This window comes from Magnolia sinica, chromosome 17 (assembly GCF_029962835.1).
Source record: "Magnolia sinica isolate HGM2019 chromosome 17, MsV1, whole genome shotgun sequence".
Lineage (NCBI taxonomy): Eukaryota > Viridiplantae > Streptophyta > Magnoliopsida > Magnoliales > Magnoliaceae > Magnolia > Magnolia sinica.
The window spans coordinates 46679783-46751871 of record NC_080589.1 but is presented as its reverse complement, the minus strand read 5'-3'; the positions used below and the strand labels follow the sequence as shown (position 1 = coordinate 46751871).

The 72089-nt window shown below is 39.2% G+C and overlaps 1 protein-coding gene across 1 annotated transcript; it reads right to left on the bottom strand.

Annotated features, from left to right (window-relative positions):
- Positions 1-14640: 14640 nt before the first annotated feature.
- LOC131230400 (vacuolar protein sorting-associated protein 24 homolog 1-like) lies at positions 14641-61355 on the bottom strand. Its single transcript, XM_058226306.1, has 6 exons — positions 61036-61355; positions 60777-60853; positions 58430-58532; positions 39309-39430; positions 15381-15575; positions 14641-14947 (listed from the first exon to the last, which is right to left on the bottom strand). The coding sequence occupies exons 1-6, from the start codon at positions 61145-61147 to the stop codon at positions 14867-14869; spliced, it is 690 nt and encodes a 229-aa protein (XP_058082289.1). The 5' UTR covers positions 61148-61355; the 3' UTR covers positions 14641-14866.
- Positions 61356-72089: the final 10734 nt, after the last annotated feature.

Genomic DNA, 72089 nt, shown 5'->3' with positions numbered 1-72089 from the left:
TAAGGCCCATATGATTAAGCCCGTCTTGATGTATTTGTGGCCCGTTGTTAAGGCCCACTTTAACATATTTGAGGCCCATGTTACGAGGCCCATTGTGATGTATTCAAAGGCCCATGAGATATGGCCCATTGCAATGTACATAAGGCCCATTGATGTAGCCCACTTGATTTATATAAGACCCATATGAGGCGGCCCATTTGATGTATCTGAGGCCCATGGGTCGAGGCCCAATGGGATGTCCTTAGGGTCCATTGCAATGGGTGATTTCTCAATGGTTTGTGTAATGATGTTTTATGGCGGGCTATGCCTTGGGAGCAATGTTGTTTTGACGTCCACATTGTAAGAATAATGTTGGTTTAATGTCCGCATTATAAATCTCCCTAAGGCCCATTGATAGGCTCGTACTTGTTGTGTGTAGGCCATCTAGGTCCACCTTCGTTATGAGGATAGTTCATCACCTTATAACATGCTTAGTGTAACTCCATGACTCATGCTCATACGCATCATTTGTATACATGATATGAGGAATGTTTGATCATAGCATAAGCCAGTTAGGTTGAGACATTTACGGGACTCCTTATGAGACGGAGTGCCCCACATGATCATGCGGTACGCGCTGGATTACTGCATGATTTGAGTGTGTGATTCATACATCTCACATTTGTGTATCATGATCATTATATGCCTTAGCAACATCAGGGCCGTGGCTCCACAGGCACATCATGGATGGCTGTATCGGATACCGGAAATACTTAGTTCTTGCACTGTAGGCACTTAGGATGTCCTTGGGTAAAAGTTCCAGAACCTTTTTGGTACCAGGAGTTGCTCCAACGTTTAGACCGAGTGGATACACGAGCGCCCGAGTGCCGAATACCAGTAGGCCGTGTCTCCCACTGTGTCGTGGTTGGTTGGAAGGGGGTGTATCCTTATTCGCCTGAGTGAGGGGGCTATAAGCTAGGCTGAGTTTGACTAGCTCGCAAATGAGTCTACTATCAACGAGCCGGGTAAGTATTGGCAGACTACTAGTCAGGTGGATAGTGAGGTCTATTCCACTTGCTTGGCTGTGCAACTAGGGAGGAGGCAGTCAGTGTGAAGTGTATTAGACCCAGGTGATATCCTAGAGAGGAACTATATTAATATATGTACTTGATGAGTACTGGCATGCTTGCTTTGCATCTTACATATGACATTTGGCTACATAGGCCTCGCATCGCATCGCCTTAGTATGGCCGATAGCATTCATGCCTTGCATCACATAGCTTGGTATAGCTGATAGCATTCATAGACTTACCGTATATTTCTGGATTACTTTGATATTGTACACTTGGCGCTTGCCTTGCGCACACACTTACACCATCCTCTAAGGTTTTGTAAGCTTATGCACGATCGTTGCATGCAGGTGTCATTGGATCGCAGCAGCGCTGAGGTAAGAGCGTGTGTCGGATTATTTTGGAGTTTTTTATCACCCTGTATTTTCCTTTCTGCATTGTACTTAAAGATTTTGATATAGTGGATATGTGGTGATGTTGTTTTGTGACTTGGTTATGCTTGTGGTTATGCTCTATTACAAAAAAAAAATTCATACTGAAAATCCTCCTTGTAGGATCCCAGGATCAAAACCGGGCACGTGAGTGTCGGGATCCGAGAATGGGGCACTACGAAGGTTGTTGGCGCCGAATTCTGCAATCAAAAATTTTGTGAGCCTAGTTTCCAAGTTTGGGGCGTGATAGAAGTTGGTATCATAGCATAACTTGGAAATACCTGAAGATAACATCACATATCTGCTGATAGCTACCCTTCACTCTATGATTGTTGAGAACTTAGAATTATTAGATCCCCGATTTCGAATAACTTAGAGATTTTCTGATATAGCTCCCTACCGTTGAGATTGTGAGGCTGCATAGTTTCGATCGTTTCTGTTCCAGGATCTGATGTTCAATGTGATCATCATAGTGTTGACAAAGCGTCTTTAGAGTAAGAGGCTGATATTCGTGGGCGTTATCCCCATCTCTTAGGTGTTTAATTATGATGATATGTTGTGTTTTGATTATATATGATGTTATGTTTCCTATTCCCTTATGAGTTATGCTTAGTGCGATGGTAGTGTAAATTTCGAGGATGAAATTTTTATTAGCTGGGGAGAGCTGTAAGACCCATATCCTAGTCCGTACTGCTCTGTCAACTCCCGTAATCCTTCCCGTCAAATTTCGGTAACCTGCAACGTATAATCGATGTTTGCGCCCGACCCTAAGTCGTAACCCATAGATCTAAGTCGGTTTAATCCAAGACTTGTATCATTGCGACTGCACCGTCGTCGTAGTTCCAACGCTACGTCTTGCATACCGATCCGGTACCCTGGCAGAGAGATGTGGGCCGACATTTATTTTGAAGAAAAAGCCGCACGTTTACAATCCCAAGAGAATCTCCACAACATGTCACATTTATCAATCAATCACCTCATGTCAAGTACAAGAGCACCCATGCTTTCTTTCTCCACAAGTCAAGCTACCACCAAGTCAACTCTCTCTCACCCTCTCTCTAACACACCCATACATGTCAAGTACATCACTCACCTCACCCATCACTCACCTCACATCCATCACTCCTTACCACCCTCTCTCTCTCTCTCTCTCCACACTTTCCAAGCAACACCAAAGAGAGAAAAGAGTGTGGACGTCCAACATTTCTAAGGAGAGAAAAGTGGTTTTGTGTGGCCCACTTTCCCATCCCAAAACCCATCATCCTAACCCTTCAACTCTCATCACCTTCCATCAAAGAGGAACACAAGGAGATCGGCTTTCCAACGGACCAAGAAGATCGAACGGTGGGTGCTTCTATAGGCTAGTTTCATATTTTTTTATGATGGGCCAAGTGAGGCCTACCGATCGATGGTATGGATCTCACTTTGGACCCTAAGATGTGGCCGATGGCCCACCTTGATCCTCATGATCATTCCATGATGGGGCCATTCTCCATGGACCCCATCATGATGTTTATTTTCCAGGTATGGATAGGGTCATCTAGACCTTACATTTGGTGGAGAAAGGATCTCCACCGTTGATTTTCGGTTTGATGGGCCCACGTGTAATGGGACCACTTGATGTATGATTGCTTGCAAGGGAGAGCTCATAGTGGCGGAGCCCTCCATCACACGTGTCCCACTCTCTTTCTCTCTCTCTCTCTCTATCTCTCCCACTCTTTTTCATTTTTTTCATGTGATGATGTGGCTGTGTGGCGCACCTAAATGGACCCCACCATGAAGCATGTATTTTAGCCAAGCCATTTGAAGGTGGGGCCCACTTTATATGTGTGTTGAACCCACACCATTCACGACCTAGTGGCCCCACCTTGATGTATGCACCCAATCCACACCATCCATCCCTTTCCCCAGACCCTTTTAGGCGTTGAGCCGAAAAATGGGTCCAATCCGACTTTATGTTGAGCCATAGCATAGAAAACAGTGTCTGTCACCATTAAAAATCCACATGATGTTTCCACACCCCAAAATATATTGTATATTGGGCTTGTTTAGCTTGTCTTGGGCTATGGGAAGCAATAGACAGGGTGGATTCTTCCGCTGCGGGCCTCATGCACGAAAAACCTAAAAAAAATGAGATTTCAAAAAAAAAATTTAGGTGCAATGCCTACTACTGCTGTGCAGTAGGACGCTGCTGGCGTCACCGTGAAATGGGCAGGGACCCACGGTCCCGGCCGTGGGCCCCACCATGATGTTTGTTCGTCATCCAACCCGTTCATTAGGTGGGCCCCTTCCCGAAGTAGGCCCCACCCAAATATCAGCCCCATCTAAAGCTCAGTTGGCCCACATCCTAAGAAACAGTGGGGTTGAACCATCTGCCATTGAAACATTTGGGTCTTCACAACAGTTTTGGGCCAATATGAAATTTGTTTTTTCCTTCCATCCAGGTCAGCGTGACCTTGTCAGCAGGTTGGACGGCATATAACATTATGGTGGGCCCCACGTGGGACCCCAAGATGCATGTATTCTATCCACACCGTCCACAACAGTGGACGGTGGAACCCACTATGATGCATGTGGTTTAGTCACACCGTCCACAGCAGTGGATGGTGGAAACCACCTTGAATTATGTGTTTTATCGGTGGGACCCACCATGATGCATGTGTTGCATCCAAACCGTCCAACCATTTGGCTAGCTTGTCTTAATAGGCTTGAGACTAAAAATAAGTCAGATCTAAAGTTCAAGTGGACCCCAACATTTAATGTAGTGGACAACGACGTCCACCATTCAAAATTTCTAAGGGCCATAGTAGTTCCCTATTAAGCTGATATTTGTTTCCACTTCATCTATCACTATGATAACATATGAACAGGTTGGATGGGAAACATATGTTATGATGGGCCTTAGGAACTTTAAATGGTGGAAATCATTATCACCACTCTTATTTGGTTGTGGCCCATTTGATGTACATATAGGGTCCGTTGGTGAGGCCCATCTGATATACATAAGGCCCATGTGATTAAGCCCGTTTTGATGTATTTGTGGCCCGTTGTTGAGGCCCACTTTGATATATATAAGGCCCATGTTACGAGGCCCATTGTGATGTATTTAAAGGCCCATGAGATATGGCCCATTGCAATGTACATGAGGCCCATTGATGTGGCCCACTTGATTTATATAAGGCCTATATGAGGTGGCCCATTTGATGTATTTGAGGCCCATGGGTTGAGGCCCAATGGGATGTCCTTAGGGTCCATTGCAATGTGTGATTCCTCCATGGTTTGTGTAATGATGTTTTATGGTGGGCCATGCCTTGGGAGTAATGTTGGTTTGATGTCCACATTGTAAGAATAATGTTGGTTTAATGTCCGCATTATAAATCTCCCTAGGGCCCATTGATAGGCCCATACTTGTTGTGTGTAGGCCATCTAGGCCCACCTTTGTTGTGAGGATAGTTCATCACCTTATAACATGCTTAGTGTAACTCCATGACTCATGCTCATACGCATCATTTGTATGCTTGATATGAGGAATGTTTGATCATAGCATAAGCCAGTTAGGTTGAGACATTTACGGGACTCCTTATGAGACGGAGTGCCCCACATGATCATGCGGTACGCGCTGGATTACTGCATGATTTGAGTGTGTGATTCATACATCTCACATTTGTGTATCATGATCATTATATGCCTTCGCAACATCAGGGCCGTGGCTCCACAGGCACATCATGGATGGCTGTATCGGATACCGGAAATACTTAGTTCTTGCACTGTAGGCACTTAGGATGTCCTTAAGTGAAAGTCCCATAACCTTTTTGGTACCAGGAGAGGCATCTCCCTCCCTGTCGTGGTCGGTTGGAAGGGGTGTGACCTTATTTGCCCGATTGAGGGGGCTATAAGATAGGAGTTTGACCAGCTCGTAAATGAGTCTGCTATCGATGAGCCGGGTAGGTATTAGCAGACTCCTGGTCGGCGGATAGTGAGGTCTATTCCACTTACTTGGCTGTACAAGGAAGTAGTCCGTGTGAAGTGTATTAGACCCGGGTGATTATCCAGAGGAACTATACTGATATGTGTACTTGATGAGGATTGACATTCTTGCTTTGCATTTCGCATATGACATTTGGCTACATAGGCCTTGCATCGCATGTCCTTGGTATGGCCAATAGCATTCATGCCTTGTATCACATAGCTTTGGTACAGTTGGTAGTATTCATGGGCTTACCCATATATTTCCGCATTACTCTGATATTGTATACTTGGCACTTGCATTGTGTACATACTTACACTACCCTCTAAGCTTTTATAAGCTTATGCACGACCGTTGCGTGCAAGTGACGTTGGATCGCAGCAGCGCTAAGGCCAGAGCGCGTAATAGATTATTTTGGAGTTTTTGATCACCCTGTATTTTCCTTTCCGCATTGTACTTAAAAATTTTGATATAGTGGATATGTGGTGATGTTGTTTTGTGACTTGGTTATGCTTGTGGTTATGCTCTATTATAAAAAAATTCATCGAAAATCCTCCTTGTAGGATCCCGGGATCGGAACCGAGCACGTGAGTGGCGGGATCTCGAGAATGGGGCACTACGGAGGTCGGCCGAATTTAGCGATCGAAAATTTTGTGAGCCGGTTTCCGAGTTTGGGGCGTGACATAGGACAAGATTAAGCATCCAGGATGGACATTTACATGGAGAATAGGTTATGACACGAGGGTCTAATAGCAAGTATCCATGTGTCGTAGCTGGCAATTTGATGCATCCTGCCTTTGTTTATGTTAGCACCAGCTTGATAGTTTGATATACATACTTGATTCATGAGCATCCATTATATGCATGCATGAGCACATCATGAAATTGGGGCCCTCGTGTTGGTTCATATACCTGGACGAGATCCAGAGGAGTTAGGGGATTATGGATATTGTTTTGATTTGGGCTCTCATGCTAGTCCATATGATTGGATGAGATCCAGAGATGTACTATCTTTGGGCCATGTGTTGGTCCGCATGGTTATTTGGGGCCCTCATGTTGGTCATTATTTTGATTTGGGCCCTCGTGTTGGTCAGGTATGCCTAGATGAAATTCGAAGGATGAATCTGATCACTTGGTTGTATGGGCTTTCATGGTAACATATTTCATGGGTGGATGTTTTATATGGTGGCCACGTGATGGCTAGTTTGGTGAGATGGTTTGTGTTGAGGTCTTGTGATGGCCAAGTTGTTGATATTATTGAGAATGTTTGAGAAGGGTGCGTTATGGCCACCCCAGGCTTAGATCCCGATATTGGACACACCTATCCTCCAATGAACCCACTAAGATTGGCCAATTGGGTCATCTTCCGTCATGTGTCGAGTGGGGGTGAGCACAATAAGATATGTGCAAGAATCCTTTCTACTGCCGGGACTGGGAAGGGAAGAGGTGTGACAAACCTACCTACCGTCGTGTGTCAGGTCGAGGGTGTCGTATTCCAACTATTGAGGCCGAATAGGGTGAAACAAATCGGGGTCCTCATTGTTAAGTTAATGGCTAGATAGGTAGAGGTTGACTCACCTAATACTTTGCTTTTTGGAAATGCGTCCCACACTTGTGTGAAGATGTTAGATTACATGTGTGATATGTTTGTGATTCTTGAAAAGATGTATCATGTGGTGTGGAGGTATACTAGTAGAGAGGAGGGATGTTCAATATTTGACTCATGCATTCATTTATCCACTATTCACTCGAGTTGCTGGTGCACAACAAAATCATCATTGCACCTTCGTGATGGCTACGATTTTGGTTAGGTATGGGACTAAACTAATATCCAGAGTTACCACATCATGCCTACCTATCCAAATCAGGTATGAGATTGGTTTGAATAGAAGTCTTTTGTGATGAATCCCACGGCTTACGAAACCATGTATTACCATTCCGACTACACCACATGCCAGTTTTGTCATTCCTTTTCCGTTGTATGACTTATAGGTGAGTATAGAATTTAATTATCTTGTACATGAGGATTGACTACTCTAATGATTCATGGTTAGTCATTTGGGTAATGTGCCTAACATTGAAGACATGTTCATGATAACCTATCTAGCTATAACAACATGATTGATTGATAACATGCTCACTTATAATAGCATGTTTGGTTGATGAAACGTCTATAATTGTTTTGGATGTCTTTGCGAGAGTACCCTGATAATTTATGTTTTACTCTCGGCACGTTATAGGCTCATGAGTTGTGGTTTGCTCATACAAATAATTTACACATTTTTCCGGATGCATTTAGTAGCAGGGTGAGTGCAGGAGCTGCTAGAGCTTGCTACCGTTCCTTTCATTATTGTTGAGATGATTGTACTTTTGTATATATAATATGGAATAATGTATGTAGTTATTTTGTGCAACCGTCCTTAAAAGGATAGGTCCGTCTCTTGAATGTATATATTGATATCATGTATATGATGTGTAACCGCCTAATCAAATTAAACATTAAAAAATAAATAAAAAATCCTCCGCCACAAGTCGGGTTTTGTGTTCGAGAATTTTGTTAACCATTCACCAAGTCTGGTAAGTGGCAAGGAAGTTGCTCCAACTCGAGTTCAGGACTTGGGCAGAAGTAGTGAGCAAGTTCCGAATTTGGGGCGTGACACTAGGTACTTTGCCAAGCAGGATTACCGTTACCCAAAAAAATAAATTTAAGAGATAAAATCTTTGATTGTGCATTTATTGAGTATGCACAAAATGGTAAGGTATATAAGTTTTTTGTATTAAAGTCTCATAACCATGTAGAAGTCAACTCTATCATAAAATCTTTAGATGTTGAATTTCTTGAAAATATATTCCTAACTAGATCTAAAGCTACCTCTCTTATAGAAGTAGCAAACCTAGCTATAAGGATCGATGTAGAGGACGATACAGTAAATGGACCCATGAACTAAGGAGTAAAAGAGCTAGATTAGGGACTAGCTTTAGATTCAACTTCTACACTTTCCTTGTAGAGGATGATTCGGATACATATGCAGAGGCAATGAGCTCTCATAATGCAGTCCTTTGGAAGAAGCCATCAATAATAAAATAGACTGTCTTGTGTAATAATACTTGAGAACTTGTAAACCTACCACTGGGTAACAAATTCATAAGTTATTAATGAGTTTTTAAGACAAAACTTAAGTCAGATGAATTTATTGAAAAATTCAAAGTTAGACTTGTTACTAAATGCTATAAGTAAAAGGAAGGCATTGACTTCTTTAACACATATTCATTAGTTACCAAAATAATTATTATACGTGTTTTGATAACAATTGTTTCAATGTACAAATATATTTTTTTAAAATTCATAAAATGGATATAAATACCTTATTTTCTAGATGAAGGGTTAGAAGAAGAGATTTACATGTACTAACTCAGGGAGTTTGTTACAACTAATCATGAAAATAAAGTGTGTAAATTAGTTAAATGTCTTTATGCCCTTAAGCAATCTCTAAAGTAATAGCATGGGAATTTTGAACAAGTTCTCTTGTCAAATGGTTTTTAGATTAATGAATATGACAACTATGTATGTAGTAAACTATATAAAAATGTATACATAATCATATGCTTATATGTCAATGATATGTTAATTTTTTATATAATAATATTGATGTGATAAATGAGAGTAAATCTGTCTTACCCTCTCAATTTGATATTAAGGACTTGGGAGAAGCTGATGTGGTTCTTGAAATTAAAATTGTGAAAGATGTCAATAGAATCACTTCATCACAAGTGCACTATGTTGAGAAAATCTTGAGAAATATAATCTTCTTACTTATGCACCTGAAAGCATTCCTTTTGATCCTCATGCAAAATTGTGTAAAAATAAAGGAGATATAGTGTATCACAACTTGAGTACTTTAGTATTATTATGCACTTATTGTATCTAATGAACTATATTAGACCTAACATTGCATATGTAATTAGTACGTTAAGTAGATGCACCGATAATCTTGAATAAGATAATTGGAATGCTTTGAATAAAGTATTACGATACTTGAAAAAGACTTGCAGCTATGGTCTCAAGTACACCAGATATCCAATTGTGGTAAAGGGGTACAATGATGCAAACTAGATATCATATTCAATTGAATCCAAGTCCATGAGTAGTTACGTGCTCACTGTTAGACGAGTTGCAGTTTGCTGAAAGTATAAGAAGTAGGCTTGTATCTCTTAGTCTATAATGGAAATCGATTTTATTACTCTTGCAACTGTGAGTGAAGAAACAGAATGACTGAAGAATTTGCTTTTACATTTACCTATGTGGGGTAAACTAGTAGTAGCAATTGTGCTCTGTTCCTATAATGTGGTAGTGCCGTGACCTGTGATGAAAGAAGATTGTATTATTTCATTAATGAGTTTCATAGTCGTCATACAATGGAATGTCTAACAGCAAGTATATTCCTAATGGACTTACCTTTATGAGTGTAAAAGCGAAGCCACTTCCCATGACAATTGAGACATTCTATAAAGTGCTTATGAAATCGGAATAAAGCACGCGGTCGTAATGTACTAGCTTAAAAAATTCGAGTTAATACGAAATGTTGTGTGTGTGATGTATTTGGGTTGTCATTATGGGAGGTAGTTCAAAATTTTAAGTTACTACCACCCGACAAACTAGATACATTTACACTAAGTATGATTTAAATCTCACAATACCTTTGTTAATAATGTACTTTATTGTTTTCCTAATTTTTTAAATTATAGGGAATTGTTAGAAAAAAATAGATTTATTTTTAAAAAAAAACTTCATTTTTCTTATTTTTATCGTTTTCCTATTTTATCTTTTAATGTTAGTTATTCTCATTTATTTTCTAAAGTTGGTTTAGCCCCACTTTCGACAGAAAGTGGGATTAGAAAGCCTTTATATTAGCTTCCTTCTCTTGTTGTTTGTATTAAAAATTAACACTATATGTGGGTGGAGAGCTTCCATATATTGACACAATAATAAATGAGCCGTCATGCATCGGCATGTCATTAATATGTTGCCTTGCATGTGCCTCATCTCTTTATAAAGGCATTTCATTTTTCCATTCTATACACACACACAAAATGTTTTGTCTTCTTTTTTTTCTTTTTTGGTTATTCTTTGGTTTTTCTCTCTCCATTCTTTATTTTGGACAAATAAAAAAGAGTAAGCTTGAGTTTGTGTGGCTAAGATCGTGCGTGAAACTTAATCCAAGCCGTTCATCATTGAGGAGAGCCATTGCTTCCTCGCGTTAGAGTTGCCAAGACCCAGTGCATCGAGGATCTTCTTTGTGGAGGCAAACCTGTGTTTAAGACAACAATTGTAATAAGCCTCTACTCTCCATATAATCTTTTTATTATTTTTGTTGTTTGTGATATTTTTTATTTTCTAATGTATCCCTCCAACACCTGGTTTTGATCAACTTTTTGCAGTTCTATACTTGTTTTGTGGCAATAAGCTTTCGACAACACAATATCAAGGTTTTAAATGGGTGTGATTCATAACATATCGTTCACCACAGATACCATCATATATTGCCCTGTATAGCTGATACGGACAGATACACCGTTATCATTCATGGGCAATACGTACCGGTTTCAAATGACACTTGATCTACTACAACAACAAAAAAATTGTAATCATTGCATTTGATTTGGGTGCTTGGAGCATGAATGTTTTACATTCACCTGAGTTACATATCCTGTTTTAAACTTTGGCAAATGCCTAATTAGCTTTAAAAGAGAAATTGATGATTTCAAATCCCAAGTTATCAGTCTTCTGCCCAAGCCGTTGCTAATTTCTCTATTAAGCTTCCACACTAGTTGTTACATATGTAAGGTTGGCCTTTTTATAAGTTGGTTGTCTGAAGACCCGAATCCTCTACAGGGCTACCTCCACTTGCGGTTGGGATACTTTTTTCTTCTAATAAGTGCTGTTTCCTAACATTTTCATGTGCTGTCGAAGCTTCTTGTAGCTCATCCTTCTTTGAATCCGTTTGTCGATACCTTCCATTAAAACTCTAGAAATGTCCTTCAAGTAATGGGATTCCTGAGCTTTTTCCTAGTCACCAACTACCAACTGGAATGTATCTGTGAAATCCATACAATCTAAGAGTTCCCTAGATTTGATGGCTAGAAATATTAGTTGGTCAGTTGAGTTTCTAGAGAAGCATTAAGGACAAGCGTTCAATAGGTATTCTGGAAACCTTTTAGTCAGTTATGTATCCTTTATAAATAGGGGTTGTAGGGATGTCTTTTGTGTAAGTCTAAAAAATGCATGAGTTGCAGAGAACGTTTTAAGTGTATTAAGATTTGTGCATGTGTCATGCGTCTTAATCAAATACCAATATGATTTTTGTGGGCATCTCAATTTTGGACCATCAAATTTTCTAATTTATCAGCATCAATCTGGGAGAAGAATGCCTTCTTATCTAGTGTCTCTACATGATGACTTGGCACCTTTTATATGAATTAATGTAAACTAATGCATTTCAAATCCTAATAATGAGAATTGCTCCAGAGCACTATAAGTTGTAATGTTTCTAGTTACATTGGGACCCTTAGAAAGTCCAATTGATTGATCTGAACCGTCCATTAAGTCGATAGCACATTTCATAGGCTACCATGCAAAAATAGTGATCTAATTCTTCTTTATTTGGCCTTACTTTCTACAGCCATCCTTTTTCCAAAGCCATAGATGAGATTGCGACAGTTGCCTTAGAAAGGCAACTCTTTAGAATGATAAGCAATCCATGATGGTCTCTAACAAAATAGATGGATCAAATAGTTTTGATCTATTTTTCTGTAAAAACAAAAATAATAATAATAATAATAATAAATAAATAAATAAATAATAAAAAATTGACCGTCCATATTAAATACCATTAATCAATGGTTTATATTTGTCAAATAGCTGTGATGTTTGCATGGTAGCCCATAAAATTAGGTGTACACAAACCGAGCTAGTTTGGTTAGCTCACTCGACTCGACTCGAAAAAGCTCGATTCGACTCAATTCGAAGCTGAGTTCGAGCTGAGTCGAGCTGATATTTTTTAGCTTGAAAATGAGTTTGAGCCGAGTTCAAGCTGGCCCAGCTCAACTCGACTCGGATCGAACCCAGCTCGAATCGAACTCAGATCAAACCAGTTCGGTGACTCAGTTACTTTGATATTGATGTTGCTCACCAAGTGTTTGATGAAATGCTTCAACAAAGTGTGGCTGGTGGCAAGGAAGGTATGTATATGAAACAAATACTCCTTTTTTTTCTTGATTTTTATGTTGCTTAGAAGGGGTTTGATAAAAAACTTGAAAAACCTTTTACTGTTGTTTTACAAATAGTGGGATTTTGAAGGTGCAGTCCAGGTGTTTGTGGAAATGCTGCACAAGTGAACTCAACTTGATCTTGGTTCGAACTCGGCTCGAACCGGCTCGAGCTGCTGACTAAACCGAGCCGAACTGGCCAATCAGGCTCGAGGACTGAGCTGAGCCAAGTTCGAGCTGAGGCCAGCTCGACTCGGTTCGACTCGATGTACACCCCTACATAAAATGTGCGTTGGACCTAACCATTAGTATAGCTAAATGGATTGGATTGTCTAAGTGTCCTGTTGAAACTAAGAGCACAGTTGTACTGCTATGAGAGCTATGGAGCATTTCTCCGGACCTGAAAGCTCTACATACCCCTCTAGGCAATACCATTTTAATTGGTGGCCATCCATCCAATGTATGTTTTAGCATGTAAAGTATGGTAATCCAGGACATCCAATCATGGCACCTTGGTGGATGGAGAATATAGCACCACAGTCATGTGGATCATGCAAACTCTACCATTTATTAGACCTTGCCAATTTTTAATTCTAGCCGTCCATTAGATGACCATCAATTCGAGGGCTAGGATCATTTAACCAATGTTTTGTTCATTTATGTTCCATTCACTTGGGCCCCACAATATGGACGGTTTTGAGAAAGATGTAGGGCAAGTTCACAACAGCTGCACACCGAGTTAAGAATGCAGCTTTTTATCAGACAGTTTCTTCTTTTCTCATGTAAAAGAGTGAGTTTAGTCACACTAAATATTTTGAAATTTCATTATTTCTAATTTGATGCAAATTTCATGGTATTTCATGAAATTTGGTGCAACCAAACATGCCATAAAAGAAGGGAAAAACACACTTCTAATACAAAGTAGGCTTGCACCAGGGGTTTGCATTCAGCCTCTACCTTATTGAATTGATTATGGATGAGCAAATGATAAATTTGTAGGAAGAGATCCTATGGTGTATGCTGTTTGCAGATGCAGTTTTGATTGACGAGAAGTGGAAGGGCGTAAAAACAAAATTATATTTATGGAAAGATGCTTTAAAATCTAAAGGATTTAAAATTAATTAAGACTAAAGCAGAGCATATGGAGTACAAAATTTTCAGTAACAATAGGAGTGGGAATGAGGAATTAGTTAAGGTTACTGACCAAGAAATTTTCTATAATGACCACTTTTGATACCTTGGGTCGATAATTCATGAGTGGAGAGATTGAGAAAATGTTTCCCATAAAATTTCAAGTGGGGTGGAAGAAATGGAGATGTGCCTATGGAGTTTTATGTGATTGTCATGCACCACTCACACTGAAAGGAAAATTTTATCAGATGGATGTAAAGCCAGCCATGCTTTATAGGATAGGATTTTGGGCAATTAAGGAACATTTTCAAAAGATGTATAGCTAATATGAGGATGTTGAGATAGATGAGTACAAGACAAGGAAAGGATTAGAAATAAATGCATTAGAGGGAGTTAGGAGCAGTATCAATAGGCAATAATATGAGAGGAAGTGGACTTGGATGGTTTGGTCATGTGCAACGGAGACCAAGAACTGTGCCCGTTAGGAGTGAGTTGTTACAACTTTAAGGCTCTAGAAAGGCAAAAGAAAGCCCCAAAAGGATGTATGAAAAGACTTGATTGCCTATGGTCTAATTGAAGTTACGTCCCTTGATAGAGTGGAATGACAGAAAAGGATTCATGTAACTGACCCCAAATAGTTGGTATAAGACTTTGATGATGATGATGATTAGCTTCACGAGAAACAAAGGAAAAGGCAATTTCACCGGTAAATCTCTAGGATCTCAAGGCATTCTACTGCCACGAGGTCTTCTTTCTTGTCTGGTCCAAACAGTAGAAGATTGATACCCTGAGTAACACAACGTGAAACCATTTCCCATATAAGGAATGCTATTTTAATATGGCCATAACATAGCTTAATGGTTGTTTGGTATATATATCATAAGACAGCTTTTGCGATCACATACAATTTGATGTAATCTCTGAGACACTGTTCATTGAAAAAGACTGGTTGGATTATAAACTATAGGATACAAACTATTCTTTATACCACTGCTAAGGTACCATAGCACCATCTGCAAAAGCTATGATCTCACTTTTGCGAGGCGTGCTCTTATCTCTTCTAGTTCTTCTTCATCATCAACACCCTCTGCGATAGCTTCTTGCTGGAAAAAAAAAAAAAAAAAATCATAGAAAAACTTATTGTTGTTCTTATTGAAGAGGGATTATAGGGTCCTGGTCATATTCCAAACATGTGTGGTCCACATGGTTCCATGATCCAAGCTGATCTGATCAGCCTCACAATGGATGGTGTATGCCCCATAAATCTACTACATTGGAAGTCCCTGGCCCTTTGATGTTTCCATTGAATGTAGACCATTGCTGTGCTTAACCATATACTTGTAGACCTACGCATTGATGGGTTGGGATCTTACGACCTGGAAGATTTACAGGACATCCCATCCATGGTGGCCCATCTGATTAATTATCAGGGCCTCTGACAATCAAGTGAGTCAACAAACAATATATCTACTGATGAGCAGTACCCTGTAATTCCTCGCAGCAATAAAAGGAGAATGTATTGCAAGTCATGCATACCTCCTGTGCGGTTTCCGCACTTGCAGGTTGTTTTGTTCTCTCTTTCCTTCTGACAGCTTCTGGAAGTTGTGCAGCAGTCTCCCCAGCTATGCTAGTTAATACTTTATCTACTTCCTCTTCAATTTCCTCTTCAATGTCTTCTGAATCTAATGCAGTATCAACGGCATCATTTACCATCTCTTCAATCACCCCTGCCTGTCCAAAATAAATAAGCAGCCATTTCCGGCAATGAGGATGATATTTTAAAATGTTGCCATTTTGAAGTATATACCAAAATTGTCCAGAGAAAGAAGCACATGCTATGAACCACGTGTCATCTTTTTCATGGTAATCAAGCTTGTGCCATCTTTATTACATTTTGTTAGAGGTTTCTTCCAAACTGTAAATCCCAGCCCATCCACATGCAAGCACATGAGCCAGTATGGCACACGTGTGAACGTGAGTTCTCCATCAGGTAAGCTACAATATTTTGACCCTCTGGCCTAAAAGTTAGGCTGTTTCATTCAGATGGTCCAGTGTACAAAACAAACAGGGCCCCTCCCTCCCTCCCTCACTGCAATTGAAACACCCTGATTTTCAGGATAGAAGAAGTAAACAGTGGTGAAGGAAAGCTGAGATCTTGTCCTGTTTGCCACATTGGCATGTCATGCATATGGATGGCAGGGCTCTGCAAATGGGTGGGCTTGGCAAAAATACTACGTTGTTAATATGTATAGCCATAACACTTTGACGAATTGCACCTACCTAGTTGCACGAAGTGTGAAGTGGCTACAGATCTGGGTGTGGGAGCAGGGAAGTGTCTGTTTCAAAATGTAAACTAGTATAAATAGGTAGGAAAGTGGGAGACGGATCGGAGCAAGAGCCCAAAGAGTGATTCGAACCAGAAGCAGCACCTAGCTAGAAGGATCCTGCAACTAAGCACCTACCCCTCCCTGTGTAGCTTATATTAAATATGCGGTCAGACTAAATAATACCCAGAGCTCGTCATTTCTACAATGCCAATGTGGGTGATTGATGCTCAGATTAGAACTGTAGACATTACAAAAAAGTTCAACAATTTTCACCTTTCCACAAGAAAGCAGGAACAGTTTCATGCCAACCACAAAGCCCATAGCCCTGCCTTATTATTCTCTGACATCCCAATAAGCTTCAGTGCAGACATGGCAGACATCTCCTGGCTCACCTCTAGTGATCCCCTCTGATTCCTGCTGGACAGGGACTGCCCTTGAGCAACCATTAAATTGGAGTTCTGACATTTCCTTGGGACGGGGCACTCAAGCCATGTGAGGGATTAGACATGGGTTGGTCATATGCATTTTTTTTAGTATCAGTTACGAAATTAAGTTATGGCTGCATCAGCCATTATGAACCATAATCGGTCACCCGGACTTATGCGCTATAGGGGTCAACCGGTCTGTTATGATAAGAAAAAAAGGATCATATCGGCCATATCAGCCAATACAGGCCAATATGCTCCATATCGGAACAGGGCCGTTACAACTTACATGGGCCAATATGGGGCATAAAGGCCTCAGTTTGAAATTTCTAATTTTAATTTCTCTCATTTTTCCATTTCTTTCTTCATTTTAACCAATAAAGAAGTTTTGAACTAACTTTAGATTAGATCTATGCATAGTTGAGGATCAAAACAAAAGATTTGAGCGGGATTCGACGAATCGAAGCAGAATGGGCTATCTGGGGGAATATCAGAAGAAGGGATAAGCCATAACCTTTTGTTTTTGTGCATATGTAATTGGCCCTAATCCACCAAACCATGGAGGATTTGTGTTGCAGGACAGCCCTAATTATGATGCATGATCATGGAGATAATTAAACAGCGGAAATAAAAGGAATAAATGATCTAAAATTCTAACAGTAATCATCATAACTGAGAAAATCATAAAGGAAACATGCAATGGATCGGGCCATCACTACAACCATGGGTTATGGAATTCAATTACTACTTAGGTTGGATCCGGCGAGGGATGAGACCTCCCGATCTTGCATGGTCACACCCAATCGATCAATGAAGATCACTAGTCCGAAGAACCAAGAAGTTTCTCGGATTAGGGATTTGAGAATTTGGTGATTTAGGGTTTAGATCGGTTCTCAAGATTTTGATCGAAGAAGGATTAGCCAAAACTGGAAAATAAAAGGAAGAAAATTATTACCTTGAAGAAGTTGGAGGGACACAAGAAGAAATTAGAAGAAGAAGATCAAGGGGAGAGAAGAAGCACCATTAGAGAGAAGAGAGGAAGGATGCAACCAAAGGATTTGCTTTTTATTAATTAATAGTTAAAATTCGTATTTAGGGCTTTAGCCCACTTAAATAAGCAAATAAAGACATAAAATTACTAAAAGACCCCTAATTAAGTCAAAAACACGCAAATAACATAAGTATGAGAAAGTTTGGGCGCTCGGTCTTCTTTCTCCAATCTTCCTTCACATGTTTCATTGGAATATTTAGTTGAATTAAATAGACTATTAAAAATCGAGAACCAAAAAAATAAATAAATAAATAAATTTTGAGAAAGAAGAACTTATTGAATGAGTCGAGGCGTGGTGAGTCACTCGGCTTGAAATCGAATTTGCTCCCCTTGGACGGCGTCCCAAGTGCAACAGTTTCCAGAGCAATCGACCTCCGGATACAACGACTATGACCGGTCCCAGTGGTTCACTGTACACAGGCTCGAACCACTTGCGGTTTAATCCGAAAGTGCTGAGTTGACTCAACGATAAACTCGGTAGAAAAATGCTTAAAACCGAATATCCGAGAGCGTTTTATAAGAGAAGAATTTTTCGTATTTGAAAACTGGAATCGGTTGTCTTTATATAGACTCAAGTGGTGCATAAGCACCCTTTATAAAAGGTTAGGTCCGTTGGGTTTAATCCCAACAGGTGCGACCAACCTGAAGGGACATCTCTCTGGTTTAAAACGAAAAGCGCAAATGCGAGTATACTCCCGCACATACGATCCTGCAAGTACCCATACACAAACCGCACCCGCGCCACGCCCGGCCGTCCCGTCGCGTCGCGTCGCGCACGCGGACTCGGCTCGGCTCGGCGCGGGCTCGCGTGTGTGGTCAATGGCATAGATTAGAGCTATTGGCATAGCCCCCACAGACCAAATTCACATGCCCCCGAAAGGGGCTCAAGCCCTAGGCAAAAAGACTATCTTATATATAAGATAGTTTACCTTTTCAAATCCAATGTGGGACAAAATCCACAACTCAAAAGTACTACAACTTTTCAAAATTGGAGGGAAATTACCGAAATTTTGAAAATTCAAATTTTAATACTATTTTAAAACAAAATACAACAATCCCCCACATGTTTTAAAATAAAACCCTTTCGGATTAAAGTGTAATAGTTGTGCAATGGTGCCGGTGTCACCATAGACTTGAACCGACATTAGAGTAAGCAAGACAGGTCTACAGGAATCAGGTGACACCATAGTCTTGAACCTGAATCCTTTTAATGTAGATCGCAAGTACATGCCACTCACACAACTCTTCTTCTACAAGTGATTCTGCGGTTCGGTGCGTTTCGGCCATACACCATTACCTGGATTTCATGAGTGCTCTAGAGAATTCGCCTAGATTCTCATAGGAAGCGGCCTCCACCTCCACACCCATATAGGTGAATTCCATCAAGTGTATGCAGCAACTGTATACACCACCAAATATATGGCTATGGATTCATTAAGAGTTCTAACAACTCATCCTTCTGCGTTGCTGCTCATCAATGCAATCGTCTACCTCATGTCTTGTTGTTTACCCATTGAACATATCTCATGGGATCTCCACTTGTATAGGTTGGGTTGCCGACACTGGTAGCTCATATATTAGGCTCAGCCCCATTCCCTTCGATGTATCATTGACTAACCTTTTAGATAGTCCTTTGGTCAGAGGATCTGCTAGATTCTTTTCTGACCTCACAAAGTCAATAGATATGACTCCATCACGCAACATATGTTTCACTATGTTGTGTTTGAGTCTAATATGCCTGCTCTTTCCATTATATATTTTACTCTTTGTTTTCGCTATAGCTGCTTGACAGTCACAATGAATAGATACGGCCGATACAGGCTTTGGCCACAATGGTATATCAGCTAAGAGATTTCTAAGCCACTCGGCTTCTGATCCAGCCTTTTCTAAGGCAATAAACTCGGATTCCATAGTAGACCGAGCGATACATGTCTGCTTGGTAGACTTCCAAGAGACTGCTCCTCCACCTAAAGTGAAGACATATCCACTCGTGGATTTTGTCTCATCTGAATCACTAATCCAGTTAGCATCACTGTATCCTTCTAATACAGCAGGAAAACCATTATAATGTAAACCATAGGCTATATTGCCTTTTAGGTATCTCAAAATCCTAGACAAAGCATTCCAATGCTCTTTTCCAGGGTTATGTGTATATCTACTTAGCCTACCTACTGCAAAAGCAATGTTTGGTCTAGTGTTTGTTAGATACATAAGGCTACCAATTATTCTGGAATACTCCAATTGAGACACGCTATTTTCTGTATTCTTCATGAGAGTCACACTATAATCATAAGGAGTACTGACAGGTAAACAGTCAAAATGGTTAAACTTTCTCAATATCTTCTCAATGTAATGAGATTGAGATAATATAATAACATTATTTTTCTTGGTTACTTCAATACCCAAGATTACACTAGCCTCTCCTAAGTCTTTCATGTCAAATTAGATGACAAGAATTTCTTAGTTGTATTAACTAATTTAATATTAGTTTCAAAATAAGCATATTATCAATATAAAGGCATATAATAACATAATCATTTTTAAAATTTTTACTATATACATATCTATCTACATCATTTATATGATAACCATTTGATTTTAAAACACCATCAAATTTTTCATGCCATTGTTTAGGAGCCTGTTTTAAACCATATAATGATTTAATTAGTCTACATACTTTATTTTCTTTTCCTGATATCTTATAACCCTCAGGTTGTTCCATATATATTTCTTCTTCTAAGTCTCCATTTAGGAAAGCTGTCTTAACGTCCATCTGGTGTACCACCAGTTTATATATGGAGGCTATCGCTATTAAGACCCTAATAGTTGTAATTCTAGTTACAGGAGAGTATGTATCAAAGTAATCTATTCCTTCTTTTTGTTTAAAGCCTTTCGCTACCAACCTAGCCTTAAACTTATCAATAGTCCCATCTAGTTTTAGTTTCTTTCTAAACACCCATTTACAACCTATTGGTTTATTTCCAGGTGGTAGGTCTACAATTTCCCAAGTGTTATTAGATATAATAGATTCTAACTCATCATTTATTGCTTCCTTCCAAAAGGTTGCATCTGGAGAGTTAATTGCTTCTATATAGGTTGTAGGATCATCTTCTACTAAGAAAGTGAAAAAACCATCTCCTAGGTTAGTTTCTCTTCTAACCCTAGTACTTTTTCTTGGTTGTATCTCTTCTACTACTTTCTCGTATGCATTTTTACTAGTAGATGCAATATCTGATTCATTGACTTCCTCTATTCCTATAGATTTAGATTTCATAGGGAATACGTTCTCAAAGAACTCTGCATCCCTAGCTTCTATAATTGTATTAGGATCTAGAATATTATCCTTAGTTTTTAAAACTAAAAATCTATAGGCCGCACTGTTTTGTGCGTAACCTATAAATACACAGTCGGTCGTTTTAGGACCTAACTTTCTTTTCTTAGTTTCAGGCAATCCTACTTTAGCAAGACACCCCCACACTTTAATATATTTGTAACTAGGAACATGATTCTTCCAAAGTTCATATGGTGTTTGTTCAGAAGATTTAGAAGGAATCCTATTTAGAATATAACAAGCAGATAGAATTGCTTCTCCCCACATATTTGAGGGTAAGCCTGAACTATTTAACATAGCATTCATCATCTCTTTTAGAGTTCTATTCTTACGTTCTGCTATTCCATTCTGTTCTGGTGTATAAGGAGCTGTAGTTTCGTGAACTATTCCATTCTTTTCACATAATTCTCTAAATTGAGAAGATTCATATTCACCTCCTCTATCTGTTCTAAGTCTTTTAATTTTTATATTTAACTGATTTTCAACTTCAATTTTGTATTTAGAAAAAGCATCTAAAGCTTCATCTTTGTTCCTTAATAGATAGACTCTAGTGAACCTAGAGTAATCATCTACAAAAGTTATATAATATCTTTTTCCACCTCTAGACATGTGATTTCTAAAATCACCTAAGTCACTGTGTATTAACTCTAATAGAACAGATGATCTTTCTATTTGTTTAAAGGGTTTTCTAATGAATTTTGATTCGACACATGTTTCACATTTGTCAAATTCTTCATTAGATATATTAGATAATAAACCTAATCTTTTCATTTTCTTCAAAGATGCTATATTCACATGACCTAATCTACTATGCCATAGATAAAAAGGTTCAACGATATAAACAGAACTGAATGTCTTCTTATTATTATCATTGGATACATTTATAATGAATAAACCATCGCTACAGTACCCCTTACCAACAAAAGTTTCATTCTTAGTCATTACAAGCTTATCTGAATCAAATACTAACTTAACACCAGCCTTATTGAGGAGTGAACCAGAGACCAAGTTTCTTCTAATGTCGGGCACATGTAGGACATCATTCAACATTAGAGTCTTTCCAGAAGTGAGTTTCAGAAGTACTTTCCCTTTCCCTACAACTGGAGACGTTCTAGCATTACCCATGAACACCTGTTCATCATCTCCTGATACTTGGTAGGAGGTAAACATGCTACGATCCTTGCACACGTGCCTAGTTGCACCAGTGTCTAGTACCCACTCCAAGTTGTTTATAAGGAAGACTTCTGACACCACAACTACTACCATGTCAGACTCATTGCCTGTTTCTGTAAGATTAGCCTGCTGCTTATCTTTGTTTTTCTTAAGCTTGTAGGTTTTGACATGATGCCCAGGCTTTCCACAGTTGTATCAATTTCCTTTTTTCTTGAATTGATTATTTGCATTCTTCTTTTTGAGCATGCATTCATTTGCATAATGTCCAGGTTTGCCACAGTTATGACAGTTGCCCTTTTTCTTATTATTTGCCTGACTTGATTCCACAAGATTCGCCTTTGAATCTATCTCATTTTTATTTTCTTTTTAGTCCCTGATTCATTGGCCTCCTCTATTCGTATGTGTACGATAGTGGTTTCCAAAGAAATACCGTTCTTTTTATGTTTTATTCTATTCTTATATTCTTTTCAGGAGAGCGGTAACTTTTCTATTAGTGCTCCTGACAGAAACATTTCATCCAACTTAATTCCTTCTGTCGATAGTTCGTGAACTAGACTTTGAAAATCGTGAATCTAATTTGTGACAAGTGTATCGTCTGTCATTTCATAATGAAGGAAATTAGCAATTGCATGTTTCTTAGCGCCTGCATCTTCTAATATGTATTTCTTTTCCAAAGCAGTCCATATGTCTTTAGCAGACACGTAAGAAGCATACACGTCATATAGTTCGTTGGATAAAGAGTTTAGAATATAATTTTTACAATTATTTTCATCTGTTACTTCAGTTTGATTTGCTGGATCTATAGTAAATGATTTAGATAAAATGTATGAAACTTTCAGGGTGGTCAGAGCGAACATCAGTTTCTGTTTCCACCGTTTAAAGCATTGTCCAGCGAACGGTTCGATTTTGGCTAACTCAGTAGAAGCATTTATTGTTATTGTAGCCATAGTCTATGTAATTCAACAAATTCGATTTCAAGATTGTTGGAATATTTGGTTAAATTAAATAGACTATTAAAAATCGAGAACCAAAAAAAGAAAATAAATTTCGAGAAAGAAGTACTTATTGAATTGAGTCGAGGCGTGACTGAGTCACTCGGCTTAAAATTGAATTTGCTTCCCTTGGACAACGTCCCAAGTGCAACAGGTTTTCAGAGCAATCGACCTCCAGGATACAACGACTATGACCCGGTCCCAGCGGTGCACTCACTGTACAAGGGCTCGAACCACTTGCAGTTTAATCTGAAAGTACTAAGTTGACTCAGCGATGAACTCAGTAAAATTCTTAAAACCGAATATCCGAGAGCGTTTTATAAGAGAAGAACTTTTCGTATTTGAAACTGGAATCGATTGTCTTTATATAGACTCAAGTGGTGCATAAGCACCCTTTATAAAGGTTAGGTCCGCTGGGTTTAAACCCAACAGATGCGACCAACCGGAAGGGACATCTCTCTGGTTTAAAACGAAAAGCGCAAATGCGAGTACCCATACACACCCACGAGAGTACACTCGCACCGCACCCAGGCCCAGCCCAACCCGTCCTGTCCCGTCGCGCACATGCACATGGACTCGGCTCGGTACGGCACGGGTTGGCGCGCGCGCGTGTGCTTAATGACATAGATTAGAGTTACTGGCATAACCTCCCACAAGACCAAATTCACATGCCCCCTGAATGGGGCTTAAGTCCCTAAGGCAAAAAGTTTATCTTATATATAAGAGAATTTTCTTTGTCAAATCCAATGTGGGACAAAACCCACAACACAAAATTACTACAACTTTTCAAAATTGGAGGGAAATTACCGAAAATTTGAAAATTCAAATTTTAATGCTATTTTAAAACAAAATACAACAGTGGGGTCCACAGTTTCGATGGTATGAACATCCTACACAAATGACAGGTCTTCAGCTCCTCAATAGTTGCCTATCTACAAGAACGGCACTTGTGGTTGGTGCTTTCTTCATTGGTACACCTTGAATGTACTTGTGTCGGCATCAATTCCCCTCGGGTGAGAAAATTTTAACTCCGACAAGTTGAAACTTTTATAGCGCTCGAGTAGATCTGGATCAATATCCTGCAATGCATCGCCCGACAGCCACATAGATTCAGATGATGGTTTGTTCTTCCACTTGACAAGATACCTTTGGAAACCCCCATCTCTCGTGGATACTATCTCGTTATCCAAGATTTCCTCAATTGCTTCGTTATGGGTAATAGGTGGAGGAATGGGTGGAAGGGGTTGGGTAGCAAACTCAGAAAAAGGCCATGAAAGGGACGATGTATCAACAATGGGAGTATGGGCACGGACTAGATCTTCCACATTAAAAGTTGGATTAATGCTCATTTCAGGTGGAAGGTCAACCCGATACGCGTTGGACCCAACCTTTTGTAATATCTTGAATGGTCCAGCACTACGCGCTTGTAATTTCTTTACAGATCCTTGAGAGAATCGCTCTGGCCTTATTCGGACCATTACATAGTCTCCTTCTTGAAATTCTTACACTCTACGATGAGAATCAGTTGAAACTTTATAATCATCATTACTCTTATTTAACCACTGTCTAATATGTGTATGCAAATCATGAATATGGCGTGCGAATGCATCGGCTGACTCAAAAGACCTTTGGGTAACAGACATAAGTAAGAGATTTATGGGCATTCTAGGTTTATAACTACTTACAATTTTAAAAGGACTCAACCCTGTAGATCTATTAACTGACCCATTATAAGCAAGTTCAGCAGTTGGTAAAATTAGGCCCCAAGTCTTAACATGTTCACCCACTAGACAATGTAGAAGATTTTCAAGGCTACGGTTTACCACTTTAGTTTGACCATCTGTTTGTGGGTGGTAAGCAGTAGGAAATAGCTAGGAAATTGCAAACGAGTTCCCATAATGTGCCACAGTGTCTTCCAAAAATAGCTAGTAAATCGAACATCACGATCAAATACTATGGTTTTAGGTAACCCATGGAGACGCACCACACCATCAAAAAAAAGACGACCAACATGAGACGCATCTGACGTCTTCGAACATGGGAGAAAATGCGCTATTTTAGAAAAACGGTCCACAACGACAAAAACTGAATCGTGCTTTTTTATAGTCTTGGGAAGCCCGAGCACGAAGTCCATACTAATGTCCTGCCACGGAGCATGTGGTATTGGCAATGGCGTGTACAGCCCAGTATTTTGCTTTCTTTGCTTTGCCAGCTGACATGTTTGACACTGTCCTAAAACTTTGGCTACGTCTCGCTTAAGGCTTGGCCAATAGAAACGATCTTCCACGAGGGCAATGGTCTTATCACGACCAAAATGGCCAGCTATCCCTCCTGAATGAAGCTCCCAGATGAGGAATTCACGAAGGGACATACGGGGAATACAAAGTCTGTCTCCCTTGAAAAGAAAGCCATCTTTAAGAACATATTCACCCATAATATGCTGGTCACTAGAGAGCGACGCGTAAGTACCCCCAAAATCAGGACATATGGGGTATTCATCTTTCAGTTGCTCAAATCCGACTACTTCTACACTCAAGGAGTTGAGCAACACCACTCTCCTACTAAGGGCATCCGCTGGTTTGTTTTCAACCCCGGCCTTGTGTTTCAAAACAAACGAATATTCCTGAAGAAACGTTACCCACTTAGCATGCTTTGGGTTGAGTTTCTTCTGAGAATGCAAATATCTCAAAGCCTCATGGTCAGAAAACAAAACGAATTCTTGCGGTAGGAGGTAGTGTAGATTGCACTACCGCATAAAATTCTTTGTCGTAAGTGGAGTATTTTTGTTTTGCCTCATTCAATTTCTCACTGAAATAGGCCACTGGGTGTCCTTCTTGACTCAACACTCCACCTATACCGACACTAGACGCATCGCACACTACTGCAAAGACTGTAGAAAAGTCAGGTAGACGCATGACAGGAGCTTCCACCATCTTGCCCTTAATTTCTTTAAAAGCCTTGACGGCGGCTTTAAACCACACGAACTCTCCCTTTTTCATGCACTCGGTAATGGGAGCCATGATCGTGCTAAAACCCCTAATGAACCGACGATAAAAAGTTGCTAGGCCGTGAAAACTTCGCACCTCATGAATGTTCCTTAGTTCTGGCCACTCAACTATGGCCCTGACTTTTTCAGGGTCTGCGCGCATCCCTTCAGATGACACTATAAATCCTAAGGACACAACTTGGTTAGACATGAATGCACATTTCTTAAGATTAGCGTACAACTTTTCCTTCCTAAGGACACTACAGACCTTCTTTAAATGTTCAAGGTGTGATTCCTTAGTGGTACTATAAATAAGAATATCGTCAAAGTACACCACTAGGAATTTTTCCATGAACGGCCTCAAAGTTTGTGTCATCACCCGCGTGAAAGTACTGGGTGCGTTAGTCAAGCCGAAGGGCATGACCAACCACTCATACAGCCCATCTTTCGTCTTAAACGCCGTCTTCCACTCATCTCCTGGGCGTATACGAATTTGGTGATATCCACTCTTGAGGTCTATCTTAGAGAATATAGTGGACATGGCCATCATGTTAAGCATATCATCAAGTCTAGGTATTAGGGAACCTATACTTGAGAGTAATTTTGTTGTGGCACGGCTGTCCACACACATGCGCCACGTGCCGTCTTTCTTTGGCGTCAACAATGCAGGCACGGCACACGGGCTCATACTCTCTTGGATGAAACCCTTTTGCAGAAGCTCATCAACTTGCTTCTTCAACTCTGCATGCGCTGCAGGGTTCATCCTGTAGTGAGGAAGGTTCGGTAGAGTAGACCCTGGGACAAGATCAATGGCATGCTGTATGTCCCTCATAGGTGGCAACTCATTCGGTAAGTCTTCAGGAAATACATCACTGTATTCCTTCAGGACCGAGGTCACCTCACAGGGCAACTCTGATGGAACCTCAGGTGTAATTTCTCTAGCCACAAGGGCATACACCATAGAATCCTCCTTAGCCTTTTTTTCAAACTCTCTTGTGCTGATTATATATAAAGACTTAGGTTTGGATTTCTCCATTTCTCTAGGCTCACTTGCCTTCTCATCCTTCTTCTTCCCTAGTGTATTCTCAGGTGTTATGGGATTAAGTTTGATCTTTTTACCATTATACATAAAAGTACACGCATTCGAACGGCCAAAGATCGTGACATCATTATCGAATAGCCACGGTCTACCTAGGATAACATGTCCCACATCCATAGGTAAAACATCACACCACAGGGACTCTTTGTATGACCCAAACTCGATGGGGACTAGACATTGCTGGGTGACAGGTAGAGATGTTTTGTCAACCCAAGAAACTTTATACGGGTCTGGATGAGGTGTGGATTTCAGTTTTAAGCGATTTAAGGTGCTAGTGGAAATCACATTCTGACAACTTCCACTGTCCACTATCACCTTACAATTCTTTTCACCACACTTGGCAATAGTGTAGAAGATAGTGCTTCGACGCCAGTCAGCACTACTTCTAGACTGAGCTAACACACGCCTGACTACTGCAAGCGTTGCTTCTCCATCCACTTCTTCATCAGTAAGTCCTCCTTCAGGGTGATACTCTTCAACTTCATAATCACCCTGGTCATCTCCACCCTCGTGGGACTCGCCTATAACTAAGGCTCTCCCACGGCTCTTCGTAGGACACTGATTAGACATGTGGCCAAGGTTGCCACACTCATAGCACCTCACTTGGCTCATGTTACTAGGACCGGCACCAAGAACCCCTTTGCCCTTGTCCTCCCTAGGCCTAGGCGGAATGGTCGCCTGTGCCCTAGGTTGATTACCAATATTAGGTCTAGTTCCTTGGGAACTAGATCTAGCATTGGAGTCTCGGGACTCAAAACGACGAACGACAGGAGCCTTCAGATATTGCTCTAACTCCTGCACGACTTGATATGCTTCATCTAAGTCCGTTAAGGGCCGAGTAATAAGCTCGCGCTGAAGATCCGCACAAAGGCCCGTCTTAAAACGCGAGAGCGTTACTAAAGGGTCTTCTCGGATATCACATCGCATCACATACTCTTCAAATTTAGCGATGTAGTCAGCGGCAGGCATTGACCCTTGGCGTAAGGATTGCCATTGGTCAAGGAGCTTCTGACGGTATGAGAGAGGAAGGTACTTCTCCTTCAACTTCTCTTTCATCTCATACCAATGTGTGATAGGGGCTCTACCAACTCTCTCTATCCTACGCTCGGTGTTGGTCCAGAAGAGCTTGGCTTGACCCACAAGCTTCATCTTAGCAAACCGCATTTGACGGTTTTCTGACATGCCATACCACTCAAAGTAGTGGTCCATGTCAGCAACTCAGTCAAGGAATGCCTTGGGATCCAAGCGCCCATCAAAACTCGGGGCCTCAACTCTCACACTCTTCATCGCACGCTCATCTAGATCATAGCGGTCTTGATGACCACATGTGGCTCGTGCCTCTCGCACCACACCACGACCGTTACCACGATCTCTATCCTCACTACCACCACGTGTGGCAGCACGTTCTTCCATGATTCCTTCCACTTGGGAGTGCGCATCTTCCCCTACAGCGGGGTTTTCCTTTTGGGACGCCTCTAGTTGCTCCACCTTAGTCATGGTAGTGGTAATTTGGTTCTCAAGGCGGGCAAACTCACGCCTTTGACCCGCTTCTAGGGCGGTTATCTTTTGTATCAATTGAGCAAGTTGCTCAGATAACTGCTCGTTATTCATGGTAGGTTGAAGTCCGAAACCTCTACCTCTTCTCGTGGGCATACAATGAAGACTTGAACCAAACTCTACCTAACTAGACTACTAGGTGTTATGACTTTCAAGATGAATGCGATGAATGCAAAACTACTATGAACTGACACAATTAAGTTGAAACAGGAAACAACTCAAATCTGGAAATTTTCCAGATTAGGAACTTTCTAAAATTGGAAAGTTTCTAAAATTGAAAACTTTCTAAACCTGGAACTTTCCTAAGTTAAACCTAAAAATCAAAACCCTAATTTGATAACTCGATCTAGACAAAAACCATGCAAGCCTTGGCTTTGATACCAAATTTGACGCAGGACAGCCCTAATTATGATGCATGCTCATGGAGATAATTAAACAGCGGAAATAAAAGGAATAAATGATCTAAAATTCTAACAGTAATCATCATAACTGAGAAAATCATAAAGGAAACATGCAATGGATCGGGCCATCACTACAACCATGGGTTATGGAATTCAATTACTACTTAGGTTGGATCCGGCGAGGGATGAGACCTCCCGATCTTGCATGGTCACACCCAATCGATCAATGAAGATCACTAGTCCGAAGAACCAAGAAGTTTCTCGGATTAGGGATTTGAGAATTTGGTGATTTAGGGTTTAGATCGGTTCTCAAGATTTTGATCGAAGAAGGATTAGCCAAAACTGGAAAATAAAAGGAAGAAAATTATTACCTTGAAGAAGTTGGAGGGACACAAGAAGAAATTAGAAGAAGAAGATCAAGGGGAGAGAAGAAGCACCATTAGAGAGAAGAGAGGAAGGAGGCAACCAAAGGGTTTGCTTTTCATTAATCAATAGTTGAAATTCGAGTTTAGGGCTTTACCCCACTTAAATAAGCAAATAAAGACATAAAATTACTAAAATACCCCTAGGATAAGCAAATAAAGATATAAAATTACTAAAAGACCCCTAACTAAGTCAAAAACGCGCAAATAACATAAGTATGGGAAAGTTTGGGCGCTCGGTCTTCTTTCTCCAATCTTCCTTCACATGTGTCTTCCCTAAGTGGGGTCTTCTATATGTCCAATCACATGTGAAAGGTCTTCAGCTCCTCAATAGTCGCCTATCCACAAGGACGGCACTTGTGGTTGGCGCTTTCTTCGTTGGTACACCTTGAATGCACTTGTATCCGCATCAATTTAGAAGGGATTTGGTTGATTTTCGGCACATCAAGCTGATAGACAACATTCTTACCATAACGTTTTACTGTCTTTTCTATTTTGGATTATTTTTCAAGAATTTTTTTTTTCCTAAAACAATTTCGGCCGATACAGCCCTTATTGTCTGACATGGGTCTGGTACAACCCATTATGACCTGCATTGTACCAGTTTTGTGCCCGGCCAATACACCCACCAGTACCGTTATTCAAAAACTTGGTCATTGCAGTGTTATCAAAATCATATGATTCAAAAAAAAAAAAAAAAAGAATCTCTCAGTTCATATCATATCGTATGGGTGTACAATTTAAATCATACATGCAAATTGCAAATCTTAAATTATTGTATGAATTGTATCGAATTGTACAAATTGTATGATGATTGTAGACTGTGCAAATGGGCCCAAAATTACATAAACAAATCTTCTTCTTTTTTAATTTTTATTCACTTTTTCTTCTTTCCTTTTTACCCTTTTTTTCTTATAAAACATGATAAAGGCCCTCCCCATTTAAAAATATCCTCAAAATTTTATTTTTTTTCTTTTTGGCATTTTGATAATAAAACAAACCCAAATCTAACAAATTTTTTACTGACTCGATGGAATTGAATGCCATTTTCCTCAACGTGATTCTACACTCAAGATAGGTACAATGAACAAAATTATTAACAGAATCTTGTATGTTTTTTAAGAAAATTTCTTGCCAGACAAAAAAAGAAAACAAAGGAAAAAGACAAGAATCCTTTACTATCATGATATGTATACCGCATACACGTCCTCAATTGATACTATCATGAATGTTTCATTTTTCTTGGTTCATGCTGATGGGAAACAGATGATTGATGAGTTTTGACTCTTTTGTTTTATTTATATTTTCTCAGATGTTTGTGATATTTTTTAAGAAAACAGAGAAAAACCTTACAATTTATGATACAATTTGCAATTCAATATGATTTGAACCCTGTTATGATTTATGATATAATAACGATTTTGACAACATTGGCCATATGTCCTCATGTGGATCATCATATAGCCAATCTTTCAACCAATTTGCTGCTCCAAAATTTTTTAGGTGTTCCTTCCATTTCTACACCATGCACAAGATCTCCAATTATTTTTTGTGGAAATCCCTCCCTCTTCATTTAAAAAAATTTTAGAAAAAAAAAAAAAAAAAAAGGAAAAATAATAAAAATAAATAAAAATAAAAAAACTGTCATTGAAGTGCTGTAGAAACAAATTTTCTCTCTCCTTCCTCTTAGTCATTTTCACCATCATTATGAGGCCACCATCCTTAATAGGTGTTGACCTCTTCTACCCAAAGATCAGAAGTACTTATTTGCCAATTTTAATTCCGCAATGCAGAAATATGATGACACATCACAGGATTTTTATTTTTTATTTTCTTCGTTGCAGGGAAACACTTAGACAATCAATCTTTAGTTGTAGGTAAAAGCAGTCGTTACACCCCCTTCACTTATTCCCAAGCCGTCTAATTTAAGATTTTCCGTCCCTTGGAATGCAAACTCAAACCAAACCATACTCGTCATCTGTAGAGCTTCAATTATTTAACCAACTCAGCTAGGGAAGTAGCATGTTCTGTGATGCATATAGTGTGACCTTTGTTTAATCTGAGGCCATGTCTTTGGTCTGACATTCAAATATGATGCCGATTTATGGTACTTGTATTGAATAAGCAAAAAATATATGTTATAGAATAATATGTATTGTGTATGTGGTTTGGTGGTCAGTGTAAGCGCATGTGCACACTTCCCTTTTCTCCTGCGGAGTACTATATGCTTTATTATAATAAAATATTATATGTTAAGGCAAGCAAGCGTAACACAACATCTCTCCCAAACTCCTTCTTCTCTCTCAATATTTTCCTCTCTTCTTCACATTATCATCATCAAATCTTTCTCTACTTGATATCAGAGCATAGATCCAGGCATTCCGCATCCAAAACATTGAGAGGCGACACGTCACCTTGCTGACGTCAGCAGTTGTACAGCTGACGTCAGCATTGTACGGACAAATGGACTCCGTTTAAGCTAAAAGTTTAGGGGTTTGATAGATCTTGATTTTAAAAGATCTATCATGATTTTTTCAGAATTTATTGGATCTCCTTTCATGTTATTTTGGGCGAAATAGAGAAATTCGAAAATCGGCCCCATCTTCCGTGTTTCTTCGATCTACCTCAAATCGGTAAGCTTTTCTTTGATTTCTTTGCTCAAGATGGACTGAAATCTTCCTCCCAAGCTACCCATGGTGGATTTTTTACTTAAGATCACTGTTTGAAAGGTTTTGAACCTCAAACGGACGTGTGGTTGGGCCGTTTTCACTCGGTTAGGGTTTTTTTGACTGCGTTTCTTGGGATTTTTGGATGATTGATATTTGTTTGAGGTTTATCTCTTATTATCTTGAAGGATTGAGTGAGATAGAGTTGTTTGAATCAATCTTACTTGGCGTAAGGGCTCTCTTGGCATAGATTTATCTCTCTTGGACTCTCCTATGGCTGACAAAGGGCCCTCATCTCTTGGCATAGGGTCTCTTGAATCCAACCCCTTACAGATTACCTCAACTAAGTTGAATGGTGACAACTATCTTCAATGGGCACAATCTGTAAAAATATTTTTAGGAGCTCGTGACAAGTTATCGTATATTTTGGATGATCCCCTAAGCTCTACAGATGTTACTTACAAGACTTGGACAAAGGAGAATTATCAAGTTATTGCATGGTTGTTGAATAGTATGGATTCCTCGATTAGCCACTCAGTGATGTTTTTATTATCGGCTAAAGGCATTTAGGATACGCTTCATGATATGTTCTCAGAATCTCAGAATTTTTCATGGGTATTCCAGCTTATTCAAGAAATTGGTCGGTTCCAACAAAACTCAAGATCCTTAAAAGATTACTATTAGACGCTTCGGGGTATGTGGGATGAGTTGGATATGTATCAACCTCTTCCTTACAAATGTAAAGAGAATCATGAACATGCTCATAAGCAGCAGGATGATACTCGTATCATGCAGTTCCTAGCTGGATTGAGTTCTGATTATCTTCGTGTTCGAGATCAGGTTGTTATGTAGGATCCTCTTCCCCCATTCACGACAGTCTATGCCATGTGTCAGCGTGCTACTGTCTCTACTCTTCCTTCTCATTCATTTGTGCCACCCGAGCGTTCGACACATCTTGCTGGCGATCAGTCCTCTCTTGGTCTTCGGGTACCATCCTTGAGTTCAGGGTGCATTTCTGGTTTTGGCGGTCATGGTAGAGGCCGCGAGGGAGATCACAGTCATGGCGGCCTTAGTTTTCGTAGTCGTGGCGGACATGAACGAGGACGTGATGGTTCCCGCATTTGTTCACATTGCGGTGGAACTAATCACACTGTTGATTATTGCTAGCAGATACATGGTCATCCTACGTATGCCGCTGCTTATGTTGCATCCACTGTTGCTTCTGAGACACAGTCTTCCACCCCGATAGCTGAGCAGTCTACTTTAGGGGGAGTCTCTTATCATTTCTCGGGCTACATATGATACCCTTATACTGCTTCACATTCGTGATATTCCTGAGCCTTCTCACGCAGCTTCAGCCCAGTCAGGTACTACCCTTCTTGCATCATCCTCTCCTACTTCCTGGGTCATCGACTCTGGAGCTTCCTCCCATATGACTGGTAAGTTTCAATTCTTTTCTTCTTATTGTCCTTCTCCTCTCACTCAGTATGTCACAGTCGCAGATGGAACCCAATCTCCCATCTCTGGAATTGGTTCCATCCCTCTCTCTTCTTCCTTGTCTTTGTCCTCAGTCTTGCATGTGCCTCGTTTTCCATTAAACTTATTGTCCGTTAGCTCTCTTACTAAATCACTCAATTGTCCCATTACTTTCTTCCCTTCTTATTATTTGTTTCAGGACCTACAGACAAATAGAGTGATTGGTGGGGGCATGAGCGAGGAGGCGTTTATCTTCTCGATGATACACCCGTTGCCGCTTCTAGTTCCCTTTCTCTAGATCGAGAGTCCATGACTCGGTGGCATTGCCGCTTAGGCCACCCATCCATATCTAGATTGAGACTTTTGTTTCCCTCCTTATCTGTCACTAAACCATTATGTTGTGATATTTGTGAATTGTCTAAACATCATCGCGCTACGTTTCCTCTTAGCTCTTCTGGGAGGAAATCTCAACCTTTTTATCTGGTTCACTCGGATGTCTGGGGACCAGCTCCGGTTACCTTGACTTTTAGATTTAGATATTTTGTTACCTTTATTGATAATTATTCACGCATGGCTTGGATTTATCTTTAGAAATCTAAAAGTGAAGTGTTTGATGCGTTTAAAGTGTTTTATCATGAAGTGTGCACTCAATTTCATTGTTCTATCAAATCCATCCATTCTGATAATGGAGGGGGGGGGGGGAATACATGTCTATTGCCTTTCTATCCTTCTTGCAGGAACGTGGTATTTTGTCTCGGACGTTATGTGCTTGCACACCTCAACAAAATGGTATTGCAGAACGAAAGAATCGCCATCTTCTTGACGTTGCTCGAACCCTTATGCTTGGTATGCATCTACCTAAACATTTTTGGGGTGATACTCTCCTAACTGCTACTTTTCTTATCAATCGTATACCCTCACGTGTCTTGTCTTACAAATCTTCACTTACTATATTGTATCCTCATGATAATCCATTTCCTCTACCCCCTAAAGTTTTTGATTATACATGCTTTATTCAAATTTTGGATAGGAGTAATGATAAACTTAGCCCCAGGGCAATTAAATGTGTCTTTATAGGGTATCCTCGAAGTCAGAAATGGTATAAATGCTTTAACCCATTGACTCACAAGAAATATGTCTCTGCCGATGTAACTTTCTTTGAGGATATTTCATTTTTCTTCACTCCCGGCTGTTCCTTTTGTGATCCCCTCTTGCGAGTCAGGGGGAGTATGACTCTTATCTTCTTTCTACTAGTGATCATGGGAAAACTCCTCTCCCCTCTATTCAGCATCCTGTTGGTGATATGAGTGAGCCTAAGCCTCTGTAGATGTATCATCGTCGAGATAAATCTTCACACGCTCAGCCATCCACCCTTGCGCTCACTTTGGATGTTGGCTCAGGTGACTCTCCTACCTTGAGTTTAAATCTTCCCATTGCCTTAGGCAAAGGGTCACGATCTTGTACTCAACACCCCATTAGTAATTTCGTTTTATATGATCATCTTTCACAATCTTTTCAGTCGTTTGCAGCTTCCCTTTCATCACAAACTATTCCTAGATCTCTCTCACATGCTCTTTAGAGTCCTGATTGGACGAAGGCAATGATAGAAGAAACGTCTGCTCTTGAGAAGAATCATACTTGGGACCTTGTGCCACTTCCTTTAGGCCATAAACCTGTTGGCTGTCAATGGGTTTATACGATTAAGTTTCTTCCAGACGGCTCAATTGATCGCTATAAAGCCTGTCTTGTTGTTAAGGGTTACACACAGACTCATGGTATGGATTACTTCGAGACATTCTCTCCGGTGGCTAAGCTTAATTCGATTCGCGTTGTGCTCTCCTTGGCCGTTAATTTATCATGGCCCTTGTTTCAGCTTGATGTTAAGAATACATTTCTCCACGGGGATCTTGCAGAGGAAGTTTACATGCATCAACCTCCTGGCTTTGTTGCTTCTCACAACCCTACACTTGTCTGCCGGTTAAAGAAGGCTCTTTATGGACTCAAACAATCGCCACGTGCATGGTTCGAAAATTTTAGTCAGGCTCTCTTGAAGTTTGGCTTTGTTCGTAGTCATGCTGATCATTCTCTCTTTATATGTCGACAATCGACGGGCATCATGGTTCTCATTGTCTATGTGGATGATATTGTTCTGTCCGGTAGTGATTCTGCTTGAATGAGGGAGGTCAAAGATTTTTTGAAGACCAAGTTTGAGATCAAGGATCTTGGTCCTCTTCGCTACTTCCTCGGAATTGAAGTTGCTCGCTCATCATCCAGATTGGTCTTGTCACAACGAAAATATGCGCTCGATCTTCTCATGGAGACCGGCATGTTAGGGTGTAAGCCTGCTACCACTCCCATGGATACTTCACAAAAGCTTCAACCAGATGATGGTGCTCTCCTTACTGATCCCGAGATGTATCGACGACTTGTAGGCCGGCTTATCTACCTGACTATTACTCGCCCAGATCTCTCATTTGTGGTGGGGGTTGTTAGCCAATTCATGCAAGCTCCCTGTACTTCCCATCTCACGGCTGTCTACCGCATACTTCGGTATTTAAAATCAGCCCCGAGTCTTAGCCTCCACTTTCAGTTCCATGGTCATCTTCATCTTTCTGGATATTCCGATGCTGATTGTGTAGTACTTTTGATCGCCACTCTACATCCGGTTTCTGTACCTTCCTAGGTGGCAATCTTATAACCTGGAAGAGCAAAAAGCAGCCAGTTGTTACCCGGTCCTCGGCTGAAGCAGAATATCGTGCTATGGCTCATACGACGTGTGAACTCGTATGGCTTCGCAACCTTCTTGAAGAACTTGGCTATCCTCTTTCGGATGCTGTTCCTCTTCACTGTAACAACCAAGCGGCCATCCATATTGCTCGTAACCCAATTTTTCACGAACGAACCAAACATATTGAGGTCGACTGTCACTTTATTCGAGAGAAAGTCGCTTCTAAGAAAATCGTCACTCCTTTTGTTCGATCTGGGGATCAACTTGCTGATGTTCTTACAAAGTCCTTGAGTCGAGATGCTCTTCATCGTGTTCATGACAAGTTAGGCATGATCAACATCTATGCTCCAACTTGAGGGAGAGTATAGAATGATATGTATTGTGTATGTGGTTTGGTGGTTAGTGTAAGTGCATGTGCACACTTCCCTTTTCTCCTGCGGAGTACTATATGCTTTATTATAATAAAATATTATGTGTTAGGGCAAGCAAGCCTAACACAACATCTCTCCCAAACTCTCCTTCTTCTCTCTCAATATTTTCCTCTCTTCTTCACATTATCATCATCAAATCTTTCTCTACTTATGTTACTCATACATTTGGTGTCATTTGGGTGCGAGGAAGTTGGGTTAGAGAGGTAAGCATTCATGTAACTCAACTTTAAGGATGAAGACTCCTAGGAAGACAGATTACCATTTTCTGGAACGCGAGACACAGGCAGAAGGGGGAGTTATTCGATAATTTGCAAAGTGTGATGGTTGATATATGGCAACTAAGAAATTGCATGCATGGTATACATTAATTCAAACAAAACCTTCCAAATTGTGGGACCCACCATGCATGAGTCATTGTTTCAAAATCAAGTTGACTGAATGTTTTTACATTTGATTAATGGACATTTGTTGGTTGAATTTGGACTGCTAAAACCTTCTTGGGGCCCAAAAAAGTTTCCGATCAGGCATAAATTTGGTGTATGCACTTATTCTAGTGGAACTCATCTTCTATGTGGTTTGGATGGCATATAAAAATCACAGTGGGCTCTAGAAAGTTTTCATTGGTGGACGTCCCATTGTTCCTTGTGGTGTGGCCACTCACGTCCAAGCATGAACTGGTGCAACTGATGGAGTAGATGTCACACACACACACACACACACACACACACACACACACACACACACACCATGGTGGACCTCATGGAACTTTTTGTTGCATGCACTCCCATGTTGTCAGAAATTCCTGTCTGAAGGTAAAGATGCGTATAACTCTACATCGCAGCTTTTTGTTTGGGGCCGAACTTCCTTATTTTCAGAGAACTCGAGTTCCATTGGTTAATGGTTTCCACCACTAGGAACCCATCCAAAGTCACATAGCTTGAGGGGAAAAAAAAAGGTCACACAACTTGAGGAAGTTGGGTTATCAGAAGTGGAGTTACGGACATCCAAATGACCCCTTACATTAAGGGCCTGTTTGTTTTTCAAATCCCATGGTCAAAGCAATGTAAATGGGTAATTATTATTTACCCATGTATTTACACCCAGTAGCCGCCTCTTGACAATGACCTGATGTTGACAGGAAGGAACAAATAGGGCGAAGATTTTTTCCCACTAAAATACATGGGGTCCACTGTTATGTATGATCTTGATCCACACCGCCCATTCGTTTTTCCCTCTCATTTTAGGGCATGAGCCCAAAAATGAGACAGATCCAAAGCTCAGGTGGACCACACCACAAGAAACAAGGGGAAATGAATGCTTACCGCTCAATTTTTCTTTGGGGCCATAGAAGTTTTAGATCAAGCTTATTGTTTTTGTTTTCCCTTCATCCATGTCTGTGTGACATTATGAACAGGTTGGATGGAAGTTATACATCCCTGTGGGCCCTAGGCTCATTTAAAATTTCAACGGCAGATGTTCAATTCCTCATGTTTTCTATGTCGTAGACCACTTGAGCTTTGTATCTGCCTCATTTTTTGGCTCATGCCCTAAAATAAGCATGTAGAACATATGGTTGGTGTGAATCAGACACATGTATAGCGATGGGCCCCACAAAATTTACCACCATAATTTTGGTAAGATGACACTGTTTTGCGCCACAGTTTTTGAGGTGAAATTACAACCTCGTTTCCTCTTTTCCAATCAGGTAGAAAAAGTAATAATTGCCCATTTACATTGCATTTACCATGGGATTTGAAAAACAAACAGGCCCTAAGGCATCAACATAGCATAGGCACGATGTTGAATGCACCTACACCAGTTATCCACAATGGGATTTTAGGTAACATATTTGGAAATAATGGGTCTATACGTGACGCCACCATCAATTATGTGGTCATGATGCTACCTTCAACCAGGCACCAGAACGAACTGCTTCCCAAACAGTTAGAGACCATGGGAGGGTGGGTCTGTTGGAGATTTGGTAGGTAGCTTCAACGTTAGTTTTGTTGGACACTTGCAGTCTTTCTAACAGTTATAAGAAAGAAATCTGAAGTCACAAACCATTGGATGGTTCTTTGGAGACTGAAGTAGTATCTATGTTAGTTTTCTGGGACAATAGTAGCATTTCTAAGCTATCTGGTAGACATGCCATTTACCTCGGCACACTCTGAAATGAGTGGGGGTACATATGTTCCTATTAAAGCAATGGGTACTATGGAGTGAGCTTCATCTCCAGTACACAGTGCTCCAGCCATGCACCTCTCTACCAATATCAATTATCCCAATCTCAATTAAGCATATAAATTGATGTACAAGAGTTGATATAATGCAGATGTCATATTTCAGAGAAGGAAAGGTATCTTTGAAAACTAAAAGTAAATTAATGAAAAACGAAATACCTTGGTCATTTCTTTGCTGAATTCTTGCATGGTAGCAGCAACTTCTGGAGCCTTCATAAGGCCATTGACAAGCTTCATGACCTCAGCACTCTTAGACAGATGTCCTACTGTTCGGGCAGTTGCTGGAAGTTCAACCAATTACATCAGTATTCATAGAGAAATTTTCAGAGATTCAAGAGAGTATTCATCAAGGAGCACATTCAGCAGAAAATTGTGAACTTATTATACAGACGTGTAATGTCCAAAGGAACATGAATACACAGCAATACCAGGTTTTTGCCAAAATCATTGCACATCATCTCATGCTGTTCCAACTTTCAACACTAAAGAAATAAAGTGAAATGAGGTGGAATTGTAGTAAAAGGTTGCTCTGCTTGTCATGCACATGTAAACTTAAAACTATTATTCAAATGTAACAGCAGCAGCACCAATACTAATACAAATGCTAATAATGGTGCTGACAACAACACTGCCACCACCACTACCACTACCAACAACAACACACCACCACCAACAGCAACAACAACACACCACCACCACCACCACCACTACCACCACCACCAACAACAACAACATCAACACACCACTACCCACAACAACAACAATACACTGCCACCAACAACAACAATACAACCATAACAACACCACTGCAACCGAACTGGCACAATGATGATGCTGAAGACAATAATGATGATGACAACAACGGCAAGGACGACAGCCCAACCCACCACCACCACCACCTAAGAGATTTGATTTCTTATATCTCACAGGTGGAAGATAAAGTTTCAGGTGTCATTTCTTATCCTCCCCAAAGCCAACATCAGACAATAATCCACTCCTAGGACCCATCAGCATTCCATCCAGTCCCTCTCCCTTCAATTTTGACAATGGAGCTGTAACGGTCGTTCTGGAAAAAAAAAAAATGCCTATAATGGGCTGATACGGAGCTGATACAGTTTCTTCCTTAAAATTTTTTTTTTATCATTATAGAACCGTAACAGCTGTTACGGCAATAAGGCTGGCCCGTTATGGCCACCATTAGTGTTATTAAACACCTTGCTACAATTTTTGTAGCATAAAACTTGGATGGTTTAATCTCTAAAGTGGTACATATTCCTATTCCTATCAATCAAGTTCATATCCAGCATGTTTGCTAAATGTCAAGGATAAGTTGAAGACTTGGAACAACTAATCTTCCCTCCCTCCTTAATTGCAAATGTCAAGGCAATTTAGGATTCAAGTTTACTTATGCCAGACTTGATAGCCAAGAGATTTTATCTCAAGAAGGAATATCACAACGTTGTCAATCATAAGGAAATATCTTGGAGGTACAAATCTTGAGCTTTGTGGCTTAAAGAGGGTACAAGAACACCTTGTTTTCTCATAGTGAGGTGAATCTTAGAAGAAGGAAAAGTTGCATACCGAATTTAGAAATTGATGGTGTTTTCTTAAAAGACACTGAAGAAATGGAAGGGAAAGTCATGGACTTTTCACACAAACCTTATGTTGAGCAAGTGTTTTTTAGGACAAAAACTTGATAGCTTGAGATTTTCTCCAAACCTAAGAACGTTGTGTGGTTGGAAAGACTTTTCTTCAAGGAAGAGGTTGAAGAGGCAGTTTTCTCTAAGTGAGTGTTTGGATACCGAGAAAGCAACATGTGCTCACAGAAAACCAACACGCAATTCTCAGTTAATGGAAAAATGAGGTTTCCAATAGTGATTCTGTTGTTTGGTTTGGATTACAATTTTTAATGGAAATGTTAAAAGGTCAACAGCCAAACAGTGGGAGCTGCCTTTCATAAACCTTTAAAATCTACACTCAACAGGCTCTTTGAAAGATATTGATATCCACATGTTTTAGTGAAAACCTTGGAAATGGAAATTGATTTCTAAACATGCTATTTTTCATAGATGTGGTAAAATGAGGTTTCTAGGAAAAACCTTTTCATTTCAAAGGTATTCAACTTCCGAAACCCTAAGGGGATTAATCCCTCAGGGCTTATTGATGGCTTTAAGATAATGCTACTAAAGAGTATTGGAAGGTCATGAAGAAAAATATTCTCTTTTTATTCAAAGAATTTTACACAGAGGCAGTTTAATAAAGGAGCAAACTGTTCACAACCCCGAGTATAGTGTCTCGATGCAGTAATAATCTCGGTGAGACCGAAGTCGAATCCATAGGGACTAATCTTGTGTGTATTCTGAAAGCAACTAAAGTATAACTAGAAAAATATATGAATCTAAATCTGAAATTAAAGGGAGTAATTGCGAAGTATGTAATTAGAAACTTAAGAATTCAAAGGTGGAAAGTAGGGTTTCCAAGGATCCACTTGTAGCAATCCAGGTGATTCCTTACTTGACTCAAGTAACACAATTGGAATTGGAGTCATATCCTATCCAATTGGAAGATATAGCAATTAAGATCAAATCTGAAATTCCTTTGACCTAACTCACAAAAGAGGAGAATTATGATAATTGGCAGGGATTCCATCACCAAACCATGCCCATGAGACGATGGCAAATAACAAGATTTACCAATCCCATAATCCTAAAAGAAGATACTCAAAGTTATTGCAGATCTACTGTAATTTAAGTCACAATAAATCATTAAAAATTGAAAGTATACCTTGAATATCAAACTAGAATCAAAGTTCAACAGAAACATGAATCAAAGCAATAAAAGCATCCCATCACGCTACAAGCTTCACCTCTTAGCCCTAGCTAAGAGGTTTAGCCAACCATAGATATGATTAAACCAAAGTCTCTTAAGAAAAACATGAAAACAACTAAGTAAGAAAAAAAAAAAAAAAAAAAACTTCTTGGCGATGGCTTCTCCACCCTTTTGGTCTACTAAATAAACCCTAGAAGATGCCTAAGAACATCCTAGGGAGTCCTATTTATAGTTGTGGAACTCCAACTTTCATACCTAGTTGGAAAACTCTAGAAACCGCCTCAAATTTACGCAGTTTACTAAAATAGACTTCACTCTGCGCAGTTTTCCAAAATAAACTTTGCTTTGCGCAATTTCACAAAATGACCCAAAGTTTCAGAATTTGCTTTTTCAAGACGATTTCAGGATTCTTTTTATTCACTTCAAATCTTTGATTCTTTTCATTCCTCATGGTTTTCTTGGATCTTTGGCATATGAATTCTTCAATCTTGGTCTCCTAAGATCCATCCCTTACCTTGGTGATTCTTGAGCATCAAATCCATGCTTTTAGCACCCTTTTTAATCCAAGTTCTTAAATTTACTTTGCAACACAAACATAAGTAAAATAAAATATTAAACATTATCATGTTCATAAAACCGAGATATAAATGGGGGATAATATGTAATATTTGACCCTCAACACAACCAACCTTCATCCCACAAATTCCCAGGAGGGTCCCGAGAAGTGCAATGATTTTCAACTAACTAATCTAGTAAGAAGCCATACAAGATTTGTGTATAAGTCTTTAGCAAAAAAGAAAAGTAGTCATGCTTTATATTGTCTCCCCTTTTCAAGGTCATAAGCATGTGATTGCCAAATTCTAAACGGAATCTTGATAATGAATAAGTGTGTTGATTATGGAAAATGTAGTGATCCAAGAATGTCATGCAAAGTGGGTATGGCAAAGGCTGAAGACGATGTAGATTGTCTTTTTCCTCTTGTACATGTTAGGGAGAATGGGTTTCAATTGCATATATGGTTTATGTGGATTTGGGTTTGCATCTCTTTCATAGTCCTCTCAATTCTTCAACAGTGCCCCAAAAGGCTTCTTTCAAAGTTTGTTACTCTGTTGTTTTGAGTTAGGTCTTCCTTTGTTGCTATGTCACATCTCTAGTTTGCAAATAATACCTTGCTTTAAGAAGTTTGCCAAACCAAATAGTTGCTATAAGGGAAATTCTTCGTTGTCTTTAAGTAGTGTCAGGATTGCAGATAAATTGGCAAAGTGATATTGTTGATGTACAAACAGGCAAGAAGCAGGAGTGGGAGCGATTTAAAGTACGAGAGGCGCTTAGAAGGGTCATGCCACTCAGCTTTTACTATCTATGACTGTGACCCAATGGTTGAAAGATTGAAAAGAATCTTTCCACATCCAATCATTAACTTTCAAATTTTCAACAAAAAGTGGCCAAGCAGCTCAAAAAAGCTTCAAAGGGACATTTTGTGGGAGAGAGGAGAGGGAAGGGGGAGTAAGTTCCATTTATAAAATGGGATCGCACTCAAAGGTGGTGAAATTAAGTCTCTGATCAAGTCCACTACAAGTGGTAAAATTATGCTAATTCCCCCCATCCATTTATCGAAGTTATTATTGCCTCCTATAGAAATATTTCACGTTAGTGATATCACTTTGTGATAATTATCCCCATCATGTTATGGACAAGGCATAGATTGAAATTTAAACACTTGGAACCTCGATCAGCATCCCACTAGTAAAGGCTTGACAATTTTCCCTAATCCCTCGGACTGGTAAAATTCAAAGCACCAACTTAGGTGGTTCATCATCTGTCTCCGCACTGAAGTTAATAATCACCAGAAAAAATGGAGCACGTTTCCTGTGGGATGGAACCAAGCTTGATAGAGCTTCTCCCTCTTTAAATTTGGCATTGCTACCACTATCTAGCCCCAGATGAAAGCTTTTACCCATTTGCAAGTATTGATCTCCAAAGATCCCTTCGACCCCAACCCGAACCTTAGCTTTTCATATTCGACTTCCCCTCGACCTCAACTCTAAAGTTGCAAACAACAATCCACAAATTAGTGCTTTTCTTCCCCTCCCAAGGTAGGATGGAGCAACCTTTAACACGAACATAGTCCACTTCCATAAAATACGGCGAGGATGTACTTCCTCCACCTCACTGACTCAGCCCGAGAGAGCAAAAAGTGATTACAAAGCCCATGCTGCGAGAGGGATGTTGTAAAATCAAAACCATTGAGCTTGTTGTTGGCCCTGATCTTCCATTTCCAACCGTTTACAGATCCTTTTGACTGGGCTACCAAAAAGCATTTCCCCCTTCAGTATCTTCTCCAAGTCTAAGACTTTTGCAAACTCAATCAATACCAGTTGATCCCCAAGCCTCTTAGCCTTCAGACTATGATCTAGAGATCCCATCTTCCACCTTTTGCATCGAAACATTGTCACAAGACAACACTCGCATAGCACTGCTACAAAGCTTTTTTTTTTTTTTGTCATTCTACCACAAATAGGGTTCTAATCCTAATTGATTCTTCCCTTCTTCCACAACAAGACACTTCCTGGATTCTTACCAGAAGGGGCTTTCACTACATCAGTAAAAGATCTACCCTTCATAGACTAAGTATCAGCTACATCAGTGGCCATCTGTGATCCCCTTGATATTGAACCAACTACATTCTCTGTCATCGATAGCGTGGGGTTTTAGACTATAGTTCCTGCCTCTATCCATCTCTATCCATTGTTGGCCACTGTTGCCAGCGATTCCATCATTGATGTCCTCAGTATCACCACCATTCTCCATAATTAGGACCTAAATCCCTTCCGTGTCTTTTACTCAAAAAGCCAAGTGGAGGAAAACTGTTCAATGGAAATGGTGGAACTTTGAGTTGAGATGCTACCCAACATCTAAGGGAACAAGAAAAATATGGAGAGATTCTGAGAGGGATCATTTGCATGATGGCCAATTTTTGGAAGGCTATTTTGAAGTTTGGTATGCATAGATAGGCAAAGATTTTTCTTTCTAAGGGAGTGAGGTTTGAAGTAATGGCAATAGAACCCCTACTGCAGGAAGACTACAGTTGGGGAAATAAGCTTGCACAGAGGTTTTTGAGACTACTTTTTATCTGACCAGCATTTTGTTAAAGACTGCTTCAAAATTATTATTTTTTTATCATTAATTTTTGTTCTCTTAGCATGTGTGTGTGTGTGTGGGGGGGGGGGGGGGGGGGCAGGGGGGCCCATGGATTTGATGGTGTAACAGACCATTCTTTGGCAAGTATATTGTTTGTCGAGCAGTGCCAGCTTGACCAGTGTTGTTTGTCAGGCAGTTTCAGAATGACCTGCTGAAGGTAAACCAGATAGGACCTAATCGAACGCAAATCAAGCATGATTTAGTGGGCTAGGGCCAGTTACATATAGATACAACAAAAAAGATGGAGAGAAAAAAGAAAAAGGTGATGGTTTCCCTTATGATATTTCCCAAAATTATCCCTTCTGCTTCATTTCATTGAATCTCACTCAAATTTTGCATTTTGATCCTCAAACAAACCTAGATCTAGTTTAAAATTAGTGTATAAGCTTTCTCATGGTTGAAATGAACAAATAAGTGAAAACAACAGAAAATTGAAAATAAAAACTTTCATAGTGGGCCCTTTATGGCCATATCAGACTGTAACGACCGTATCGGCCCCGTAAAGATGCCGTTACAGGGTATATTGGTCTGCATAGGCCAATAAAGCCCGATACGGCCCTTATCTTTGTAACAAACTGGTTTACACTCGTATTGTTCACGCCTTCACAGAGATGACTGTTTCCTTTACGTAACAGCTGATACAACCATAATGGTAACCAGTTTTTAATACCATGATCATGGGTTTTTACTTCCTTAGTAATGGAACTTCGGTCAGGGCTGTCCCTTCAAGCCAAAAGTATAGGGTTGTGGACTTCGTTACATCTTACAATCATGTGGGGCATTTAGGAAGAAAGGAGAAAAAGAATTCTGATCTTGTCCCTTTATATCACAAGATTGACAGAAAAATCAGGATTCTATTCCTAGAAGAGTTTGAAGGAGTGAAGGTGGCTAATTGGATAGAAGTATGAGAGCTGTTATTCAGGACAATGTTACAAAGATAGGACGCAGGTTGCTTGGGTCTCACCCCCTCATGGTTGGTGGAAGTTGAAAATTGATGGGAATTCTATGAGCAATTCCAGCAATTCCAAAACTGGTGGGGTGAGTGACGTGAGTCATGGTCTTCAAAGGAAGATTAAGCCAAACTTCTCAAGAATGACCAGAGTTGGTGAACCAAACTTTGACAAGTAGTTACTGATTGAAGTGGGAGTAAACTTTTGCTTGAAAGCTTTAGTAGTCCCCTTCTTCCCTTCTTAAAGGTAGTGGTCAAATTGATACAGATGATTCAAGGAACACCATTGCTTGGGCTTTTGGGAAGAGCTCAGCCCTTTGCAGACAAGCTATCCTTGCAAACAATGTTAGAAATAGAGTGTCATAGCCATCATACAGTAGCCAAGGATGGTGAATCCAATTTCAAGTTTGTCTGGCTCTCATTATGCCTTCGCATAAGTCATCATCATCATCTAAGCCTTATCCCAACTAATTGTATCAGCTACATGAATCTTTCCACTTTGGATTCATGTTGAAAGCTATGGCATAAGTTTGATTGCTGGCTGCCAACCTGACGCAACCCTCCTCCTTTGTCCTGGCAGGGGACCAGCAATGAGAGCATGAACTCCCACAAGCACAATGTACTAAACTATAACATAGGATGATTTCAAGCGCTATCTAAAGGTCCATTACATAGGTTTAGCATCAATGAGTTCTCATAATTGAGGTGTAATGTTTGTTTCTCACAACCACTTATGGTTATTGATGAAATAACAACAACCGTAATAGTAAAACTCACAAAAATGTAAAATAAAAAACAAAAAATAAAAAGGAAAAAAAAAAAAAAAAACTTTCATTTCCACCCAATGGGGCTATAGGAGTCGAGTTTCTCGTTAATATACAAAATGTGGATCTTTTAGAATCTTGCTACAAAGTATCATGACATGCCCACTAGAATTGAATAGGAACCCAAGAGGGTGGAGGGTGTGAGTCAAGATCATGCAGTCCATATGCACCACTAATACTCCACAACTCAGTGCCGCAAACATCTTCAATTTGGAGCAACGAGCAAACTCCAATATCACCCAACAACTTTATGCACCATAAGAAAATCCATACATGCACTACGAAGAGCTAACCCAATTGAAAATAACAATATATCTTCTTCTTTTTTATGATGACAGGGTGTCCCCACCCCATTTTGAGGCAAGACTATTCCTTGCGGATGCACGCAATCACTCGCAGAAAATAGTAACATATCCTAAACATTAAAGTCATTATATTATTCATAAAGGGCAACCAATTGGAGATCAAGGTATAGTAACTGTTAAGCCAATGCAAATGCAGATTTGGATGCTTGAAACTAGTGGATGCAGGTTCTAGGCTACCGCAACACTCATCATCATGTAAGCCTTTCCCCAATTAATTGGCATTGGCTGCATGAATCTTGTCCCACCATTCCCCTCTATCAGGGGCCATAACTTCAATTAGACCCCATAGGTCATCAGCCTTTTGTTACAATCTCCACCGACATCCTTTCGGGCCTTCCCCTTGCCCTTTTAAAGCCTTCAACTTGTACCAACTCACTCCTAACCGGGGCAATTCTTCGTATCCATTGCACATGACCAAACCATTTACGTCTACTTTCCCTCATATTATTACCTATTGGTGTTACTCCTAAATTCCCTCTAATTCATTCATTTCTAATTCTATCCTTGTCTTGCCACTCATCCATCTCAAAATCCTAATTTCAGCTACACACACTCGCCCCGTGAACATGTTGTTCCTTAACAGCCCAATATTCTATCCCTTGTTATTCCTATAAAATTTCCATTTCAATTTGAATGGTACCACTATTCGAAGTATCCCCAATATTATCGAAATATCCTCGATTTATTTGTATATCCAGCTTGGCGATACCGATAACACTGGTAGTATCAGAAATTCCAAGTATCAGCAATGTATTGCCAATGCATTGGTAATATTTTCGATTGTGTAAAATCCAAGTGTCACTTGCATTGCCAATGTATTAATCAATGTTTCAAAAGCACTCCTAGCATAGTGGCAACATACATTATGTAGTGTAGCGTAGCCATAGCGCTACATAGCATAGCTAAATAGCATAAATCTATTGTAGTGTATGCTACAGGGGTTGTCGAGTGTAGCGTTTGTAGCATACGCTCAGTGTTTGAATTATCTCCGATATTATCGAAATATCTCCAATATTATCTTTATCTCCAGCTCAGCGATACCGATAATGCTGGTAGTATCAAAAATTCTAGGTATTAGCAATCTATCGCTAAGTATCACCAACATATCAATATCACTAATGTAATCGCCAATATTTTCAACTATGTAAATTTTAGGTGTCGCTTGTATTGCCAATGCATCAATATCGCCAATGTATCGCCAATATTTTCGACTATGTAAATTCTAGGTAATGCTTATATCGACTATGTAAATTCTAGGTAATGCTTATGTCATAAGTGTATTGACGATATTTCAATAGTAAATTTTTATTTCATTTTTTTTTTTCATCGGCACATGGTTGTACTTGTATGTAATGTTCAATTTGTCATTGATAATATCTCAATATTATTAATATCGCAACATGTGCGATAATGAGATCACAATCTTTCGTTTCCTTTCTAATTATTGATGATTTCTTGGTGAAATATCATGTGTGATTGATATTTTGCAATATCAATGGATGTGTGTTTGGATGGAAGGTTGGATAGTTAAATAGGTCAGATGGGATGGTTGGACTGATTTTTTACAACAATACATGCTTTTAAGGCCCTATTAAATGGAAACTTGTTATGTATGCATTCTTTTTGCAATTTTTTTCTTCTTCTAAATATGCAAATATGTGCATTTTAACATCTCCTAAAGTTTCGCTGAAAATTCCACCATTTCCCCCATGTTTCTCCGCATTTCCGGTTATCAACGATATCAATATTGTTTCTGTATCCCTGGCTAGCGAAACTTGTAGCGATAACGATACTTCAAACATTGCATACCCTACAGTGTATTTTTTCTAGTTTTGTTTGTTAAAAATGGTGTAAAACTCACTTTATATGTGTGTGTGTCTATATGTGTGTGTGTGTGTATGTATGCATATATATATATATACATATATATATATATATATATACATATATATATATATATATATATAAACTTAAAATGTAAAGTTGAAACCAAACCTTTCTTTGTTTACTTTCACTTAAAATGATGGTGATCCTTTGTTAAAGTTGGTGTGAAACTCACACGCTAAAAAACCTCCAAAACTAAACTTAAAAGAGAGGGGTTTCGAAAGAGGATTTTAAAAAAACCCTCTTTGTATAGATGACATCTGTGTTGTACTTAATACTCTTAACCTGTAGGATTTTTATTTCTTTACATACTTGTGTGTTGTGACTTGTGGTTTCAATTAGACATTATTAATTAAACTTCTTTCCTTATAAAGTTCTTGATGTGATAATTATTTGATTTGGTTTATGACTTTATATGTGGATTGGTTTTTGATAACTGAAAATTAAAAACTTGTTTGAACATGCTTATACTTAAAAAAATGAATCATCTTTTAGACATTTTTTATATTTTTTGCTTCTTTCTTACTATTTATCTTTTTAAAAAAAATAAAATAAAATAAAAATAAATAGAAGTATCGTGTAGCTTACACTACATGCTACGGCTATTTATGCTACACACTATAGAGGGATGAACACTACGCAACATGCTACCGCTATTTAAAACACTGGTATTGATATCACCAATGGATTAAAAATATTTTCGACCATGTAAATTCCACATGTCGCTTGTATAGCCAATGTCAACGATATTTCAAGAATATCACCAATGATATCGCCAAAAATCTATTTAGTAAAAGAATTTTCATTTCAATTTTTTTAATGGGCACATGGTTGTATGTAGTGTTCAATTTGTCCATGATAACATCGATAATATTGATAATATCGCGATATTATCGTTATCGCAACATAGGTGATATCGAGACCACAATCTTTTGTTTCCCTTCCAGTTGTCAACGATTTGTTGGTGCAATATCGTGTGTTGTCGAAATTCTGAAATATCGATGGATGTTTGGATGGAAGGTTAGATGTTTGGATGGATGGTTTGATAGATAGATGGGACGATGGGAAGGTTGGACCGATTTCTTATGACAACATAAGCTTTTAGGCCCCCATTAAATGGAAACGTATTAGGCATACATTCTTTTTGTAATTTTTTTATTCCTAAATATGCGAATATGTGTTTTTGCATCTCTTGAAGTTTCACTGAAAAATTCCACCATTTTACCCTAGTGTCCCTACATTTCCACTTATCAACGATATTATTGGCGATATCAATATTGTATGCCTGGCCAACAAAACACGTGGTGATACCAATACCTCAAACATTGAATGGTACACAATGATCACATAAAACTCCAAATGCACATCCCCATTTCTTCCACCCAGCTTGAATTCTATTGGCACCACACTTCTCAACCTCTCCATTCTCATGAATTACCGACCCAAGATATCAAAGGTGGTCACGTTAGGAAACTCCTTGGTCAGCACTTTTAAGTAATTCCTCATTTCCACCCTTATTGTTAATAAAATTGCACTCCCTATACTTTGCTTTGGTTCAACTAATTTTAAATCAGTTAGATTCTAAAGAACCCTTCATAAATGTAGCTTTGTGCTTATACCCTCCCTCATCTTATAAATCAAAACTATGTCATTTGCAAACAACATACATCATAGGATCTCTTCCTGCAAATGCCCCATCTATAAACAATGCAAAAGGGTATGGGCTCAATGGGGCAAGCATATAGTAACTAAAGACTTACTTGTCTCTCTAGTAGTGGTCATCACATTTGTCAACGCTGCCTCATACATATCCTTTAGCATGTCAATATATCCTCTTGAAACTCCTTTTCCAACACACACCAAGTTTACTCTTTGGGGAACCTATCATATGCTTTATATAAGTCATGAAAGACCATGTGGAGATCTTTCCTCCCCTCCCTATATTTCTCTATCAATTGTCCAAGTAAATAGCTTCAGTTGTACACCTCCCTAGCATGAAACCAAACAGATTTTCTGATATATTCCTCTCATGCCTTAGTCTTTGCTCAATCACTCTCTCACAAAGTTTCATAGTATGGCTCATAAGCTCAATCACTCGCTCACTACTGCCCAAGCCTCATGTGCCTTTGACAATTTGCATCACATAACAGCATATGAGCATGTTTGTGGAGCTTGTAGACAAATTATTAAGCCACTAAAGAATCGGTGTTTGCAGGTCGATTTTTAGTGACCGTGAATATTAGCGAAGTATATGGTAAACTCCTCTCCAACTTTTAAAGAGAATAAATGTTTGTTATAGCCAAGATTGAGCAGCGGAAATTATAAACTCATGACATGCACATAACTTATGCACACTGCAAATACATCGAAAAAATTTATATAGAAAGATAAAGAGAGAACGTATATGAGATTTAACAACAAGAGAGAGAGATAATCACGCCTTTAAACAAAAGAACCCCTCCCTCCCTATGCAACAGTCTACACGTATCACCTCTCTTTTATAAACAGAGAATTTTCTATTAATACATATTCACTCTATAAAAGCAAGCTAAACTCTTCCATCCCTCCCTCCCTCTATCTACGCAACCCAAGTACACCTCTCCTATAAAGAGAATTTCTGTTTAATACACATTTCACTCAATAAAAAGGAGGCTAAATTCCGACGTCCATCACACCAATAGGGTTATTGATGTAGTTGGACTGTCAACAAGAAATTTCCGGGATTAATGGAGATGGTAAAAAAAAAGTACCTGGAAAGACAATTGATAAACCCAGGCTGAATTAATCAATCGCGGTGCCTCAGTAGGACCAGTTGCAGCAGTGAATACCAAAAAGTAGAATATGAAAACTACAAAGTGGTAAGAAGATAAAGTCATCCAGTGTTTAAGCACAAGAAGATAAACCAGGAGTCTCACCTCTAAGTCCTAGAAGAATCTCACTTCCAGATTTGGTTCCAATCACAGATAATAATAAAAATTGTTGCTGCTGTAAAAATAGGAAACAAAACCTACAAGAAACAACTACTAAAATAACCCTATTGGTCCACATGGACCTACCTCTTATCACAATTTGCATTAAAGAATCCTACTAAATAGGACAACTGAATTTTTACAGACAACTATTTCTAAAACTGCATATCTTCCTCAATATGGCCCTATGCATAAGAATCATACAGTTCGAAAAAACTAAACATACTCATCCGGCTACTATTCTCTCCAATAAGAACTCCACCAGACCGCACGTATGTGGGATAACTGCATAGGACTTCAAACATCGCAACAAATAGCATCTGGGTGCCATATTCTGCTGCAAATAGGATTTTTCTACTGGGAATGAACTGTCGATGCTGGATATGGCATTAGCATGCCCACTGCCCATAGTCCATCCAATCGTCATAATCTGGAACATCCAGACCAACTGGATGTCAATCCAGATCCCACATGACAATCAGATGATATGTGGGGCCCATCTAGGAACTCCTATTGCACAATGTGCTTGTTGTGAGGCCAGGATTTACACTTGATGCATCAATCAAATATGGCAATTCCAGCCATACGATCATGGACAACCCAAATGTGTGGATTATAATGAACTTCTAGTATACTTTGAAACTCTCAATTTAGTAGTTTCCCTACTCTATAGTGGATTACAGACTCCAATAGTGTTTGAACATAGTAAGGACAGCTGTTAGTGAGGTGGCAGTAAGGGAATAGTTGGATCTTAGGACTCCTATGTACTCAGGTCTATATATAGACCTGTTAGTCATATGCATAGACAAATCCATGACTTTCAATGGCATAAAATTTCAGAGGCGTTTTATTTATTTGGTAAAATAGACTGCTGACATTGTTCAGTCCTTTACATTTCTCTCTTCTCTATCCTACATGTGGATTTTCTGGGTATTCTTGGTGATATTTTGGCATCAAAATCTGGTACATTCTTGCAAGTAGTTGATAATAGTTGCATCACATGGGCTATGTGATGGACCAATATTGAATGCTGAACTTGGAGTTTACACGTTTCAAAATTTCCTTATTGTTTTCTAGGGTTTTTTTGAAAAAAAAAAAAAAAAACCTCCCTTCCAATTGAATCATGGAAGGGTACAAACTTGTTTGGTGGTAGATTCCCCAAGGTACATCCTTCCTCTTCCTCATCTTCGAAAGGTATTCTTCTTCTTACATCCTTCATCTCTCTTCTTTAAAAGGTATTCTTCTTCTTCTCTTATCTTCCTCTTTTCCTTCCCATTACAACCTTCTAAACCCTAGATCTTCAATTTTCTATTTTTTCCAATTTCTAAAAACCCTAATTCCAAAATCCCCAATTCCCATGAACCCTAATTTTCCTAGTTTCAGATTTTCCCCTTCATAACCCTAATCATAAAACCTACAAATTTATCCATTGAGTGAAGAACGTGCCTATGCTAAATTAGAAGTTTTATCCTTCCATCGGTCCTAGTTTAATTGATTTATGTGGTTTCTTGGCATGCGGACATGTGATTTAGGCTAAATCAGCTTTTATTTCCTATTTTTTACTCTTAATTAATTGTTAAGTTAGCATCTTTTGTTAATTGAGTTACTTTATGGACTCTTTCATAATCTCCACGTTGCATGCCAGCTAGCATTAAATCATGCGTCCTACATCAAATTTGGTATCAGAGAGTAGGTTTAGCATAGGATTTTTGTGTTGCATTTAAGTTAGAGTCTCATCTAGGGTTAGTAGAGTATGGATTGCATATAGGATTATATTGCTGAATTTTTGTTGGAGTACCTTATTGCTGAATTTTCAATTCGCGTCCCCAATTATACCATTGCTGAAATTTCAGCATAGTAATTTCAAGTTGTCACATTGCTGAATTTTCAGCTTGTAATTTTCAGATTACACTCGTGCTGAATTTTCAATTTGGTAGCCTTGGATTACTATCTTGCTGAATTTTCAACATAAGATTTGAGGATAGCGACTTGCTGAATTTTCTGATCAATGTGTCTAGTGTGATCTCTAGGTTAGTACTATCATTATCATCACATTGTCCTAGGACCCAGAGTTTCCTTTAGAGTGTCCTTGTGTATGCCCACTCATTCAAGATGTGGCTTTGGTCTACATCTCACTATGAATCTAGAGCAGATTGATGAGGCCCTTAACGCTATCAACAACCGTCTGACGGCTATTGAAGCACACAATAGGACCACCACAACTCAATTGACCGTGATCAATGCACATGTCAATCGGCTTGAAGCCTCCCTTCAGGCAAACCCCGACACTCGGGAAGATGTCCAATAACAAGTTAGGGATCAAGTTGAGACCATGCCACTTGCAATTATTAGTCGCGCCTTAAGCCAAATTGTAGAAAGTGATGATTGGCACAGGGATTCAATTTTCCACACTTATGCCAAGTGTAGTGGCAAAAACTGCAATGTGATCATTAATAGTGGCAATTGCATCAATGCAGTATCTGCTCACACCGTGGACCGCTTAGGTATGCTAGTCGCTCCTCACCCTCAGCCCTATCGAGTCTCACGGGTTGATGCATCTTCAATTCTGGTTTCTCAGCGTTGTCCCATTCCCATCTAGTTTTGTTCTTATACGGACACGTTGTGGTGTAATGTTTTGCCTATGGATATAGGCCACATCATTTTGGGTAGGCCTTGGTTGTATGACATAGACGCAACACTATTCGGTCGCTCGAATGCATGTTCGTTTCTGTGTGGAGGCAAAAGGATTATCTTGAAGTCTTTCCCGCCCAAAAGCATCCCTAAAAAGAAGGACGTCAAGACAAGTGGTCCTGAAGATGTGACAAAACTCTAGCTTAAGTCTCTTCCTATAGTTAATGCCAAAGAGTCTGAAAGAGAGACAAACTGATTTAACGTTGTATGCCCATGTGGCAAGTGAGGTCACACCTAAGGTTATTATGGAGATGCCACCTGATGTTACACCTGAGGGTAGTGTAGAGTTACCATTTGAGGTGAGTCCAGTATCAGAGGAAGCCAATGTTGTTATTCCAGGGGACATACCGGATGAGCTTGTACCCGTGCAGGACATTCACGCATTGACTCTACCAAACCTTTATCATGATCAAATGAGTCTTGGGGAGGAAGTGAATTTGGAAAGACAAGTAGATGAGCCTAGGACCCCTATAGATTGCATACTCATGTCTATGTTCCATAGGCCTTTAAGAGTCTACACATGCATCTACACAACATATGCATGACTGTGGAGATTAAAAAAAAGAATCAATATGAGTGAAACATACAAAATGATTGCTAACTCACAACATAGGTTTAAAGAGTTTGTTATGGGTGATGAAGTCATGATTAAAATATGTCCAAAAAAGTTTCCACAGAGAACCATAAAAATAAAAAAAATAAAATAAAATAAAATAAAAAATACAAGCCCGTAGCGCTGAACCATATAAAATTTTGAAAAGACTGGGTTCAAATGCTTACTTGATAGATCTTCCACCTAACATGGGTATCAGTTTCACATTTAATGTGGAAGATCTTGTACCGTTTTATGGACATTCCCCTAACCCTCACATGAACTTTGATAATGATGCCTCTGACCTGTCCCAAAACCCATGGCCATTACCTGACCCTTCTTCTCAACCTTTACCATCCATACCATCCATACCTATGAGAAGAGAAGAGAAGAGATGGAGGATATCTTAGATGAAAAAGCGGTTTCCACACGACATGGCGGTTACCAGGAGTACCTTGTTAAGTGGAAGGGCAGACCAAAATTAGATAGTACGTGGATCACAGAGTCAGAGCTTCATCGACGAAACCCGAATCTCCTTGAGCATCACTGCAACTTTATTTCGCCAGAGGCGAAATCTCCTCAACTGAGGGGAATTGATGGGGACATCAGAGGACCTACTCAGAATCTCGGATGTACCAAAGACGGAGACGACCATTCACATCAGCGTAGCTTTCTTTGTAGATGGGTGATGAGTTCCAAATGGAGCCCGCCAGGTCATTTTAAAGACCCCACATGCATTCGACGTGCATCAGGAAGACCCCACCTTGGGATGATGCATGTGGGATGCTTAGGAGATAATTTTAGTCATAGTATTTCTATTTCGTGTCGATCCGACCGTTGGATCTTGTAAATTAGGCCATCGGGCTAAAAAATCTTTTAGATTTGTGCCCCTTGGACTCTGATTTTGCTTTCTTTGTGTTTTTTGTTATTTTTAGGAGTTATTTGATGGTTGAAATTGATAATATATGTTTTAGTTTTCTTATTTTTGATAATAGGTCACTTTACTTAAGTGAGTAGCATAGTTGTAATTATGCTGGATTTAATTCCAAATTTTTAATTATAAAAGCACAGGGGGGGTGGAGTTCCAACCCTAGTGGAGATTTGAGAAGAAAAAAAAGAAGAGAGAAGCTCTCTTGTGTGAAGGAATTTTCCTTATTATTTTCTAAGGTTTTTTTGAAAAAAAAAAAAAAAAGCCCTCCCTTTCAATTAAATCGTAGAAGGGTACAAACTTGTTTGGTGATGGATTCCCCAAGGTACATCCTTCCTCTTCCTCATCTTCGAAAGGTATTCTTCTTCTTACATCCTTCCTCTCCCTTCTTCGAAAGGTATTCTTCTTCTTCTCTTATTTTCCTTTTTTCCTTCCCATTACAACCTTCTAAACCTTAGATCTTCAATTTTCTATTTTTCCCAATTTCTAAAAACCCTAATTCCAAACTCATCAATTCTCATGAACCATAATTTTCCTAGTTTCAGATTTTTTTTCCCCTTCATAACCCTAATAATAAAACTTACAAATCTGTCCATTGAGTGTGGAACATACCTATGCTAAATTGGAAGTTCTATCCTTCCATTGGTCCTAGTTTAACAGATTTATGTGATTTCTTAGCATGCGGGCAAGTGATTCAGGCTAAATCAGATTTTATTTCCTATTGTTTACTCTTAATTAATTGGTGGGTTAGCATCTTTTGTTAATTAAGTTACTTTATGGACTCTTTCATAATCTTCATGTTGCATGCTAGCATTAAATCATGCGTCTTGCATCACCATTTTCACACCGGGCTCAAGTAGGGTGGCCTATGAGATGCAAGGGCATGCTCGAGGTAAGCAGCTCGTGTGAGGTGGGTGGCTCATGTGAGGCAAGCCCCACCCATGTGAGACGGGTGGCTCATGTGAAGCGGAACCCATGTGAAGTGGGGCCCACAAGGGGGGTTTGGCTGAGGTCTTAATCCATGGGATGTAAGGCCTGAGCTATGAGATAAATGGATTGATTCACCATGCTCTATCAGTTCCAGCTTTTAGAGCAAGTGGTTAATTATCCTGCATCAAAGTGGTATCAAAGCGAGAGGTCTCGTGCTCGAGACTCCTCAGCGGAGGTGATTAATGCAAGGGCATTTTCACATCGTGCTCAAGTAGGGTGGCCTGTGAGATGCAGGAGCACACTCGGGGTGGGCAGCTCGTGTGAGGCGCGTGATTCGTGTAAGGCAGGCCTCACCCGTGTGAGGCAGGTGGCTCATGTGAAGCTAAACCCATGTGAAGTGGGGCCCACGAGGGAGGTTTAGCCGAGGTCCTAACCCATGGGATGTGGGGCCTAGGCTATGAGATAAATGGATTGATTCGCCATGCTCTATCAGTTCGAGCTTTTAGAGCAAGTGATTAATTGTCCTGCGTCATCAGGTTATGGAGACAGGCTAGCATTCTTTTCGTACGGGTAAAATTGTACCATCAGTTCCCTGGGGAAAAAGAAGTGAAAAAGAAAAAGATATATAGTGACAATATCTTCTGGAAACTATGAGATGACCGGTTCATTCTTCCCTTTCTTCAAGCATTTTCATAACATGGCATCGGTGGAATGCAAAAGAAACCTCAACATCAAGTTTTGAAACAATAAACCATGTTCCAAAAACAACCATTTTGTAGCAGAGAGTAAGCCAAGCAAATGCATTTAGGTGAAAGAATATTATGCAAAAACCATTGATTTCCTCTAGTAGAACATCACCCCTCAAGTAAAACATGACAACACACACACATGCAAAAACATTGTTTTCCTCCAGTAAAGCATAATAAACATGTGCACGGACACTTCTAACAAGGTTAGAGTAGATGTTCGGCATAAGGATTTTGTAACATTCATTACTTTGTAATAACTACTACGTGATTGATTTTAAGTGAGGGATACAATAAAAAACCTTAATCTCATAATGGAATGACATGGACCTAAGCAGACCTAAATAAGTTGCAACATATAAAGCATCCTACCAACACTTTCACCAAGGTGCATAGAAATTGAATTTAGTTGTGCTTTATTTTCGTGCAGACGATTGACAGCTCGTCTTGATCTCACAATCTCCTTAGCCAAAACCTGAAAGTCACAAAACAAAGACCACTAGGCATGAAAACCATATAAGCTATAACGGAGAGGAAATTTTGAAAGAAAGGTTACGATGACAAAAACACCGCAAAGTGAGCACAAAAACTTTTTTAATTATTTGAAGGGTAGTTGCAATTTCAACATTGAGTAACTTTTTGATAGCAACAAGACAATAACTATTGAACATCCAATGCATCAAAAAGGCAATGGCATGAAAAAGGATCTTAATTCATGTTGTTATGAGTTTAAATTAACATGAAGAAAGACATGCTGGCGGGTTTCTATTAAAAACACAGCCTCTCTCAAAACCATGGAAGAGAAACTTAAAGTAAATTATATTTGAGTGTGCAATGTTACCATGAGTTCATAATCAAAAGCAATGTAAGGGACAGAGAGTGGGACAGGAATCAGATACCAGGTAAAATATTTCGGATGGGCCAGAGTGGATTTCCTGCAGCCTTGAGAAGTGTGTGAACCACTCTCATATAAGATTGGAATGAGTTTGTAATGAACGGAATGGCAGACAAGATCCAATTGCAGTGAAGCTTAAAGGATGTGCTCATGATACTCGCAGTAAAACTGATCGAAGATTAGACAGTTTGGATGGTTGGATGGTAAAGGGAATTTGAAGGAAAGTTGGGAAGGTTGAAAAGAATAATTTTAAGAGATTTTATTCATTTTTTAACAGTGAGTTTTTATAATTTATTCATGGACTAAAGACTAAATAATTGCAACTAGACTCAAAATTTTAAAAAATAATAATAATAATAATACTCTTCATAACCCAGCATATGGGCTGTTTACAAGGATCTTATGGTTATAAGTGTCATCATCATCATCACCTAATTATCTTTCAAAAAAAATAATCATCATCTAAGCATTATCCCAACTAATTGGGGTTAGTTACATGAATCTTGTTCCACCAGTTCACTTTATCAAGGTCCATAGCTTCGGTTAGGCCATTGCTTTAGTTATTGTTATCAACCTGTGATCTAAGTGAGATCTACTCTTAAAACTTTTGATGTCCACGAGAAATGGGACTTAGTTACAGTCCTAATATGGTAGGAGAAGGTCAAATTGTTGCTTTCCAAAGAATTCTTGAATAGTTGGGTCAAATGAATGCCCAACTAGCATCTATTAAGGGCAAGCACTTGAGTGACAATCCTACAGTTTAACGGCAAGAAAGATATTACAGATCCTCAGGCTACTCCCAATCAGGAGTCAAGAGATTGGTCTCCTAATAAAACCGGCACTAAGAAGCCAGGTAGAGAAGATGCAAATCGCAAATGTGAACATGAGACATAGCGATGGTATCAGCAGCCCCCACACCCTAGGCAAAGACCACAAACACCTAATACCCCTCAATATGACTACCAAGATTATTTTGAGGAAATTCAACCACCTCAACCAGAAGATCCAACAAAGCACGTGAAAGTGGAGATTGAATAATCCAGTGCTAGTATCAACCCAAATAGTTTTAAGATGATATGGAGCCATTGGAAAATTATTTTGAATCATTTCAGATAGTCAAGGAAGTTAAGATACGATTTTCCATATTGAAACTAAAGAGGCCAACCCTGAAATGGTCGAACTCGGTATGAGATATTTGCGCTATGGCCTTCTACCTATTTTAAGCCAGGGGGAGATGACATCTATGATGAAAAAAGGGATTTCTATCGTCCAATATATATATATATATATATATATATATATATATATATATATATATATATATATATATATATATATATATATATATATATATATATATAAGGAACTTTAGATCTACAACAGGACAATCTCCCTAGAGTATACCAAAAGGTATTACGATTGGACTATGAGAAGGAATCGGAAGTGTAATAGGTAGCCTGTTACTTTACTGTAGAGGACTCTAAAGGAACATTTAAATTAGATAGTAGAGGTCCAAAAGGAAACTATTGATGAAGCATATCAGATTGCATTGTGGGCACATGATAAACACAAATGGGTACTACAATCCTTGTCCAACCATCACATTCACCAATAATCAATAAAATTACAAGAAAATGGTAACAACACATACAAATAGAACTGCTGTCAAAACCAACAGGAAAATTTTCAACTTTACAACAGCAACAACAAAATCAAACCAAGAAAAAAAAAAGAGAGAGAATTACAATTAAAATAAGTATAATCTCTCTTTCTTTCATGAAAAAGGGAATTAATTTACACATTTAAAAGAAAAATTCAGCATACCTTTGCCGAGACCATATCATTTCTCTTCGCAGCCTCCCGAATCGCTTTCTGAACATTTTTCTCCTCTCTCTCAACATCTGCAAACATTCCGGTAGAAAAAAAAAAAAACAAACAAACAAACAAACAAAAAATTAAGAATGAGCAAAATGGATCAACCTGGAATTTCGATGATCGGAGAAAATCCTTATTCCAAGAAGAAGAAAAAATTCCAATCACACCATAATTTTGGAAGGGAGGGAAAGGGAGAGATGAGGCTTGCCGCGGATTTGACGTTCGACGTTTCGGCATTCTTGACGAAGGCGTCTCTGCCAATCCCTCAATTGCTGCTGAGGATTTGGTTTGGGCCTCAACAGATTCTTCACACCCTCCATCGTTCAAAGATCAAACTACAGAGATGGTTGATTTCTTGAGTGAGATTCTTCTTCTTCTTTCACAGGGTCTTCTCCTTTGAATGAATGAAAGAAAAAGAAGGAACGAAGAAATGATCACTTTTCAAAAAGAATAGATTCCGTTGGGTGGATAATCGATTTTTGTTGGGAGTGATTTCCTGCTTCCTTCGGGAATTTGTCCCTTCTCATGTGCCGCGTGCGTGCCGCTTCCTGGTTAGGAGGCTGAAGAGGCCATCACTAGCGCACGTGTGCAACACTGGCCTCTCACACGTACGAGGGGCGTGAGATCCACGCCGTCCATCAGGTGAGCTGACTTATGTTTACCTTGAAAATCAATAGCTGCCGGTCCAAAACTCAGGTTGGCCACACTCTTGAGGAAGAGTTGGGATGCGTGCTGCCTCGGTCCGGCAGGGGCTCTGTGGACGACCATGATGTACGGGTTTTTTCAGGCCATCCATCCAATTTTTTATTATTATTTTTTTTTTTTCAGATCATTTTAACGTATGAGCCGAAAAAAATAGTCAAATCCCATGCTCAAGTGAACCACGCTGTGGGAATTGGATACTCATGATTAAAATTTCCTTAGAGCCCTATTTTTTATTGAGTTGATATTTGATATTTTCCTTTTTCACATTTATATGAACCTATGAATAAGTTTCACAGAAAATAAACATCACAGTAAGACTTGGGAAGGGGCGGCATTATTATTGTTGCTTCCCATGCCTTGGCCTATTTGAGCCTTAGATCTGGCTTATTTTTTGAGCTGGTATCTAGAAAGTATGCGAAAAAATAAATAAACAGCGTGGGTAAAACTCATACACCAATGTGGCCTAGGACAATGGGTCCACACTGCTTTGAATATATCATCCAATCCACGCATGTAACTCTTCTCATCAAGAAGAAGGTACTATGAAACAATCGTACTCTTCTGAGACTTAGGTCGTCAAGATCACATGAATTTAGAAGTTTTGAATAGATTATGTAATGTTTTGTGTGGTGAAATCCCACAATTCAAATACCCAATCCACCTTAGGGCCCATTTGGATGGGGGGATTGAGAGATATTCGAACGATTTAAGAGGGATTGCGAAGTCAAATCCCGCAGCGTACGGGCGACGTCTCGTTTGGGCTGGCAACTGGATAAGAACGAGAGGGTTTGGGTGGGATTTTTTGTTGGATTCGTCAAATCCGGGCGGATCCTCCTCTCCTGCACTGGATTGCGTCTCGAGCCCATCCTAGACCCGTCCGCAGTCCATCGTACGGACTGCAGGATGGGATTGGAGAGCGAGAGTGGTGGCGGGAGTGGTGGCGGGAGGTGAGTTTTCACGTGAATGTTAGCTATAAATGTAACTCCCGTCTATTTCACAATGGCCGTATTCCTCCATCACCATTGCCATCGCAATGTGACAGTTGGGCTGAGGGCAGAGGTAGGTCTTCTTCCTCCCTTCCGGCATGATACGTCATGCTCTACTGTAAATCTTTCATGCATGTCAAACCCCCATGTGCGGCCCAGGGCCATGGCCCTCCGAGATGCATGTCTGTTGTCTAGTTTCTACCATGTCTTCCGGTTATTGTGTAATATGTGTGCATATTCGATTTTAGCATCACACTTCTAAATACACTGCTATATTTACTCTGTTTGTGCTTTAATCTTGCTCTAGTCACTGGTTCGTTTGGATTTTTCGAAATTTCATTGCTGAGGGTTTCGAGATTTTGGGGGTTTTGGACTAGTTGATTTCTCAATCCATGAAGTACCATGAAAATGGGGATTTTGGCTTATCTGAAATCGATTTTCTCTATTTACTCTGTTAGTGCTTTAATCTTGTTATGGTCAGTGGGTCGTTTGGATTTTCCAAAATTTCGCTGCTCATGGTTTTGGGATTTTGGAGGTTTTGGACTAGGTGATTTCTCAATCCATGAAGTACCATGAAAATGGGGATTTTGGCTTATCTGAAATCGATTTTCTCTATTTACTCTGTTAGTGCTTTAATCTTGTTGTGGTCAGTGGGTCGTTTGGATTTTCCAAAATTTCGCTGCTCATGGTTTTGGGATTTTGGAGGTTTTGGACTAGGTGATTTCTCAATCCATGAAGTACCATGAAAATGGGGGTTTCTAAATTTTGGGAGTTTGGGTTATCTGAAATCTAACACAGTTGGATTCCAACTGAGCAAATGGTTCCAACGGAGCAAGTGGTTCAAACTGAGCAATCAGACCATGGAGTCCACATTATCCTCCATGTCCATGAAGAAATATATCAAAAGCTTGTAGCAATGAGTTCTTCAGACACTGTTGGATTCCAACTACATATACACAGTTGGATTCCTTCTAAATACTTCAACTATAGTGACTTATTATACCTAATGCTATATGTTTTTTTTTGGAAATCTGTTGGTTACTCGCAGCCTGGTTTCACTGAATTGAAGGTCATTAATCTCCGACCTTGGATTTGATAAAGATCTCTGGAATGGTCCATTTCATCTATCTTACTTTATTTCTGTCTGATTCATTGCATTTGCTATTCATGTCTGATTCTGATAATGGATTATTGTAGAGGTATTTTGCTGAGCTTTCTCATTAATTTCATTCTGGTCTTATTTGCAATAGTTGGTCTTTACGTTTCTGTTAGCTATGGTCATTTATTACCAATACAACCTGTTATAAAATTCTTGAGTAAGGATTCTTCTCTGCACTCATGAAATCCTTGAATTTTGAGAAAAATCCATGAATTTTTTTTCTTCTAGAAATCATGAAAATTATGTATATGTTTCTACTTACATGATCATTTAACTCTTTTGTTGATTAGCTTTTTCTACAAGTATTACTATTATATGATTAGCCTATATATCTGGAACATTCAACTGATAGGTGTATGCTAACAACATTATAACGTTTATCGGTAATTATGGTTAAACTTTTGCTTTATTTGTTTTTGTGTCATTTGTGAAGTGAATCTTAGGTTAAAATGTTAGGCATTAAATATTCGTCTTCATCCACAATTACCTGCTCAACAAATATTTCTTACTATAGTATGGTTAGATTATTCAGAGGATTTTAGGGTCCAATTCTGCTAAGTATTAACTCTGAATCTGCTAAGGGATTTTGCTTTTGAATTTTTGGGTTATTTGAATATGAGTTTGATTGTATTAGTTTGTGATCTCTAATTCCGTTTATTAATTTCATTCTTTTGGTAGCTTTACTGGTTATGTAAATGGTTCATTCTGATCATGCTATGATTTAAAGGATTATTCTGGTACTGTAAATCAGATCTCTTATTCTCTGATTCTGGTAATGTAATTTTGGGGATATTTGGATTATTCAGTTAGTTTTGAGCTCTAATTCCGTTAATTTTGAACTCTGATTCTGCTAAATAGATTTTGCTTTTGAATTTTGGGGTTATTTGGATATGACTTTGAATGTGGATGTTTGAGCTTTGATTCTATTTATTAATTGCATTCTTTTGGGTGTTATACTGATTATGTAAATGGTTCATTCTTTTGAGCTCTGATTATGTTAAACTTGAACTCTGATTCTATAGAGTGGTGTCGATTTTGCTTTTCAATTTTGGAGTTATTTGGATATAAGTTTGATTGTGGAAGTTTGAACTCTGATTCCGTTTATAGATTTTTATTTTGGAGGAGGAGAAAATTTTGTTTTTCATTTTCCTTGATTAAAGTTTTTTTGCATGAATTTGTGAATAAACAGATTTGTGATATTGAAATTGTAGTGATTCATGTTCTTCTTTTGTTTCTGAGTTGATTTTGGGTGTTTTGCCACATAAACAGCAATTACTTGATATGGGGCACCTCCTCTCTTACATTTTCAATGATAAAGATTTTCTTTTAGTTTTTCTCTTTCATCCCTCTTCACTCTCTTTGTTTGTTCTTTTCTTCCTTTTTCATATATGGCAACACCCTCATTTCCGTAGCTTTTTGCTTGTGTGACTATCATCAGTAACTGGTAATTCATACTTTTCTTATGGAATGGGAAGTATCTTATGTGATCATCCATACGAATGGCCCCATTATCAGAATTTGGGAAGTTGATACTTGCTATTTGGAAGAAATGATACTTGGAGAATATGATTAAATGGGCCACCGTTACAATGCAGAAATCGATCCAAGGATTGAAAGGAAAACTGATATTGAAATCAAATTTTTTAAAGAACATGGATGCACATCTAAGGTTATCTATGTCCATTCCTTTCTCACTTGCTTTTGGATTGACTATTACATCCACTACCTTGGTTTGTTGTGATTCATTGCTGTTTATGTGGAAGAACACTCAAAATTTGAAGATAGAAGTATTTAGAGTTGATGTATGCATTATCAATTAATACAATTGATAGAACAAAGATCAAAGATCAGATTGTAATATGTTTCTTCATTTGCTTACTATGCAGAAATATTATTTTTGAAAAATTTGCTTTTTACCTTTCAAGTGCCACAACTCACTTTGACAAATATCAAATTCTAGAGAATTATTTGAGAGAATCAAGTTCAAAAGGGATTTAATAGCATTTTGACAGTTAGTTGTTAATCCTTGTTATGCATGTATGAAATGCCACTTGCTTTAGTCATTTCCTCAAATGCACATTCAAATGTTGCTCAATATAGGATAAAAGGAACTACTAAAAACCCAAATCACAAAAGGCAGGCTTGTCTGAATCAGGCAATGCGCGCCTTCTATATTGAATTCGCATCAGTAATCATGTTTCTCACATGAACAGATTTCGATCTGCTACAATAGAAATATATATCAAATGCCATCCATGTTTAGCGCTTATTTAGAATGAATCCTGGAAGAAACTGTTCCAGTTTGAAAACCATGACCGAAACCTGTTGCATTCATAAGGTATGAGTTTTGTGGGCCCCACATGTAGGGAATTGGGAACTTTCGCTTTCTCTTTATGTAGGTAAAGGGTTAATATTTGATTTGATGTAAAACTAACTGATAATTTCAATTTTACCTGTAAGGTTCGAGACTGTTGAGGTACCATGTATCCATGATTTAGCACATCAGATCAATGGTTTAGATAACCAAATCATGACCCCCCACATCTATAGAATTCTTCACTACAGAAAACTAATATGGTAGCTCCAAAACTTGAATTGGCTTAGTCACTAGAAAACTCAGTATTGGGCCTAACTAACTTTCTGTGTCCTATGAATAGAGGTAAATCTATAGGATCCATAACTTATGCAGGCCAGTCCCCATGAAGGACATGCTTTTTTGAAAAACTTTACACTGTTTGCATTTGTGTAGACCATTGGAATTGTTTTCAAATCAAGGTCATTGATTCTAAATACCATTCAAGTGATCAAGGGTTTTCAATTACTGGTTCAATTTACATATGCAGATTGTGAGCCCCACATAGATTGAGTGTTTCACATGCCATCTACAAGCAGGTGTTGTTGATGATTTCAGTCCTTATGCTAGTTATGTTGTCACTAAAAAATCTATCAATGACTATATCTTCAGTTAAATCATAAGTAATCAAGTCTGTCTCATTATCTTCATCCACATCCTTCTTTCAATTTTAATACTCATCAAATGAGTAGTACAGCTGGAATAGAATGGATACAATGTTGTTAGCTACATTTGTTATTTCTTGTAAATTGAGTTTTTTATGAGTCTTGGAATATATGTTACACAATACAAGTGTGTAAGTTGATGGTTTCTGTATCAATGTATTTTTTTCCATAACTTTGTCATGAAATACAAAATCGGGTGGCCACTTTTTCTTACGATGCACAATTTTGGACAAAATGACAGGTCTTTAGAGGAATTTGTTGCAAAAAAGGTTATAGTCTGTGAACATCTAGTATGACCATTTTAAGCTTGTTTTATACAACAGTCTTTCTTTCTTTACACTGTTTGCCCACGCCTGCCCACACCTGGGTTCCCAGTGCAGAGTCTAGAAAAAACGTATGTGGAGTTTACGGGTATATGGCTAAGGGAAGCGAATTGCGTACTGAGTAAACTCTATGGGGTCCACCCTGATTTATGTATTTTATCCAATTTTTCCATCCATTTTATAAGATAATTTTAGGGCCTTAGCTCAAAACCGAAGCATATAAAAGGCTAAAACCAACCACACTAAAGGAAACAGTGTGAATTGAATTTGTACCGTTGAAAAATTCTTGGGGGCCACAGAAGTTTTGGATCAAAATTATATATATATATATATATTTTACCTTCATCCATGTTTTTTGATCCTTTTAACAGTTTGGATGAGAAATAAACATCACTGTGGGGCCTGGAAAGGTTTCAACGGTGGAAATCATTATTTCCACTGTTTCCTGTGGTATGGTCCACTTGAGATTTTTATAAGCTTCAATTTTGGGCTCAACGCTTAAAATTAGGTGGAAAAGCATATGGAAGGTGTGGATAAATCACATAAATTCATAGTGGGCCCAACTGAAGTTTCTCAGTATGACAATTTGATTTCGTGGCCGAGTGGGTGCACGGCGGAAACGGAGAAAGATCTGTTAACAGATCTAATGGAGTAGCATTTATGCCAAGGGAACGTACCATTGGTATCTAACCAATGGCATTTTGCCACATCACCTCAGTAGCCTTTTGTCTATTGAAACGTTCAGTATCCAATCCGCTCCCGCAAACCCAAAACCCAAATTTCAGGTGATTGTTGATCTTCCAAGGCATAGCAACAGTTCCCATGGTGGTGTTTTGGAAAAATACAAACATTAAATATTGGAAGCTCGTAGTAGGGGTATAGTAGTCATTTCACAGTTGATGCAAATGCCGATAAAAGGGCACTTTGTGTATTCAGTTGATGTAAGAAGCAATTGTGCAGTAGCAAGAAAAACAGTAGCAATTGAAGAAGCAAATGTGAAGTTTGTAGCAGCAGTAAAATAATTTTTTAGAAAAAGAAAAGGTTCTATTTTGGTCTCTTTTCTCTTCTAAAGAATAGTTTTTTTTCCTAAGTTGTGTTAAGGCTTTGTCAAGCTAATATTTCTGTTCTTTTGAAGCAAAACAAATCTGGCTTGTATAACTAACAAAATCAGGCCATTCCAAAACTCGGACATATATCATTTTAAGATGCGTCTTTTTCATTCAATTCTAAAAACTATTTGGCTATTCTTTTTAGCTAACAGAAGAAGTATGGATGTATATATATAGTATATATACATATACTATATATAAATCTAGCCACTCATAGCCCAAAGTCTCGTGTGTATATGGATTGAATATATATATATATATATATATTTGTACCCAGTGTTATTTACAGAACGTTGATTTATGAGAAATCCGCCCGTGAGAGTGTAGGTCATCAGTTGATGATGGATTCTTCAGATGAGGAAGAGATGGAGAGGGTAATTGTGTTTCAAGCGGTAGCAGCTTATGTACAGGTTGTTGGGGAATATTGTCGCTCCTACATGTTCAAACAACCGGCGCGTCATGGGGATGATGAGCGAGCGAGGTTCATCAATTTTATCATTCGGGCTAACGACAGAGATTGTGTAGATGAACTTAAGATGAATCGAGATTCATTTTTTGAACTATGTACGCTGATATGCGAGAAAACACGGCTCCGTGATACTCGTAATGTTAGTCTTGAAGAACAAGTAGTTATTTTCCTACACACGTTGGGGCACAATGTTCGCAACCGGGTCATAGGTCACAGATTTATTCGATCCGGTGAGACCGTCAGTTGGCACTTTCACCGTGTGCTAAAGGCAATTGTATCAATATACCCCGATTTAGTTAAACCAGCTGGAACAGAGACGCCATCAGAGATCCAAACAAATCTAAATTGGTCTGCTTACTTTCATGTAATTTTTCAATAGGTCTGTTTTCTAAGTCTGTAATTTTCACTTCACTCCATTGTGCGATCCTTTCACGATAATTGATTCTTCACATTTAGGATTGTATTGGTGCAATTGACGGTATACACATTCCAGTGCATGTTCTAGGAATTGACCAGGCGAGTTTTTGCAATCGCAAAAGAGTCCTCTCCCAAAATGTACTGGCAGCGTGTTCATTCGATATAAAATTTATATGTATTGGCCAGTTTGGAGGGTTATGCTTCAGATGCGAGGGTGCTACACAACGCATTGACCCGACCAGATGATTCCTTGCTTATCCCAAACGGTACTGGTTATATGTTAAAATAGTATTAATCTAATTCATAACTATGATTGCATCCAGTTTTTCACTTAATAGGACTATGAATGTGTAGAAAAATATTATGTTGTTGACGCTGGATATGCTCATTCACCCGATTTTATGGTTCCATACCGGGGCGTTCGATATCACTTAAAGGAGTATCGAACTGGGAGAGCACCTGTGAACATGGAGGAGCTTTTTAATTATCGATATACACAATTGCACAATGCAATAGAGGGTTGTTTCGGTGTTTTGAAAGGCAGATTTCCATATTGAAGAGCGTCATGCAGTACGAATTTCAAACATAAGTCTAGATTGTGATAGCTTGTTATGTCCTACACAATTATATACGTACCGAAAATGAGTCTCCACAGGACAGCGATTTCGCTGGTATATTTACTACCAATGAGGAGGGTATCCCAATGCCTCATGAGGTATCAAGTAATGACGAGCGTCAATGGTTGCTTCGAGTAACTCAGCGTGAAAAAGATGCTTGGAATCGAGTGCACAATGACATTGCAGCCAGAATGTGGACAAATGCTCAGCAGAATAGTAGGAGTAGATAGTCAATACTTCCTATTTCATTTCCATTACATTAGTTGGTGATAGTATATTTTAGGTTTAGTCAACTTCGAAATAAAGGAATTATAATCACCCAGTTACATACTGGGTGGTTTGTTGGTTACTTATAATGACCAATGAATTTATATTGTGTTCATCTATGTTAATATTTGTTGTTTTCACGATTATGGTTAATATTGGTAAAATATCATACAAACTCCGTATTCAGGTGAAATGGCAGACTCATTCTTTAATGATACATCGACACCGACCCAATCACCGGTAAGAACACCGCCGGTGCCCACTCGATGTTTTCTGTGTGGAAAGATGGTGAAATCTCTAGCGGAGCCTCCATCCTGAGCCGTGAAGATCAAATGGACTATTGCTATGGATCAGGTTCTATTCGACACATTTATCGAACAGGTCACACTAGGGCGTAGAGCTGATAATGGTTTCAAGCGGGAGGTGTACCAAATTACCGTCGAAGAAGTTACAAAAGTATACTGACGTAGTCGTCAAGTGGCAAAATGTGTCGAATCGATTGAGATATTACAAGAGAGAGTATAATACAGTGAAGGACATGTTGGCAGCGAGTGGGTTTGGTTGGGACAATGAGAGGATGGTGGTCACGGCTCCGGATGAAGTCTGGGAGGAATATCTTAGGGTAAGTTTTACTAGTTTTCAAATTCCCATCATACATCTCTATGTAGTTTTAGCCCTTAATTACAACTGTCTTATTCCTCTGACAGTCTCACCTACGTGCTGAAAGACTCCGCGGGAAACACATTGAAAGAATGTATGACCTTGCAGCTATTTGCGGATCCGACAGGCCACGGGACGCTATGTGCAAGGCAATAGGAGTATGGCCGCATCAGCATCATCTTCTCGTCTTCAGCGAGATCTTAATGAAGCATGGAGAGAGGTTGATGATGATATGGATGATACGATTGACCTATCAGAGGATTATGTAACAAGCTCCACAGGGACCATTCTATTACCATCAGACAGTCCTGCGATGGGACATCACGACTCCTGTAGCACTCCCATTCGCACTCCTGATTCTGATGGTACTCGAGGAGGGACAACAACAAGGAAACGTCGTGCCCTCCTTGTCCCTGTGATATACTTGGGACCTCTCTGTAAACCGTTACTGACTCAATGATGAAATTTGGACTCGGCAAAGAGGTCAATAGCACTAGTAAGGTACTTGATGTGCTGGAAGAGGTGAAAGGCCTGACCAGCTCTGAATTTCTCAAAGTTGGTCAGATCCTGAGTAAGGACAAGTTGCTCGCGTCGTTTTTTGTCAGTCTCCGACCCGATCGCTGAGTGGAGTGGTTAAAGAAAATACTCCGTGATCACTTCGGTGATGGTGTTGGATATGTCTGACAGGGTGTGGTCATTGGTTTTCTTATGCTTTATTCTTATCTGGGCATGTAATAACTTATATTATTGTGATGTTTATTTTTGTATTTTCATATTTTTTGGATGTTGATGTACTAGTATATATGCGTAATGTATACCATTTTAACTAATGTTGTCATGACTATATATGTTTGTTAACATCTTCGGTATATGTACTCACATGCTTGCATTACGCACTGAAGGAAGGAACAAACCACACACTTGATGTACCAGAGGAAGGGTACGTACATACAACTTTTATATTCTTATAAAGGATTAGTAAGGGACAGTTGGATTTCTTTTGATTGGTATGCATCATTTTACAATCCTAATCCGTTGTTCATATATGTCATCCCTAATCCCCGCATGTCATTGCAGATGGGTTAAGATAAGTACAATGTTGTCCTTGTTGGACGTCATTCGGAATATATGTCACGTGGGATAATGCTCGAGTAGAAGTGGAGGGCTTCAGTGGGGGCAGACATCGAGCCTTTCGGAATTGGAAGGAGGCTGTGGCATGTAGAGAAAATTATTTCGATAAGGCTAGTCAACCATCCAGATCTCTCACAGAGTCTCTATATCTTCAGGTTACCGCTATATCTGCTGAGATGGACATCCATCACGCTACGACCTCATCTATCCAACAGGCATCCCAGACGAGCACAGAAGTGGTGGAGAGGGCCACGTCGATTGATGATCTTGCCCCATCGGAGAGCGAGAAAGTCGTGACCATTTTGGTTCGTGTGTTGGTTTTTTTTTTTGTGTTGCTTATAATTTTGAAATTCTAGATATTATTGGTGTTGTAACTTTGAGGATATTTCTATTGAATTTTA

Bases quoted from the DNA above. Each gene is read 5' to 3' on its own strand.
- LOC131230400 (XM_058226306.1), bottom strand. From the start codon at position 61,147: ATGGAGGGTGTGAAGAATCTGTTGAGGCCCAAACCAAATCCTCAGCAG. The intron at 60,854-61,035 runs GCAAGCCTCATC...GAATGTTTGCAG, and splicing joins CGTCGAACGTCAAATCCGCG to ATGTTGAGAGAGAGGAGAAA. The intron at 39,431-58,429 runs GTAGGATGCTTT...TTGAACTTCCAG, and splicing joins GCACCTTGGTGAAAGTGTTG to CAACTGCCCGAACAGTAGGA.